Source organism: Pseudophryne corroboree, chromosome 5, assembly GCF_028390025.1.
Source record: "Pseudophryne corroboree isolate aPseCor3 chromosome 5, aPseCor3.hap2, whole genome shotgun sequence".
NCBI classification, from domain to species: Eukaryota; Metazoa; Chordata; class Amphibia; order Anura; family Myobatrachidae; genus Pseudophryne; species Pseudophryne corroboree.
The window spans coordinates 29,515,591-29,587,679 of record NC_086448.1 but is presented as its reverse complement, the minus strand read 5'-3'; the positions used below and the strand labels follow the sequence as shown (position 1 = coordinate 29,587,679).

General features: G+C 45.1%; 1 protein-coding gene and 1 long non-coding RNA gene across 2 annotated transcripts in view; one reads left to right on the top strand and one right to left on the bottom strand.

The window, feature by feature from the left end:
* The window catches only part of THEM6 (thioesterase superfamily member 6), an 18,642-nt gene extending 9,489 nt beyond the window's left edge, over positions 1 to 9,153 (bottom strand). Inside the window, exons 1-2 of the mRNA XM_063921171.1 lie at positions 8,948 to 9,153; positions 723 to 1,283 (exon numbers count right to left, since the gene is read on the bottom strand). Of these exons, the coding sequence (XP_063777241.1) occupies positions 723 to 1,283; positions 8,948 to 9,052 (666 nt within the window). The 5' untranslated portion in view covers positions 9,053 to 9,153. The remainder of the gene's footprint in view (positions 1 to 722; positions 1,284 to 8,947) is intronic.
* A 17,083-nt stretch (positions 9,154 to 26,236) lies between these two features.
* Positions 26,237 to 54,039, top strand: LOC134928754 (uncharacterized). Its single transcript, XR_010177986.1, has 5 exons — positions 26,237 to 26,438; positions 38,612 to 38,799; positions 52,974 to 53,057; positions 53,688 to 53,757; positions 53,844 to 54,039. It is a non-coding gene; the product is annotated as an uncharacterized LOC134928754 (long non-coding RNA).
* The last annotated feature ends 18,050 nt before the right edge of the window (positions 54,040 to 72,089 follow it).

The window sequence follows — 72,089 nt, the reverse complement described above, 5'->3', positions numbered from 1 at the left end:
CTAAAACCACCGGCCTAGACAGTGCAAAATATTCATTCTAAAGTCTTCTTTTAACATATATAGAACTTATATAGTATGTAATAATTTACTCCATTTTAATTTGCTCAAAATATCTGATTATCCCAGAAGCAGAACCCTCAGCGTGCAAGTGCAATAGAACGGGATATAAGGTGGGTGATGGAGAATTTAGCATAGTATATATAATCATGTGGCAGCAAATCTTGCAACACTGCACCGACGTTGATGCACTTTCTTGTGCAGCTAAAATACACGTTATTTCCCCCGTTTGGAACATCGTCCGCCCTAATTTATCTATAACCCCCCGTTTGGAACATCGTCCGCCCTAATTTATCTATAACCCATATGGTGGACAGGTGGAGGTACATCTACTGCTGGCCGACAAAGGTGGAAGAGCCAAGTCCAACAGTAGCAACATCAGGGGATGTCCAGTCCAGGGCCGGCTATACCATTAGGCAGCTGCCTAGGATGCCGGGATCTGAGGGGGGCACCACATATCACACAATTAAAGATGTCTCTGCAAGAAGCATCCTTGTTGTACTTAATGCATGTGGTGGCTGTGGAACTTATAAGTCACACTTTCATCTGAGGGGCAGGGAAGTGGTGGGGGTTGGGGGCAGTAGGCTGAAGTTTTGCCTAGGGTGCCGGGAAGCCTTGCACCGGCCCTGGGGATGTCTCACACTCTCCCGAGCCCAGACACTTACCTTTCTCTTACACATGATCTGTACTACTTTATCGGGGGAGTTCCCGATAATGTGCTGGCGGCTCAGCAGCACTGCGCAGACGAAGCCGTCCCTCGGAGCCACGAAGCGCTGCTCGACGTAGAAGGCCTTATCATCCCAGCAGAGCAGGCGCGTGCGTATCTCAAAGGCCTCCATGAGACGGAGCGAGCGGCGGTAACGCACCGTGCAGGCCGCCATCACCATCCCAGCTCCCAGGGAGTGTATGGACCCAAAGAGCCCGCTGCGGGTGAAGAACGACAGTCGGGCGAAATCGGCCTCGCGGAGGTAACGGGAGTTGTTCATGTGCAGCAGGAAGTCCAGGTCATGGGGCAGGACCAGGCCGGAGAAGGTGTGTTCCTTCAGGAGATCTTTCACAACAGGCTGCAGCCGGGACCTCAGGACCGCCAGGAAAGCCCGGACAAAATACCAGACGTCCAGCAGGGAAAACAAGGCCGCAGCCAGGCTGAGGACCAGCAGCACGATCCACATGGCTCTGGCGTCGGTGTAGCCAAGGCGACAGGAAGGCAATTTAATATGGAGGACCTATGAGAGAAGACAGAAGTTACCAATACAATTATGTTTATGTACTATTATTTATTATCATAATGTGGACATGGAGTCAGGTCATTTTGCATTTTACCTGACCTCTCATTACCGGTGTGCACCCCAGGATCCCTCACCTGTATTCCTACCCATTACCTTATCGCGTCACCAGGTTCCCATTTTATGTATACCTCACCTGGTGCCTCGTGCACCAAGCATGTACACACAGTGGTACCCTGCTGTGGCCAGTTATACCAGGGAAAACGCTGGCAAAGTAGCCCAACACGGCTCCAAACTAGGACAGTACCCCTGCAGCTGGAGGGTGGAGGAGTCACACCGGGACAGAGCATATCCCTCTATGGGGTCAGGTTGGGTTACCTCTGGGGTCTATTCATGAAGCAGTGAAAAGTGTGGAGAAGTGAGCCAGTGGAGAAATTGCCCATGGCAACCATCAGTGTTGAGGTAACATTTATAAAATGCATTCTGTAAAAGTATACGCAGCCACGGCGTCACATTAGACATGGGGGGAGTGGTGCAGACCATTAGACATGAGGGAGTGGTGCGGACCATTAGACATGAGGGCGTGGTGCTGACCATTAGCCATGGGGGGCCTGGCGCATGGGGGCCTGGTGCTGACCATTAGGCATGAAGGCCTGGGTCTAACCATTAAGCATGGGGGCCTGGTTCTAACCATTAGGCATGGGGGCATGGCTCTAACCATTAGGCATGGGGGGCCTGGCTCTGGACCATCAGCCTGGGCACCAGACACAGCTCTGACCGCACCCTGGCAATAACAGTATATCATCCCCTTTTTCTGTGGTCTGTTTTTAATGTTTGTTATTTACCTCCCTTCCCCCAACAGGCATTATGGAGTCATTCACGCGTCTTGACCCCGTATTTTCCAGGACACATATAAACTAAGTATGTACAGTATTTGTGAGGGCTTTCTGCCATCATACACATGGTAACCTCACAATGGATACAAATTGGCGTCATTCAGTTTAATCTAATACGCAAGACTAGACAGAGGCGAAACCAGATATTTTAGCGCCAGTGACAAAAAGAGAACTCAGACACCCTTGCTCATAAGTTTAAACAAATTAACACAAAATATTAATTTTCCAGTGCCCCCTTTCAATCTTTTGCCCTGGGCAGCTGCCCCTCTTGCACAGCCCCTATCCCGGCCCTGTCCCTCGGTCTGCGGCCCTCACTACTGAAATACAGTAACAGAAAGTAAGAGGGAAGACCGCAAAGTGTCATCAAGAGTTGGGTCAAGTCACACAAGAAGTTTTACAATTACTTTTTTCTTTAATAAATGGATCTAGAAACGAGAAAATGTCCCTGTCTGGCAGTTTCTAAACATCTGCACAGATCAATTTAGGCCAGCAGGAAAACAGCTCAAGCTGACCAGCACTTTCCCTATTGTTTTTCCTGCACCTGTGACAGAAATATCACATTTATGCCTGAGAAGTGGGCGTCTCCTAAAGGCCCCATGTGGCTGCCCGCTACTGCCCGCTTCCCAACTTAATTATGTGTTTTGCGCTGAATCACATCACTGTGGCCCAGACTCCCACTTCACAATGCCAGTGATCACAATGATGCAGGAACGGCGCCACCGCCCCACGCACCGCCGGAAAGTCAGAAAGTATGGTTTCGGCATTAGTATGGAGCTGTTCCCCCATTGCCGCTACAACAGCCTCCACTCTTCTGGGCAGGATGTCCACAAGGTTTTTCAAAATTGTTTCCTGGATTTGCTGCCTATGAATATTTATTGTGCTGACGTTACTTCCAGAGGCGTTTCGGAACACGGCAGTCAGTGTTGCAGCTGAGGACAGAGAATTTCTACACGCTATACGTTGCGGCATTCAACTGTCCCGTTCTGCGAGCTTGCATGGCCTACGGCCAGGGCTACCATCAGAAATTGTGGGGCCCGGGACTGACTAAATAGACAGGGCCCCTCTCCCCCCCCCCCCCCAAAAAAAAAAAGGATTCTGCCGCATTGCTCCACCCCTATGTGATGTAATACATTGTGATGTTACATATAGGTGGAGTATTGCGGACCTACAGGAATGGGTCACAGTGATCTAATGCGCAGATAAGGCTTGTTTTAAGAAGTCCTCCCTGCCCTTCAGCCTGCTGTTGATTCACAAACTGGTGCAGCTCTCTGTAAGGGCCCGGGACACCAGTCCCCACAGTCCCCCCCTGATGACTGCCCTGCCTACTACTTTACGGCTGAAATCTTGTTACTCCTAGATGTTATCCCGTCACAGTAACAGCACTTGCAGAGACCGGGCCAACCCTAGCAGAGCAGAAATCAGATTAGCTGACGTGTTGGGAAGGCGGCAGCCTGTGGCGGTGCCACGCTGACAGTCGCTGAGCTCAGCAAAATAAGATACACTCTACGGCTAATGTGCGACTATGGCGCCCGCAGGGCTGTATGCAACATTTAGCAACTGGTGCGGCTGGAATGGGTGAACGCTCTAATTATATGAGGTGTGTATAATATGTGTGGCCATGTTGCATAAGATCAGATAAGTCATTTCCAGGATGAGCTACAGTATTCATAAAAACAATAAGATTAGTCAATAATGATTCTCACATCACTCATTAACAGAGAAGACAGGATTTACATCTGCTGATTACATTCTCAGGACGCAGACCCTGACCGGTCACTGTGCCCAGACTTAGAACTGGCCCCAGATTAGCAGATGGCAGCGGCTGCACCTAGGTAAAGTAGAATGGCAGTATAACCATTACAGCTGGGTATACACTGCACCAGTGTTGGACTGGGGTATGAAGGGCCCACTGGGGGAATGCAGTGATAGGGGGCTCATACTTATAGGTGTGGCCAGCCTACAAAGGGGGTGTGGCCAGCCTACAAAGGGGGTATGGCCAGCCTTCACAGAGGCTTGAAATACACAATTGTCTTGTGCAGTGTAATGCAACATATCTACCATGTATAATATAAGTGCACAGTCTGGAACCTCCTTAGAGGAGGGGGTGGGCCCTCAGTCAGTGGGGCCCACCGGTGGTTTCCGCTGTACCCCTGTGGGCCAGTCCAACTCTGCACTGCACTGATATGCTGATCCAGTGACGGGTCAATATGATATATCTCATCCGCACGCACACTGCATAATCGGCTGTACGATGACGCAATATATCATTACATGATTAACATAACCAAACCACAACATATGATCATCTCAATGATGGTATTAGAATGCAATGACATCTCTAATATACTGTAAAGTATATATAACACCCTTTCAGTATAGATCAGGACGCCAGGCCTATTAGGACGCTGCAGTGACTAGTATATGAAGTGGCTAGTTATCAAGTGGCAGCTAAAACCAATAGCAGTGTTATACCTGTGTTAAACCGTAGGGAAACAGAAGGCAAACAAACAATATAACAGAAGGACTGCATTACAACCACAAAACTCTGGAACTTTATGTGGCCTCTCCTCGCCTCTAACATGAGAACACCAAGACCAGGCTTACCACCCCTCCGGCTGAGAACTTCAAGTCTGCCCCTGGGCCTAACCATCAAGATGAAGATGGAACTGTGGGGGAAGAGCACCAGGACCAGGCTCAGCAGGGACATCCCCATTGTTTCTGAGTATGCCACCCACTTTCTCCTACCCACCCGTACTAAGATCTGATCAAAATAATGTTATCCCAATTTTACTTCTGCCGCTAATTACCTGCTATTGTGTTTTGTTTCGTTTTTTTTGTTTTTTCATTGCTCGCTTCACGCCACCATGTGTTTTTCCTGTAATGTTAACCTCCACTGATTGCACACCTTGCCATTGTGCCCTACATACAGGGTACATCATACTACTACATAAGCGTCAGTTTTCCCATATATGAACTTGGCCCTTGTATGGCTCACCTCCCACAGTGTAACCTTCAAAGTGCGCCCAACATGGCTGCCCCATATGGTACGCTTGTGGATGGGATGAAAAATACATGGACCTTGTGGTTTTGTTGGAACCCTACTCTAAACTGTAGGACTCTGAAATCACCCCCATTTTGTGTCATCTCTTCTAGGGGTGGACTATTCCACCTTGGGTAATCCTACGCTGAGCGCCCAAGATGGCTGCCGCACTTGGTACCTTGTGAGGGTGGAATACACAACCCTTGGAAGTTATTACCCAAAATGCCTACACCAATCCTGCATTATGCTTTCTGTGTGCTTAAGGTTTTCTTTTATGTCTGTGTGGCTTATCTATTGCTGTATTACTTAAATCTTCTGTATTATGTGTATTGTTTTTGATGTCTGTAAAGTGCCTTGAGTCCTGTTGGAGAAAGAGCGCTATATAAATAAAATTATTATTATTATAATTATTATTCTTCAGGGTTCTCAAGCCTCACATACCCATAACACAGGCATTCCCAGCCTCGGTCCGTAAGGCACACTAACAGTGCAGGTTTTAATGATATCCAGGTTTCAGCACAAATGGTTAAATCGAAATAACTGAGGTACTAATTAAGTGACCTGTGCTGAAGCCTGGATATCATGAAAACCTGCACTGTTAATGTGCCTTGAGGACCGTGGTTGAGAACGCCTGCCCTAACAGGTCCTGTTGTGAGGCTGTCTGTCTATGGAAGCAGTGGGGTAATTACAGACCTAGCAACATAGAGTAACTCACCTCTGTATGATTAAAGAAATCCAGAAAACATGACCTGTTGCTGGTACCTGTGGACTGGAGTTGGGAACCACTGATTTAAAGAATTCCAGAAAGAAATGTATTTAACCAAGAGCACCGCCTCTCAGAATCCGCCCAAATGGTGCAGTCTAGTGACCCCCGGTGCTCCTTGCACCATGGAGCCCCAGGCCCCAGTCAGGAGGATCACTGCATGCACTAACTGACGTCTGTAGTTTGTCTGATCTGCTACACTAAGTACACTCCAGTTTCTTTACCTGTTCTATATAATGTCATGTGACAGCTATTTGCAGTAAAAAAAAATATTTCATTCTCCCTGTGGCTGTCCCTGCCTCCTTCGCAACATTCAGAAAGCCCTTGTTCATTTTATTTGGAATCACAGGCCCCCCCGTATTGCCGCCAACACTCTGAAAAGACTGACCGCTGTCGGTGGTAGAGGTCTCCCTGATATCAAACTCTACTATTTGGCCTCTCATCTCTCTCATATTGTCACCTCTTACGCTCCCCCTGGCTCTGTCTCCTGGTTGGATATTGAGTCAGCCTATGTTAACCTTCCTGTCCTGACCCCCTTGTGGGGTTTATCCTCCACCTCCCGACCCCCAACGTCCAAACTACTCTCCACTATTAAATTTAATCTTAAAATTTGGGACTCTCACTCTCTGAAGTTGAACCTCACCTCCACTCCCTCACCCTTGACCCCTATTTGGCAGAACCCTCTGTTCCCTCCTGGACTCTCGATTACGAGGTTCCGTACATGGTCGCAGCTGGGCTTCAAATTCCCAGTGGATTTTGCCGATCGGGGCCAATGGTTGTCCCTACCTGATCTACAACAGAAGGTCCCTTCACATACACTTAATCCCTTCCAATTCCTACAAATCCACCACTTTTTAAGCTCCTTGCCCTCTTCCGCTTTACTCCGTGACCTCACCTCCTCTGAAAATATACTGTATGTAAAAACTCCCACCTCTCCAAAGGCTTGATATCCCAACTTTATTCTCTCCTGCTAGATTCTACCCTTCCCTCTACCAGATCCCATGAACTCGCTTGGGAACGTCATCTTGGATCGCCCCCGGATAATGAAGACTGGGAGGACATGAGACTGGGGATAGCTAGGAGCTCTATGCTCCATATATGGTGGACCTGCCCAGTCATTGTTCCCTTCTGGAACCTGGTCCACTCTCTCCTGAATTCCTTTCTGGAATCTCCCATGTTGAAAGATCCCTGGACCTTTCTGCTATGTTATCCTCCCCCAATCCTTGATAAATTCTCCAAAAAATTGGCTAAACATATTCTAACCGCAGCAAAATCGATGATTGCTCTCAATTGGAAAAACCCTTCTCCCACCTCGCTCTCCTCTCTTAAAGCCAAAATTTGGCATATTGCATCTATGGAGAGGATTACGTACTATCTACATGATCAGGAACACGCTTTTGAGCAGGTCTGGACTCCCTGGCTCCTTGCAGAGCGTAGATCACCCTCCTCCCCCTCCAGTTCTTAGCTCCATCCGCTGACCCATGGGCGACAGCTACTACCTCTTCTTCATTCTTTCTCTTTTCTTCTTTCTTTTCTAGTCCGGCAGCTCTTAAAGTATCTACTGATATGTGACTACGTTGTGGTCTTCCCCCTTTCTCCCGTCCCCCCGTCTTCCTCCCTCTCCCCCCCTATATTTGATACTTTATTGCCAATGTTTCTTTTTGTTTATTCTTGTTCTTCATTTTAAAATTGTGGTCCTTGTTGGACGATGGTTTTCGGACCGTCGGCCCTCTCTCTCTCATTGTATTGTTTTACCACCGTGTTTGACCATGCAAAAATAAAGAATTGTAAAAAAAATGTTTTAAAATAATGAGTTCAAAAGCAAAAACAATTCCCATAACAGAATAAACTGTTACTGCAAACAGCAATAATTACTACCCAGTCATATGATATGAGAGAGGTAGCGGCTGATCACATGTAACAGTCTGTTACATGATTACTTCTATATCACAGCTGACACTTCAACTAATCAGAAAGATACATCACAGCACAGCTCCACAGTACCTCAAACAGAGCATGTTTTCTAGATCTCCTCACAGAATCACAAGTGAAATCATTGGCTTCACCCGTGGATCTTTTACAATGTGTCAGTGGGACAATTGTGACCTATTTGTACCTAATTGAATTGACCCCATTGTACGCAGCGAGACCCTTGAGCAGCCCATGCTGTGCTTAGCATACTATCCCTGTAAACCGGGACACTAGTGAATAAAGGGCCCCATACACTAGAACGATAATGTCCAATTTCATCCAATTTCGGGCATTCGTGACGATATATCGGGTGAAATCGTGCATTTTGGAGGTGTTCCGATCCAATGCGTGTTCCCGTGAGGGTCGGATCGGCTCCCCTAGATCGCTAGTGCTGCACTCGTGATATGTCTGTTCCCGCAGGCGTGGTTGGGATCGCATACGATATATCGCACGCAAAATGTACCAAATCGTGTGGAATCCCGGGAAGCTCCTGGGAGAGTTCAAGGGAAATCGCCTCCAACTTCAGCCTCAGACATATCGTTGTAGTGTATGGGGCCCTTTACACAGGTTCTGTGGCTGCTGGCTTCTAGCCGGCATTTCACCTGGTTTTAAATAGCCCCGGAACCTGTGTAATCTATGAGTGTCCCGGTTTAAAGGGATAGTATGGTAAGCCTATGCACAACGCACCTCCTGGTGACAGGGATGGGGCACCTCCTGTCTGCCCTGGGATCCCCCCACCCTGAGCAAAATCAGTTATTAAAACACATAAGAGACACCAGGCTATGGCCTAACACCTGTTGTGAGACTACAAGTCCCAGCAAGCCACACCAGTCTCTCAGGCTGACAGGACAGGCTGGGACCTGCAGTTGCTCAGCAGGTGGAGGGCCACGGGTATCAGGAAGGCAGTCAGTGAGACCGCCAGGCCATTGCCGCATTACCCCCGGGCACACAACAGGGAACATAGGGAAGAATGAATGGAAGGAGGAGATCAGACCTGTGTCCTGCAGCCTGGGGACATCCACCGGAGGAAGCAACCACCGGCACAGGAAGGAGGGGTGCTCACAGGGCAGGGGGCACAGGGGCAGCTGCCAGGTGGCATATAAATGTGCTGAGCAGGAGCTCCGTCATTCCTGTGTGTAACACATATACAGCTATGGGAGCTCTGACATCACTGCCAAGGTTTATTACACTACAGCCGCTCACCCCCCTCCTCTCTGGTGAGATGGATTATTCCACTGTCTATAATTGCTGCTGAGATCAGAGAGCAGAGATTAACCCCTCCTGGCCTGGGGATCAGCTGCTGTCTGTGTCCTGGGACCCTGCACTGGGTGCATAGAGTATGAATAGGCAAAGATTAACCCCTCCTGGCCTGGGGATCAGGTGCTGTCTGTGTCCTGGGACCCTGCACTGGGTGCATATGCATAGAGTATGAGAAGGCAGAGATTAACCCCTCCTGGCCCGGAGATCAGCTGCTGTCTGTGTCCTGGGACCCTGCACTGGGTGCATAGAGATTGAGTAGGCAGAGATTAACCCCTCCTGGCCTGGGGATCAGCTGCTGTCTGTGTCCTCGGACCCTGCACTGGGTGCATAGAGTATGAGTAGGCAGAGATTAACCCCTCCTGGCCTGGGGATCAGGTGCTGTCTGTGTCCTGGGACCCTGCACTGGGTGTATAGAGTATGAATAGGCAGAGATTAACCCCTCCTGGCCTGGCAATCAGCTGCTGTCTGTGTCCTGGGACCCTGCACTGGGTGCATAGTGCATGAGAAGGCAGAGATTAACCCCTCCTGGCCTGGGGATCAGGGATCAACTGCTGTCTGTGTCCTGGGACCCTGCACTGGGTGCATAGAGTATGAGAAGGCAGAGATTAACCCCTCCTGGCCGGGGGATCAGCTGCTGTCTGTGTCCTGGGACCCTGCACTGGGTGCATAGAGTATGAGAAGGCAGAGATTAACCCCTCCTAGCCTGGGGATCAGCTGCTGTCTGTGTCCTGGGACCCTACACTGGGTGCATAGTGTATGAGAAGGCAGAGATTTAACCCCTCCTGGCCTGGGGATCAGCTGCTGTCTGTGTCCTGGGACCCTGCACTGGGTGCATAGAGTATGAGAAGGCAGAGATTAACCCCTCCTGGCCTGGGGATCAGCTGCTTTCTGTGTCCTGGGACCCTGCACTGGGTGCATAGAGTATGAAAAGGCAGAGATTTAACCCCTCCTGGCCTGGGGATCAGCTGCTGTCTGTGTCCTGGGACCCTGCACTGGGTGCATAGAGTATGAATAGGCAGAGATTTAACCCCTCCTGGCCTGGGGATCAGCTGCTGTCTGTGTCCTGGGACCCTGCACTGGGTGCATAGTGTATGAATAGGCAGAGATTTAACCCCTCCTGGCCTGGGGATCAGCTGCTGTCTGTGTCCTGGGACCCTGCAGTGGGTGCATAGAGTATGAATAGGCAGAGATTTAACCCCTCCTGGCCTGGGGATCAGCTGCTGTCTGTGTCCTGGGACCCTGCACTGGGTGCATAGAGTATGAAAAGGCAGAGATTAACCCCTCCTGGCCTGGGGATCAGCTGCTGTCTGTGTCCTGGGACCCTGCACTGGGTGCATAGTGCATGAGAAGGCAGAGATTAACCCCTCCTGGCCTGGGGATCATCTGCTGTCTGTGTCCTGGGACCCTGCACTGGGTGCATACAGTATGAGAAGGCAGAGATTAACCCCTCCTGGCCTGGGGATCAGCTGCTGTCTGTGTCCTGGGACCCTGCACTGGGTGCATAGAGTATGAATAGGCAGAGATTAACCCCTCCTGGCCTGGGGATCAACTGCTGCCTGTGTCCTGGGACCCTGCACTGGGTGCATAGAGTATGAGAAGGCAGAGATTAACCCCTCCTGGCCTGGGGATCAGCTGCTGTCTGTGTCCTGGGACCCTGTACTGGGTGCATAGTGCATGAGAAGGCAGAGATTAACCCCTCCTGGCCTGGGGATCAGGGATCAGCTGCTGTCTGTGTCCTGGGACCCTGCACTGGGTGTATAGTGCATGAGAAGGCAGAGATTAACCCCTCCTTGCCTGGGGATCAGCTGCTGTCTGTGTCCTGGGACCCTGCACTGGGTGCATAGTGCATGAGAAGGCAGAGATTAACCCCTCCTGGCCTGGGGATCATCTGCTGTCTGTGTCCTGGGACCCTGCACTTGGTGCATAGTGCATGAGAAGGCAGAGATTAACCCCTCCTGGCCTGGGGATCAGTTGCTGTCTGTGTTCTGGGTCCCTGCACTGGGTGCATAGAGTATGAAAAGGCAGAGATTTAACCCCTCCTGGCCTGGGGATCAGGGATCAGGTGCTGTCTGTGTGCTGGGACCCTGCACTGGGTGCATAGAGTATGAGAAGGCAGAGATTAACCCCTCCTGGCTTGGGGATCAGCTGCTGTCTGTGTCCTGGGACCCTGCACTGGGTGCATAGAGTATGAGAAGGCAGAGATTAACCCCTCCTGGCCTGGGGATCAGCTGCTGTCTGTGTCCTGGGACCCTGCACTGGGCGCATAGAGTATGATAAAGCAGAGATTAACCCCTCCTGGCCTGGGGATCAGCTGCTGTCTGTGTCCTGGGACCCTGCACTGGGTGCATAGTAGAGATGAGCGGGTTCGGTTCCTCTGAATCCGAACCCGCCCGAACTTCAGGTTTTTTACACGGGTCCGAGCAGGCTCGGATCTTCCCGCCTTGCTCGGCTAACCCGAGCGCGCCCGAACGTCATCATCACGCTGTCGGATTCTCGCGAGGCTCGGATTCTATCGCGAGACTCGGATTCTATATAAGGAGCCGCGCGTCGCCGCCATTTTCACATGTGCATTGAGAGTCATAGGGAGAGGACGTGGCTGGCGTCCTCTCCGTTTAGAGAAGAGAGAGACACAGTATTTTCGGGGAGCATTATTAGGAGGAGTACTACTGTATACTACTATAATACTACTTGCTGAAGTGATATTTTATTTATAGATTAGATAGTGTGACTGTAAGTGTATTATCTGACTTGTGGGGGAGACACTGACAGTGGGGAGCAGTTAGAGTCTGAGAGCAGGACTCAGGAGTACATATAACGTACAGTGCACACTTTTGCTGCCAGAGTCAGTGCCACACTGCCATTGTTGTGACCACACTGACCACCAGTATAATAATATATTTTGTGATTGTCTGCTTAGGCCTCGGAGTACTAGTTGCAAGTTGCAACGTGACCTGTCCTGAAGTGACCACCAGTTTAATAATCAATCACCACCAGTTTAATATATATATATATATATATATATATATAATTGTATATAATATATATATATATATATATATATAATATTGTATACCACCTACCCGTGTTTTTTTTTTTTTTTTCATTCTTCTTTATACATACTACTATAGTAGCTTACTGTAGCAGTCTGCGGTGCTGTGCTGACCTGACAGTGTCCAGCAGGTCCGTCATCAGTCATTACATAATAAATATATATAGTACCTGTCCGGCTGCAGTACTAGTGATATTATATTGATTTCATCTCATTATCAATAATTTATCATCCAGTCTAGACTCTATATTAGCAGCAGACACAGTACGTTAGTCCACGGCTGTAGCTACCTCTGTGTCGGCACTCGGCAGTCCATCCATAATTGTTTACCACCTACCCGTGGTTTTTTTTTTTTCTTTCTTCTTTGTACATACTACTATAGACTGAGTATAGTAGCTTACTGTAGCAGTCTGCGGTGCTGCTGAGCTGACAGTGTCCAGCAGGTCCGTCATCAGTCATCATTACCTAATAAATATATTATCTACCTGTCCGGCTGCAGTACTAGTGATATTATATATACATACATATATATATTGATTTCATCTCATTATCAATCATCCAGTCTATATTAGCAGCAGACACAGTACGTTAGTCCACGGCTGTAGCTACCTCTGTGTCGGCACTCAGCAGTCCATCCATAATTGTATACCACCTACCCGTGTTTTTTTTTTTTTTTTTTTCTTCTTTGTACATACTACTATAGTATAGTAGCTTACTGTAGCAGTCTGCGGTGCTGCTGAGCTGACAGTGTCCAGCAGGTCCGTCATCAGTCATCATTACCTAATAAATATATTATCTACCTGTCCGGCTGCAGTACTAGTGATATTATATATACATACATATATATATTGATTTCATCTCATTATCAATCATCCAGTCTATATTATCAGCAGACACAGTACGTTAGTCCACGGCTGTAGCTACCTCTGTGTCGGCACTCGGCAGTCCATCCATAATTGTATACCACCTACCCGTGGTTTTTTTTTTTCTTTCTTCTTTGTACATACTACTATAGTATAGTAGCTTACTGTAGCAGTCTGCTGTGCTGCTGAGCTGACAGTGTCCAGCAGGTCCGTCATCAGTCATCATTACCTAATAAATATATTATCTACCTGTCCGGCTGCAGTACTAGTGATATTATATATACATACATATATATATTGATTTCATCTCATTATCAATCATCCAGTCTATATTAGCAGCAGACACAGTACGTTAGTCCACGGCTGTAGCTACCTCTGTGTCGGCACTCAGCAGTCCATCCATAATTGTATACCACCTACCCGTGGTTTTTTTTTTCTTTCTTCTTTGTACATACTACTATAGTATAGTAGCTTACTGTAGCAGTCTGCGGTGCTGCTGAGCTGACAGTGTCCAGCAGGTCCGTCATCAGTCATCATTACCTAATAAATATATTATCTACCTGTCCGGCTGCAGTACTAGTGATATTATATATACATACATATATATATATTGATTTCATCTCATTATCATCCAGTCTATATTAGCAGCAGACACAGTACGGTAGTCCACGGCTGTAGCTACCTCTGTGTCGGCACTCGGCAGTCCATCCATAAGTATACTAGTATCCATCCATCTCCATTGTTTACCTGAGGTGCCTTTTAGTTGTGCCTATTAAAATATGGAGAACAAAAATGTTGAGGTTCCAAAATTAGGGAAAGATCAAGATCCACTTCCACCTCGTGCTGAAGCTGCTGCCACTAGTCATGGCCGAGACGATGAAATGCCAGCAACGTCGTCTGCCAAGGCCGATGCCCAATGGCATAGTACAGAGCATGTCAAATCCAAAACACCAAATATCAGTAAAAAAAGGACTCCAAAACCAAAAATAAAATTGTCGGAGGAGAAGCGTAAACTTGCCAATATGCCATTTACCACACGGAGTGGCAAGGAACGGCTGAGGCCCTGGCCTATGTTCATGGCTAGTGGTTCAGCTTCACATGAGGATGGAAGCACTCAGCCTCTCGCTAGAAAACTGAAAAGACTCAAGCTGGCAAAAGCACCGCAAAGAACTGTGCGTTCTTTGAAATCCCAAATCCACAAGGAGAGTCCAATTGTGTCGGTTGCGATGCCTGACCTTCCCAACACTGGACGTGAAGAGCATGCGCCTTCCACCATTTGCACGCCCCCTGCAAGTGCTGGAAGGAGCACCCGCAGTCCAGTTCCTGATAGTCAGATTGAAAATGTCAGTGTTGAAGTACACCAGGATGAGGAGGATATGGGTGTTGCTGGCGCTGGGGAGGAAATTGACAAGGAGGATTCTGATGGTGAGGTGGTTTGTTTAAGTCAGGCACCCGGGGAGACACCTGTTGTCCGTGGGAGGAATAGGGCCGTTGACATGCCTGGTGAAAATACCAAAAAAATCAGCTCTTCGGTGTGGAAGTATTTCACCAGAAATGCGGACAACATTTGTCAAGCCGTGTGTTGCCTTTGTCAAGCTGTAATAAGTAGGGGTAAGGACGTTAACCACCTCGGAACATCCTCCCTTATACGTCACCTGCAGCGCATTCATAATAAGTCAGTGACAAGTTCAAAAACTTTGGGTGACAGCGGAAGCAGTCCACTGACCAGTAAATCCCTTCCTGTTGTAACCAAGCTCACGCAAACCACCCCACCACCAACTCCCTCAGTGTCAATTTCCTCCTTCCCCAGGAATGCCAATAGTCCTGCAGGCCATGTCACTGGCAATTCTGACGAGTCCTCTCCTGCCTGGGATTCCTCCGATGCATCCTTGCGTGTAACGCCTACTGCTGCTGGCGCTGCTGTTGTTGCTGCTGGGAGTCGATGGTCATCCCAGAGGGGAAGTCGGAAGACCACTTGTACTACTTCCAGTAAGCAATTGACTGTCCAACAGTCCTTTGCGAGGAAGATGAAATATCACAGCAGTCATCCTGCTGCAAAGCGGATAACTGAGGCCTTGGCATCCTGGGTGGTGAGAAACGTGGTTCCAGTATCCATCATTACTGCAGAGCCAACTAGAGACTTGTTGGAGGTACTGTGTCCCCGGTACCAAATACCATCTAGGTTCCATTTTTTTAGGCAGGCGATACCGAAAATGTACACAGACCTCAGAAAAAGAGTCACCAGTGGCCTAAAAAATGCAGCTGTACCCAATGTCCACTTAACCACGGACATGTGGACAAGTGGAGCAGGGCAGGGTCAGGACTATATGACTGTGACAGCCCACTGGGTAGATGTATGGACTCCCGCCGCAAGAACAGCAGCGGCGGCACCAGTAGCAGCATCTCGCAAACGACAACTCTTTCCTAGGCAGGCTACGCTTTGTATCACCGGTTTCCAGAATACGCACACAGCTGAAAACCTCTTACGGCAACTGAGGAAGATCATCGCGGAATGGCTTACCCCAATTGGACTCTCCTGTGGATTTGTGGCATCGGACAACGCCAGCAATATTGTGTGTGCATTAAATCTGGGCAAATTCCAGCACGTCCCATGTTTTGCACATACCTTGAATTTGGTGGTGCAGAATTTTTTAAAAAACGACAGGGGCGTGCAAGAGATGCTGTCGGTGGCCAGAAGAATTGCGGGACACTTTCGGCGTACAGGCACCACGTACAGAAGACTGGAGCACCACCAAAAACGCCTGAACCTGCCCTGCCATCATCTGAAGCAAGAAGTGGTAACGAGGTGGAATTCAACCCTCTATATGCTTCAGAGGTTGGAGGAGCAGCAAAAGGCCATTCAAGCCTATACAATTGAGCACGATATAGGAGGTGGAATGCACCTGTCTCAAGTGCAGTGGAGAATGATTTCAACGTTGTGCAAGGTTCTGATGCCCTTTGAACTTGCCACACGTGAAGTCAGTTCAGACACTGCCAGCCTGAGTCAGGTCATTCCCCTCATCAGGCTTTTGCAGAAGAAGCTGGAGACATTGAAGGAGGAGCTAAAACGGAGCGATTCCGCTAGGCATGTGGGACTTGTGGATGGAGCCCTTAATTCGCTTAACAAGGATTCACGGGTGGTCAATCTGTTGAAATCAGAGCACTACATTTTGGCCACCGTGCTCGATCCTAGATTTAAAGCCTACCTTGGATCTCTCTTTCCGGCAGACACAAGTCTGCTGGGGTTGAAAGACCTGCTGGTGAGAAAATTGTCAAGTCAAGCGGAACGCGACCTGTCAACATCTCCTCCTTCACATTCTCCCGCAACTGGGGGTGCGAGGAAAAGGCTCAGAATTCCGAGCCCACCCGCTGGCGGTGATGCAGGGCAGTCTGGAGCGACTGCTGATGCTGACATCTGGTCCGGACTGAAGGACCTGACAACGATTACGGACATGTCGTCTACTGTCACTGCATATGATTCTCTCACCATTGAAAGAATGGTGGAGGATTATATGAGTGACCGCATCCAAGTAGGCACGTCACACAGTCCGTACTTATACTGGCAGGAAAAAGAGGCAATTTGGAGGCCCTTGCACAAACTGGCTTTATTCTACCTAAGTTGCCCTCCCACAAGTGTGTACTCCGAAAGAGTGTTTAGTGCCGCCGCTCACCTTGTCAGCAATCGGCGTACGAGGTTACATCCAGAAAATGTGGAGAAGATGATGTTCATTAAAATGAATTATAATCAATTCCTCCGTGGAGACATTGACCAGCAGCAATTGCCTCCACAAAGTACACAGGGAGCTGAGATGGTGGATTCCAGTGGGGACGAATTGATAATCTGTGAGGAGGGGGATGTACACGGTGATATATCGGAGGATGATGATGAGGTGGACATCTTGCCTCTGTAGAGCCAATTTGTGCAAGGAGAGATTAATTGCTTCTTTTTTGGTGGGGGTCCAAACCAACCCGTCATTTCAGTCACAGTCGTGTGGCAGACCCTGTCACTGAAATGATGGGTTGGTTAAAGTGTGCATGTCCTGTTTATACAACATAAGGGTGGGTGGGAGGGCCCAAGGACAATTCCATCTTGCACCTCTTTTTTCTTTAATTTTTCTTTGCGTCATGTGCTGTTTGGGGATGGTTTTTTGGAAGGGACATCCTGCGTGACACTGCAGTGCCACTCCTAGATGGGCCCGGTGTTTGTGTCGGCCACTAGGGTCGCTTATCTTACTCACACAGCTACCTCATTGCGCCTCTTTTTTTCTTTGCGTCATGTGCTGTTTGGGGAGGGTTTTTTGGAAGGGACATCCTGCGTGACACTGCAGTGCCACTCCTAGATGGGCCCGGTGTTTGTGTCGGCCACTAGGGTCGCTTATCTTACTCACACAGCTACCTCATTGCGCCTCTTTTTTTCTTTGCGTCATGTGCTGTTTGGGGAGGGTTTTTTGGAAGGGACATCCTGCGTGACACTGCAGTGCCACTCCTAGATGGGCCCGGTGTTTGTGTCGGCCACTAGGGTCGCTTATCTTACTCACACAGCTACCTCATTGCGCCTCTTTTTTTCTTTGCGTCATGTGCTGTTTGGGGAGGGTTTTTTGGAAGGGACATCCTGCGTGACACTGCAGTGCCACTCCTAGATGGGCCCGGTGTTTGTGTCGGCCACTAAGGTCGCTTATCTTACTCACACAGCTACCTCATTGCGCCTCTTTTTTTCTTTGCGTCATGTGCTGTTTGGGGAGGGTTTTTTGGAAGGGACATCCTGCGTGACACTGCAGTGCCACTCCTAGATGGGCCCGGTGTTTGTGTCGGCCACTAGGGTCGCTTATCTTACTCACACAGCTACCTCATTGCGCCTCTTTTTTTCTTTGCGTCATGTGCTGTTTGGGGAGGGTTTTTTGGAAGGGACATCCTGCGTGACACTGCAGTGCCACTCCTAGATGGGCCCGGTGTTTGTGTCGGCCACTAGGGTCGCTTATCTTACTCACACAGCTACCTCATTGCGCCTCTTTTTTTCTTTGCGTCATGTGCTGTTTGGGGAGGGTTTTTTGGAAGGGACATCCTGCGTGACACTGCAGTGCCACTCCTAGATGGGCCCGGTGTTTGTGTCGGCCACTAAGGTCGCTTATCTTACTCACACAGCTACCTCATTGCGCCTCTTTTTTTCTTTGCGTCATGTGCTGTTTGGGGAGGGTTTTTTGGAAGGGACATCCTGCGTGACACTGCAGTGCCACTCCTAGATGGGCCCGGTGTTTGTGTCGGCCACTAGGGTCGCTTATCTTACTCACACAGCTACCTCATTGCGCCTCTTTTTTTCTTTGCGTCATGTGCTGTTTGGGGAGGGTTTTTTGGAAGGGACATCCTGCGTGACACTGCAGTGCCACTCCTAGATGGGCCCGGTGTTTGTGTCGGCCACTAGGGTCGCTTATCTTACTCACACAGCTACCTCATTGCGCCTCTTTTTTTCTTTGCGTCATGTGCTGTTTGGGGAGGGTTTTTTGGAAGGGACATCCTGCGTGACACTGCAGTGCCACTCCTAGATGGGCCCGGTGTTTGTGTCGGCCACTAGGGTCGCTTAGCTTAGTCATCCAGCGACCTAGGTGCAAATTTTAGGACTAAAAATAATATTGTGAGGTATTCAGAATAGACTGAAAATGAGTGTAAATTATGGTTTTTGAGGTTAATAATACTTTGGGATCAAAATGACCCCCAAATTCTATGATTTCAGCTGTTTTTTAGTGTTTTTTGAAAAAAACACCCGAATCCAAAACACACCCGAATCCGACAAAAAAAATTCGGTGAGGTTTTGCCAAAACGCGGTCGAACCCAAAACACGGCCGCGGAACCGAACCCAAAACACAAAACCCGAAAAATTTCCGGCGCTCATCTCTAGTGCATAGTGCATGAGAAGGCAGAGATTAACCCCTCCTGGCCTGGGGATCAGGGATCAGCTGCTGTCTGTGTCCTGGGACCCTGCACTGGGTGCATAGTGCATGAGAAGGCAGAGATTAACCTCTCCTGGCCTGGGGATCAGGGATCAGGTGCTGTCTGTGTCCTGGGACCCTGCACTGGGTGCATAGTGCAAGAGAAGGCAGAGATTAATCCCTCCTGGCCTGGAGATCAGCTGCTGTCTGTGTCCTGGGACCCTGCACTGGGTGCATAGAGTATGAAAAGGCAGAGATTTAACCCCTCCTGGCCTGGGGATCAGGGATCAGCTGCTGTCTGTGTCCTGGGACCCTGCACTGGGTGCATAGAGTATGAGAAGGCAGAGATTAACCCCTCCTGGCCCAGGGATCAGCTGCTGTCTGTGTCCTGGGATCCTGCACTGGGTGCATAGAGTATGAATAGGCAGAGATTTAACCCCTCCTGGCCTGGGGATCAGCTGCTGTCTGTGTCCTGGGACCCTGCACTGGGTGCATAGAGTATGAATAGGCAGAGATTTAACCCCTCCTGGCCTGGGGATCAGCTGCTGTCTGTGTCCTGGGACCCTGCACTGGGTGCATAGTGTATGAATAGGCAGAGATTTAACCCCTCCTGGCCTGGGGATCAGCTGCTGTCTGTGTCCTGGGACCCTGCAGTGGGTGCATAGTGCATGAGTAGGCAGAGATTAACCCCTCCTGGCCTGGGGATCAGGGATCAGCTGCTGTCTGTGTCCTGGGACCCTGCACTGGGTGCATAGTGCATGAGTAGGCAGAGATTAACCCCTCCTGGCCTGGGGATCAGGGATCAGCTGCTGTCTGTGTCCTGGGACCCTGCACTGGGTGCATAGTGCATGAGACACTGGGAATACACTATACAATTATCTGTCAGATAATCTGTGGTTGGGATAAAAACCTGGTAATGGATGAGAGCAACTGACAATCGATCATTTGCTCCCAAACACTAGAAAATGGACAAAACCTGTCCGTGATTTAACCAATGTGTATAAACGACAGGGTTTGTTTATTCCAACCACAGATTATCTGCCAGATCAGTACAGTGTATGCTCAGCCTTAGGCTATTATAATGTATTTTATTATATTGAATTGGATGCTGCCCCCGTGCGGGCTGCGACAGCCTGCTTCCTACCTTATGCTAATACAAGTAGCCACTCATCATCATTAGTATGGGGATGTAAATCACTCCGGGCTGGGTCCAAATGATCCGTCGGAGACAGGCTGACTGCATGCCACATACAGGTGCAATAGTCTGCTACATTCCCACGGCACTCCGATGAGGCGGGCCAGTGCAGTGCGATCGTGTTGCAGCCGCCGCTTATTTCATGGTGTAAGCCGCCAACTGTTCACTTTGCAGTCTCCGGTCACCTGTGTCTGCATGGTGCGTTGCATGCACAGTCTGCTTTCTATGGCACGTGCGCTGTGTGCAGATATCCCAGTGATTGGTCCGCATTCGGACTTGCATTTGGCTCAGGCCCGTAGTATTCTATTTATTCCTGTATACCTGAGTCACCGCAGTGTGGCAACCGTTCACTTCTGCTTCTCCTCTTGCAGCATCCGGGGCCGAATAACTGAGTGATGTCAGAGACGTTATTTCAACCCAAGCTGATGCAAGCAGAATAAAAGTCTATCAGAAGCCATCTATAATATTATTATTATTATTACTATTATTATTATTATTATTATTGCTTGGTCACCACGCATGGTGTAAAGGTCCTGTATAACTCCATATTATATACAGTAACATTTACCAATGCAATATCATTATTAGCCAATACAGGATGATTACAGCAAGAACCTGGCACATTTCATGCCGGCTAATTATCTGTCTGTTGTCAACTCTGCCCTCTCCTTCAAACCACATACCTCCCAACTGTCCCGATTTTCGCGGGACAGTCCCGTTTTTTGGGGACTGTCCAGCTGTCCCACCCGCGGGCCACAGTGTCCCGCGGTGGGGGGGTCAGTTGGGAGGCTCTGTCAATCGCTGCTCTGCTTAGCAGAGCAGCGGTGAATAGACGCTATGCCCGTCTATTCGGTGGAGTCAGAGGGAGAGGGGGCATGCCAGCGGCTCACAGAGCGCTGGGCATGCCCCCTCAGTGACGAAAACGGGGGGGGGGGGGGGGGGCGTGGCTCGCGATTGCGGGTCCTCCCGCGAAGCCATGCCCCCTTTTCGTAGGCCAAGCCCCTTTTCTGGAGCGCGCGCGGTGTCCCGCTCCACATAGTATCAAAGTTGGGAGGTATGAAACCACACATTCCATCTCTCTACTAGGGGAAGATGTACCAAGCCTTGGAGAGAGATAAAGTGTAGAAGTTGCCCACGGCAACCAATAACATATTGTCAACTGTTAGATAAATAACAGCTAGAAGCTTATTGGTTGCTTTGGTCCACTTCTCTGCTCTATCTCTCTCCAAGGCATTGTACAGTATATCTCCCTCTTCCATTCTGGTCGCCTCCATCTTTGAAATACCTCCAGGATCCGATCCTTTCTCACCCTGGAGGCAGCTAAGGCCCTCATCCACTCACTGCCATCTCCAGATTGGACTACTGTAATCAGGGGCGTTTTAAAAGAGGAGGGGACGCGCGTGCAGCCTACGTTGCGGGCCCCCTCTTCTGCGACGCAAGGCGATCGCATTTTGGCCTTCGTGTTTGCGCAATGCTTTCGCAGAGCATGCGCAGTCTGCCGATAATCACTCACTGCATGCAATCTCAAAGTTGCAATTGGTAATGAATTAGGCCCTATGTACTAAGCTTTGGAAAGAGATAAAATACCAATCGATCAGCTCCCAACTGTCATGTTACAAGCTGTGTTTGAAAAATGACAGGAGCTGATTGGTTTGTGCTTTATCTCTCTCCACTATATCTCTCTCCAAGGTTTTAGTAAATGGACCCCTACATTAACTGAAACTTCCAGAATTGAAAAGTGTTGCTATCTCCCATAGCAACCAATCAGATTTACAGGTCTATTTATTAACATTATTTTTACTAAAATAATGTGAAAAAGGGAGTGTTCCGTTTTCACACCCTTTTCACATTATTTTCGTATCACCTGACTGTATTAAAGAACATTTGGAGCAGTTTTCATGAAAAACTGCTCCAAACTTTTTAATTCACTTTTTTTTAGTAACCCACATCGCATTCCCCGTACTTATAATGGGAAATGCAATGTGGTCAAATTTACACACAAAAAAAAAAAGTAAAAAAATACGGCAGTGTGCCCTGTGATAATCTCGCCAGCTCAGGCTGGCGAGATCACAGGGCAGCACTGCGATAGGCTGGCATTTGCCCAGCTTTCTCTGCCTCTGGCATCGGGACCTGGCAGAGTGATCAGCTCTGTGTGTCCGATGGACACACAAGCTGATCACAGTGTAAAAAGAAGAAAAAAAAAGTTTAAAAAAAAAACATATTCACCTGTCCAGGGAGCCGGTGTCCGCTGCTCCAGTGAGCGCTGCCGGGCGCCGGGTCCCCCATATGCTGCAATGTGACCCCGGTGCAGTAAAGTGACGCTGCAAAGTGGCAGCACAATTTACAGCACCGGGGGTCACCGCAGCACACAGGATCCGGCGCCTGGCAGCCCAGCAGGAACAGCACGGACTGGCTTCCTGGACTGGTGAGTGTATTGATCAGCTGTGGAGGGTCCAAGGTGCGTGGGTGTAGTCGCGATGGGGGGGGGGGTTGACCAGGCGGCGGCGGTAGCGGCGATGTCAGCGGGGACAGCGCATGCACGGCAGGACCTCGGGTGTCATCGCAGGGACAGAGGTTGACCGCAAGCTCTGTCCCTGCATGCGATAACTGATACATCCCTGCAATGTAATCAATTATCGCAGTGCGAGTTTGGGCGATTGTATCACCTGTCATCCGCATCCTGGATGCGGATGGTGATAAATAGGCCCCTTAAGCTTTCATTTCTCTACTGCAGTCTATAAAATGACCGTATCCTATTCTAGGTATGTTATTACTGAGGACCTCTTTCTCGTATATGGGTCTGGTTTGTTTCTTTCAGTCTGCCTATGACGCTCTGCCCTTGGTGTTATGCTCTGCGCAGTCACATTACAGCGTTCTCTGGGTGTACAGTATCACGGTTACCCCTGCAGTGTACAGTATCAAGTGTATTTATGTTTAGAAACTATTTGGAATATTACATAATTGACATTACATTGTTTATCTGACCTAATAGTGTTGCCCATAGCAACAGCCTGGATATCAGGTATTACAGTATTATAGTGACAGTGGCAGGTTTATGTTATTAAACATCTGCTAGTTACTCCTTTACCATAAACAGTTACAGTGACGCCGTGTTGCAGTTTAATAAATGTAAACGTCACTTTATTTCCTGGTGTTCACCTCATATTTGGGGTTCTCTGTTCCTCTGCTGTGCCGTGACAGGAAGAAGAGGGCAAAGAGCCTTCAGGGACCAGGTCCGAGTATCACCACACACTAACACCCACCACTAGCGGTGTCGCAGCTGCACCCTACCTATAATGGGTGTTGTGGGGAGCACATGGCCGGGCGCTGGCTGCAGAGCTGCAAATATCACTGGGAAAATGGCCGCCATGACCATTTTCCAGTGACGGGCACCGTGCGCAGTAGACTCTGGCACAATACCGATCGGAGCCTGCACACACACACACCCTCTGCTCTTAAAGCACCTCTGATTCAGGTGCACGTTTGTACACCAGATAAAGGGCTTATTACTTTTATGGCGTTAGCATTGAGTCAGGGTTACGGCAAAAGATGCTAACATGGTTACCGACGCATCTGACGCAGAATCAGCCGCACAGTGTTCTGAATAAAGCCTTGTAAGCTCATTTAATTCGGAGCATTAGTGTAAATGTGTGTGTCCAGTAAATATACTTTTATTGCATCAAGATCGTAATATTGAACATTTTATTTTAGCTATATTCCAAGACCCAAGCGTCTTTTGCCTGTACACGTTCGACCTGAGCGCTGCTGACCTCGGTTACCTTGCCACATTGTAACGCGCTGCATCGGCTAGAGAGACAGATTAGGAAACGGTTGCTGAGTGAGGGGCTAATTCAGTAAGGATTAGCATATTCTACTAATTAGCAGAATTTGCTAACCTTTTGGTCGCATGCTGGGGGCCGCCCAGCGCTGGGCAAGGCTTCGCAATTTCTGCTTATCAGTAGAAACTTAGGATGACTCCTGCCGGCACAGCTTAGCTGCGGCCACAGAAGTCCAGGCGCCATCTTACCTGGCCGATGGCCCCCCGACCACGCCCCCGTTCGCGCCGCACCGTCCACTGTTCGGGTTGATCCTCCCCTGAACGCTCCGTCTCCTCCATGGAAATTGACAGGCAGAGGCGATTGCATTTTCTGCGGACCCCCGCAGAAAATGCGGGCGCATACGCCCACATCTTTTCAGCAAAAATTCCGGTTGGATCGCACACTGCGATCCAACCTGAATTAGCCCCTGAATGCAGACAGACGCTGTTACTCTGCTGCCACTACTGGACGCAGAGGAGACCAGGGAACTGTTTACATGAATGACAGGAATGTGACGCTCATCCAGGGTAGCGCTGCAGGCAGGGCCTGCACTTTTCAAACTAGGGTGGGAGATGTATCAAACCTTGGAGAGAGATAAAGTGGAGATACATAAAGCACCTACCAATCACTTTTTACTTTATTTCTCTCCAATGTTTGATATATTTCCCCCCTTAGTGACCGAATGCTGCCTTCTTTATGGCTGGCAAATCAATAGGCAGTACAGCAATGACCATGTTTCTGACGGCCTCAGGCGGTGGTGATACAAGCTCAGGGGAGGGGGGGGGGGGTATCCTGGCAATTGGAAACCACCCCCTAAGTGTGCCCCTGTGAGGAATGGTGCTGAGTTAACATTTGTCTACTTGCAGAACTGCACACATTTGTACATATCAAGCCTTACAGCAGACAGGCGTGATGTGTAAGGGGAGGGGTGTTCTCAGTGAAGACGTGTTCCGGCAAATGTGGCCCATGCAGGTCAGTATGTAAGGGCTCTGCCTCCCCTGACTGCAGGTCACTGGTATACAGTACACCTGTTAGGAGACATGTGTTTTGCATATATTACAGTGCAATTTCAAGTATTCCCCTACAATGCTGACTTGCCATAAACCAGGTGCGTGTGCTGCCGATGTATACAGTATTGGCAGAAAGACCTATTTTCCTGAGCTCTTACTGAACACATAAGCCATATCTTCATTCCTAGTGCCGCCATTGTTTGGTGATACACTCCACTCTGCTTACGTGTTATAGATGGCTGTAGTGTTACTATGGCTGTAGTGTTAGAGTTGATCGCTCGCTAGCAGTTTTTAGCAGCCGTGCAAACGCTATGCCGCCGCCCACTGGGAGTGTATTTTAGCTTAGCAGAAGTGCGAACGTTTTTATCGCAGAGCGCCTGCAAAAAATTTTTGTGTAGTTTCAGAGTAGCTCAAAACGTCACAAACCCGCCCAGCATTTTCCCTGGCACGCCTGCGTTTTTCCGAACACTCCCTGAAAACGGTCAGTTGCCAGCCAGAAACGCCCACTTCATGTCAATCACTCTGCGGCAACCAGTGCGACTAAAATGCATCGCTAGACCCTGTGCAAAACGGCATCGTTCGTTGTGCCCGTACGTCGCGCGTGCTAGAGATCAACTCTGAATTACCCCCATTATCTTGTAATTGCAGCAGCTGCTGTCCCCTTATTCCAATAGGTGCTTTGCACTGTGTGTGGCAGATGAAATGTTAAATTCATCCTATTCCTGTTCTTCCTCATCACACTCACAAATCTCTGTTCTCTTTATGTGAGAGATAGCCGGTCACATAACCACATCCCTGTAATAGGGGTGATAAATAATTCAGGTGCTTTTATTACTGTTCCTGAGATACAAGTCTCTGCAGAAGTGGTGCATACAGTATGTAACTCGTAAATGCGCCATCTAGTGGACACACAAGAAAACAGTTGCTTGGTAGTGTTCCGTCTATTGCGGATGTTCTTGTTACTATGAGAACTGCTGCATTATTGCAAGTTATGTGTAGTATTAACTATTGCCTGTTACAGGAAAAAACTGTGCCAAGTGATAACCCGTTATAATGTACATAGGGGGTCATTCCGAGTTGATCGTAGCTGTGCTAAATTTAGCACAGCTACGATCATCTTCCCTGACATGCGGGGGGACGCCCAGCACGGGGCTAGTCTGCCCCGCATGTTTGTATTTGTGGAGTAACTCCCGGCCAGCGCAGCTCCTGCGGCTGACCGGGAGTTGATCGTCGCTGCCACTGCCCGCAGCGGCTGCGTCCCCCCCCCCAACGGTCCGGCCATACCTGCTCCTCCTCCTTCTCACCTGCCTGCACCGAGGGATTCGGAGATGTCAGCACGAGGAGCCTGACTGCCAGCGGCGAGATGGTAATAAGTATCTCTCTCTCTCTCTCTCTCTCTCTCTCTCTCTCTTGCTCTCTCTCTCTCTCTCTCTCTCTCTCTCTCTCTCTCTCTCTCTCTCTCTCTCTCTCTCGAGGGGACACCGTCTGCCATAAAGTGTAAAAAGGGGGCTAGCTGCCGTAATGTGTAAAAAGGGGGACTGCCTGCCGCAATGTGTAAAAAGGGGGACTGGCTGCTGTAATGTGTAAAAAGGGGGACTGGCTGACGCAATGTGTAAAAAGGGGGACTGGCTGACGCAATGTGTAAAAAGGGGGACTGGCTGACGCAATGTGTAAAAATGGGGACTGGCTGCCGTAATGTGTAAAATGGGGGACTGCCTGCCGCAATGTGTAAAAAGGGGGACTGCCTGCCGCAATGTGTAAAAAGGGGGACTGGCTGCCAAAATGTGTAAAAAGGGGGACTGGCTGCCGTAATGTGTAAAAAGGGGGACTGCCTGCCGCAATGTGTAAAAAGGGGGACTGGCTGCCATAATGTGTAAAAACGGGGACACCGTCTACCGTAATGTGTAAAAACGGGGACGCTGTCTGCTGTAATGTGTAAAAAGGGGACGCTGTCTGCCGTAATGTTAAAAAAGGGGACGCTCTCTGCTGTAATGTGTAAAAAAAGGGACGCTGTCTGCCGTAATGTGTAAAAAAGGGGACGCTGTCTGCCGTAATGTGTAAAAAGGGGGACTGTCTGCTGTAATGTGTAAAAAGGGGGACTGTCTGCTGTAATGTATAAAAGGGGCTCTACCTGGTGTAGTGGCGCTACTGTGCAGCGTAATTTGAATAATGGAGACTACTGTGCACCGTAGTATGAATTGCTATTATTTTGTGGCCACGCCCCTTCCCCATGAAGCCACGCCCCTATATATTTTACATAGGGGGGCGCGCCAATGTCATTTCTTGCACACAGCGCTGAAATGCCCAGTTACGGCACTGCCCCTAACCAATGCTTCAGACATAAAACCATTGCCGCACTTTAGCTAGAACTGGAGAGATCTGGGAAAACTTAATTATGATATGATTTCATGTTTGGATTAAAGTTGCAAATTGTATTCAACACAGCCCACATCTTATTCAGGACACACGTTTAAGGGGCACACTTACTAAGCAGTGATAAGAGCGGAGAAGTGAGCCAGTGGAGAAATTTCCCCATCAACCAATCAGCAGCTCTGTATCATTTTATAGTATGCAAATTATAGATGTTACTTCAGTGCTGATTGGTTGCCATGGGCAACTTCTCCACTGGCTCACTTCTCTGCTCTTATCACTGCTTAGTAAATGTCCCCCTTAGTCTCCTGATTTCCCTGAACCAGACAGCTTCATCATAGACATTATCACAGGGGCATTTCTAGAGAGGAGACTGGGCCCCCTCCTCTCCAGCCGGCAGCACTGTGTAGACTCTGGGCACTAGGGTCCCTAGGGGACACTAGCGCTGTCCCAGAGTCTACAGCGCATGCGCAGATCTCTGGGAAAATGGTGCGGTGGCCATTTTTCGAGTGGTTTACCTACTACGCATGCACGAAACACCAGAAAATTGTGCCGCACCATTTTCCCAGTGCACTGCCGGACTCCGGAGGGTAAGTATTTGTATTAATGGGTGCAGGGTGTGTGGTGTGGGCCCCCCTGGACCCTCGGGGGCCCGTGTGCACCGCACACACTGCACCCATTATAAATACGCCAGTGCATTATCGATCTAAGGCTGTCTAGTACAGGGGAAATCACCGGTGGGCACCACTGCCTGGGGGCCCACCTCCTGCTCTAGGGATCGGGTTCCAGACTGTGCACTTGAATTATACATTATACATGTTACCTTATACTGGACTATGGTGTATTCTCTACAGTGCATTGCTGTTATTAATCTGGTACATTACCATGCATGCAGCAGCTGAATTTACTGTATATATTTATGAAGGGGCCCAGACGTTGCACTCTCTAATGGTTAATCAAACCAATGAGGTGGCAGGCCACACCCCCTCTGCAGACCGGCCACACCCCTAACATGAGCCCCTACCACCGCATTTCCCCGGCGGGCCCTACATGCCCCAGTCCGACACTGGTGGCAGTGACTATTTTACTGCTGGAACACTGGAATATTGTCATATGGCTGGGCAGAGGGATCACCGTATCTGGTGATACCTGGTACGCACCCTATATACCCCTCCCTCCTCCCCCTGTGCACTGGAGACATACATGCCCTCATGGGGAAACTCCTATTTGCAGTATACTTAATGAACGAAAACATTCCAAATATAGTCCTCTGCGTATAAATGTGGATGAAATGCAACAAATAATAAACTATTACACTGTAAAATATGTTGTATATAAGGTATAGTGTATAAGTACACACTGAATCCTCCTATACACAACGTACTAACCGCATATCATATATATTCCAATGTGAACAGACTTGTGCTTTATGCTTTATTCATTTTATTATTTTGGCCATTTTGTTTTTATTTGTTGACCCTCCAGGCTTAGTCGTGACTAACGAGGCAAGTTTAGTAAATAAAAGAAAAACAATTTCTGCTTACGAATTGTAATTATATTACAAGATAGAAAACACTAATTATATCCACAAAATATTAAATCAACTGTAAATATATTGTAATCTCCAAAGTGTGCGATTCTCTGCAGAATGTATCAGTGGGAATGTACCATGAAGCAGTTAGAACGGTGCAATGTTCTGCAGAGCTCTAGAGGTAAGATTTCACTAATGAGTAGTAGACCTATTCGCAGAGACACTGTAAGAGGAGCTGCAACGTTCTGCATGGTAACGGTCTATAGACTCCTACGGCTAAATGCAATGCGAGGATCAGAAAGTGTGAGTCTGGACGGATTCTTAAAGCGGCAATCATTTACATGGTATAACCAAGTTGGTTATGCTGTGAAAATGATTGCCGCTTTAAAAATCTGTCCAGACTTGAACAAAATCACGGCCTTTATTTACTCAGCATTATTGAATTAAAATTCATAAAGTGTCACAGCAAGGTGCATCTGTCACCTATATAAAGTGCCGTGTGAAACACCCCCCCCCCCCCACCCCCCAATTTATTTAATCACACAAAATGGCTGCCTGTGTAGGTGAGGGGGGCACTTTTAGGTATAGTCAAGTGCCTTTCTGTTTCAATATTCATTTGGGTCCAGCCTATCAAATCACCTGGAACAAGTGCCCCTGCCGAGGGAAGAAGTATGTGGGAGACAGGTGACGGCGCGGTGGTGTCGCTGGTTCCTAGTGAATTGATAGGCTGCGTTCTCATAAGTCCGGATCAGCACGTAAAAAAGATGGCGGCCGTGTCCACTGCAGACCGCACATGTGTTTTGCATTGCTAGCGGTTCTGTTTACACTGCAAACGCAGCGCCCAGGAGACAGGTCACGGCGAACAGCAGGAACCCGCCTCCACTCATGCTACTCGCACCGTTGCCGAAATCCAGGTTGTTTGGAGTGGGAATGCTGGCGTTGTTACACAGGTCGGAGGTGCAGCAGGTCTCTGTGGCTGACACCACGGTGAAGTTCTGGGAGGCTGAGACGCAGGCCGCGGAGCAGAACTTGTTGATAAACGTGACAACAAAACCGTTCACTGCGGAGAAAAGTATAAGGTGAGATCTCAAGTACAGTACAGATAAACAATTCCTGTAACATGGAGCCTTCTGCCTATTCACAGTCACTGAGCCCAGAAATCTGTGGTACCTCTGAATTTGCAGGAGGTTTATCAACCTTTGGAAAGAGATAAGGTACCAACCAATCAGCTCCTGCTATTTTTTCAAACACATCCTGCGACATGGTAGTTAGGAGCTGATTGGTTGGTACTTTATCTCTCTTTGGACATAGTTTTCAGAAAAAAAATCTATTTAAGTAGCGAGTTAGGTAATTTAAACATCTGTTCATCTAAATCATTGCAGTACCTCCTTTTCAAAATCTTTCTGTGGGGAAAATAAGTAAGGCTGTCATACACTGCCAAAGACTCTCATGGAGTGATTCAATTGATTCCCCTGCGGCTACCACTAGGGGGCGCAAAACAGATCAATTCAATTGTTGCTCCTTTTGGCCGCAGGAGAGCCATTTATTATCACTGCCTCCAGAGGTTGCAAACTGACATTAATAACGTTTACAAGTACTCAGAAATGCGATTAAAATTGCAAAGGACAGCTCTCCTGATAAGAGCTGTTCTTTGTGACAGAAGGACTTTCTGTGTGGGGGATTCTGGAATTGGATTCCTCTCAGGGGGAAATGCGGAAAGAAGCCCATAGGCTTCTATAGGGTAATGCCACACAAAGATGGCGTTACCTACCATATCCAAGCTTCGGAATGTAGCTCACTTCTCCACTCTTCTCAATGCTTCATACATGTACCTCATAGACCTCTCCCAACCATGGGGGTCATTCCGAGTTGATCGCTCGCTAGCAGTTTTTAGCAGCCGTGCAAACGCTATGCCGCCGGCCACTGGGGAGTGTATTTTAGCTTAGCAGAAGTGCGAACGCATGTGCAGCCGAGCTCTGCAAAAACAGTTTGTGCAGTTTCAGAGTAGCTCTGAACCTACTCAGCGCTTGCGATCACTTCAGCCTATTCGTGCCCGGATTTGACATCATACACCCGCCCAGCAACGCCTGCGTTTTTTCAGACACGCCTGCGTTTTTGCAAACACTCCCTGAAAACGGTCAGGTGACACCCAGAAACGCCCCCTTCCTGTCAATCTTCTTGCGGCCGTCAGTGCGACTGAAAACTTCGCTGCAACCTGTGCACAACCACAAAGAGCTTTGTACCCGTACCTCGCTCGTGCACATTGCAGCCCATATGCATGCACAGAAATGCCGCTTTTTCACCTGATCGCTGCGCTGCAAAAATCGTCAGCGAGCGATCAACTCGGAATGACCCCCCCATATACAGGAATGGAAAACATGAATTTTCCATAGCGCAGAGTAATATTATTTGGTATGAAATCCCGGCAGTCAACATCCCATTGGTTAGAAACTCAACAAAGAGATTCCCCTCTTTCAAACGAGTGTACCTGCATATTTCTAGGTTGAGGGGTTAGGGAGGTAAAGGTTCTCAAAATAACTCAAAAACAGCAATTTTTTCTTATTTTTGTATGCTTCTGAATCTGTACAGGCAGCTGCAGGGGGTTCCCAGTGTGGAGAGGCAGAATTATTTTTTTTATATATTTTTTTTGTTATCCCCCTCTCTGTGAAGGATGAGTAGTATTTGTCCACCACATTCATGTATAAGCAAAGAACGATCCCCACTCCCTAGTTAAGGGCATAATAGAAAACTAAAACTTCTGTTTGGACATACAGTATTTTGTCATACAGTATTTTGTCTACTTGTACAGTCCTTGTACGTGTTAAAGTATAGAACATCGATAATAAATTGGAAAATTCACATTTTCGCTGCATACTTGTAGAGCCTGTACAAAGTGATTCACTATACTCACCAACTGCTACCCCACACACCGGCGTTGATCCAGAGCAGTTAGACACTTGCTTACATGACTCATCACTCAAGGCCATAGTACAGGTGTAACACTGGTAGGAATAGCCTGTAATGCCAAGAACACAATTATTAATAGGCAGTATTGCCCCCACTTATATAATGTGTATACAGATAGGGCACACTAGAGGTCTGATCCAGAGGGGTACATACTGGCAGACACTGCAATGCTAGATTGCAGCGATGTGTGATGGTGGTCAGTCCGTAAGGCAGGTAAGTGTAACCAGGGAATGTTTTATTAACTGGTAGTAGCAGATAGCAGGATAACACAGGGTTAACAGTAATATGCAGCAGGTACAAGATACGGAGGTATCCATTTGCAGCCTGGAGTGTTCAAGGGTATGCTGGGTGTTGAGGTGCGCCTGTCCTCACTCACTGTATACGCAGATAAGGCAGTGGTAGCAGTGGGATTTATTTAGGTAACACAGCACTGGGGGCACAGTGGATCTATAGAGTCTCTGTATACTGCCTCCGTTACATGGGGCACTCAGGGGCACGTCCGTTTCACTGAACAGAGATGGAAGAAAGAAGTGGTGTAAGGGGTACTCCCAGCTGTAAGTCACAAAGAAATCCAGAATCATATAGATATATAGCTCCTCCAAGGGTGCGGCACTCAAGGTACAATAAATTCACACGAGCATCAGACCATCCCTGTCAATGTTTCAGTTTATGTAAACTGTTCTCAACAAAAGTGTTTACATGAACTGAAACATTGACAGGGATGGTCTGATGCTCACGTGAATTTATTGTACCTTGAGTGCCGCTCTCTTGGAGGAGCTGTATTTTACATATCTGTGATGGCACCAGGTTAGGATACATGAACAACTGGAGTGCCGGACCTAGGAGTATGTTTGCATGTATGTATGTGTATGTATGTATGTGTATATATATATATATACAGTATATAGGCACACACACACTGTATGTAGAACACTCACCTTATCCCAGAAAGGCAAAGTACAGATCCAGCACTCTCATTCAGAGACTTTATTCAAGTGAAGAACACGTACATGTCATGGGGTGGTAGCAAATACCTGACGCACGTTTCACCTGACCTCTGTCAGTTTTCCTGAGGGCCTTGGCAGACACATCACTGTATGTATCACACATTTCTGTATGTATCGTCTGTCCTTTGCGCAGTGTGGTGCTTATTCTGAGGCTTGGGCCCAAATGTATTAAGCCTTTAAAGGTAATATAATGGAGACAGATAAAGAGTAATAAAGGGTTTATTCATATAGCAGAGAAAAGTCCTATTTTGCAGAAAACAGGGCTTTTCTCTGCCTCATACTATTCACAGAGCGAGTTACCGTGGAGATGTCCCTGACTTCTCCAGCAGCAACCCCGCTCCGTGGCTGAATCGTATCACCATGCTTTTGAGTGCGATTAATGAAGGAAAGCTCTGCTTTCCGCTTCTCCATGGAGTTCAGGTTCGCCATCTCAGGCGCAATCTGAACTGTGGTGTGGTAACTGCAGGGAAGCTCAATGCTCTCTGTCCGTCACCTGTGCTGGCTCCGCCCCCCTGACCTCCCAGCTGCCTATGAAGCCTCCCAGGAGGTCAGCCAGCGGCACATGCGCAGAGGGACCCGCCGCCTGGCTCACCGCAGAGGGGACCACCTGGGGAAGACCCAGGATACCAGATCGCAACGCTGGAGAGGTGACCGATGCGATGCAGAGTGATAAGTAACAATTCATTTTTTGTATTTTACATGAATAGACCCCAAAGTAGCTGATTGGCTGGTACTTTATCACTATTTATCCGTCTCCCCCCTATCACTTTTGAAGGATTAATACATTTGGGCCTCAGTGAGTAATATGACGATGGTACAATATGGGGCACAGCGATGGGAAATGTGGGGGCTTAGTAATGGGCCGGCACATGGGGCCTAGTACCGTCACCGCAATCCTGTAACTGGCTATGGAACAAGGGTCTGACACCATGATAACTTAGGACTGTTGCCTGTACGGAGTACTGCAGGATGTTAAATAGCTGCTTTGCGGGAGCTGCATGTGATCACTGATATAACCCGTGCCAGTGACTCCTGTACAGCACCAACACTGCGACCCCGGTCAGTTCCAACAAACCTACCGCGGCTGTTGCAAAGGGGGCGTGCTAGTCTGGTTTGCGGATGGATCTTCCTACATGCTGCATAGAGGAGTGTACACAGCTACAGGCCAGATTTGTAGGCATCTCCTTACATTGCCCCCTGCGTCTGATTGAGCGTAAATGGGTGACGTGCTGACGGCACATAAGCAAAATTGTTGGCTGTGCTGAATTCAGACGCTGCTGTCAGCGTGCTCTAATAATGATGGCGGCTCTACAGGTAGGTGTAAGAGAGGAAGGGGGTCCGTGTGCAGGCCCCGTGCGGACCCTCTCCGGCGGTATAGTAAACCCTGGCTTTGTGCCGGAGACTGCTGCGCATGTGCAGGTCTCCGGGAACATGGCACCCGCTCCTTATTGCCGGGTACATCTCTCCTGCGCATATCACCGGGAAAATGGCTGCAGCTGCCATATTTCTGGTGATTTCTGCAGCTCCGCAGCCAGTGCCGGTCCTACGGAGCATTCAAGTATATTTATATGGGTGCAGGGTGTGTTGTGTGTGGCCCGCCTGGACCCAGCGGACCCAGACTATGAACCCATTCTGGATACAGTACCAGTGACATAACTGCAGAGAAATGTGCATGTGGCTGTATATACGCGTGCAGCTCTGTGCACACAATGCCAGTGTAATTGCACAGTTTCACCACTGCATCATCCCCTTGGAGTGTGATAAATGCCATATCCTAACAAAACAGCAGCGTAAATTGCACCAGTAGAAAGATCCCTTTATCCTTAGGAATAAAAACCACAGCTCCCACATATTTCCCAACATTACATTTCAAAGCAGCATCATATGGGACACAGGGGTTGGTTCAGAGTCTTTGGACGCAGCTGCTGTGCGGACATATGCTAATGAGGCAGGAGGCTTCTTGTGTAAGTAGATGCCTCCTGCCAGCTTCTCTGACCCACTGCTACATCTGAAGACTAATAATCCGTATATAGGGGGTTATTCAGAGTTGTTACCAATCCAAAAAAGTTAGCAATTGGGCAAGACCATGCAGCAGTGCAGGTGGGGCAGAAGTAACATGTGCAAAGAGAGTTATATTGGGGTGGGGTGTGTTCAAACTGAAATCTAAATTGTGGTGTAAAAATAAATCAGCCAGTACTTACCCTGCACAGAAACAATATAACCCACACAAATCTAACTCTCTCTGCACATGTTACATCTGCCCCCCCCCCCTGCAGTGCACATGGTTTTGCCCAATTACTAACTTTTTTGGTTTGCCATCAACTCTGAATAACCCTCGTAGTCATTATTACTATATATATATATATATATATATATATATATATATATAAATCCACAACAGAGGAGCACTCACCAGTCTTCAAAGCAGTTTTTCTTTATTTTCAACAAATCATGAAAGAGGGGGGTATCGACGTTTCGGTCCCTGGTGGGACCTTTGTCAAGTCCCACCAGGGACCGAAACGTTGATACCCCCCTCTTTCATGATTTGTTGAAAATAAAGAAAAACTGCTTTGAAGACTGGTGAGTGCTCCTCTGTTGTGGATTTACATTGGAATTGATGGGTCAGAATTATCTATCATTATATGGAAGTCACCCCAGCATATACTTAAAAGGCCAGAGTGTGGACTGTTTGCTTATCAAGCAATAGAGGGATTATACTAAAATTGCACGGGCACCCAGGTTACTGTTGTCAGTTACATTAGGAGTGCCGGATGAATTATAGATACATATATATATATATATATATTGCAACTAGATACACTGTAGCATTCTGCATTGAGTAACCTCGTCGACAAGATCATTGCTTATATTATATATACTGTAGCTGTATACTGAGCTATACATTTTCTAGACATGATTTATTTATTTTTTTGTGGGGGGGAATCTTTCTATTAATGGTTTTCACATAACCATGTACAGAGAAGAGTCATATAAACAACAATACGCAAGCATGAAGATGCATGTAAATGGTAATAACAGATCGGTCAGGAACAGCAAACTAAATTAAACTATATGTTAAGGAAGAGTTCGAAACCAAGGGAAAAACTCTGCTTTCCCTATACTGGGATAATTACAATTTTTTTAAAATTATCTTTAACTCTGTCCGTGAGAGCGGGATGCCAAACATTTTATAAATCACTATGTTATAAAGACCTATAGAGACCACTTGCCACATTAAGGGCATACCGTAATTATTAAACAAATTTTGCGGGATATCTCATGAAATGTAAGTACCCCCAGGAGGGGAGTTTAGGGTTATGGCTAAGGAACGGGGGGGGAGAGTTAGGGTAAAGCACTAGGGATGGGGGGGACGGGGGGTTTCGGGCTAGATACCTGTACTGTGGGGGGTGCCCTGGCCACTACCTCCCAAATGTTAGCCATAGCCGCCACCCCCCAAGGGTTAGGGTAATACTTACCCCATCCGATGTCGGGATTTTCAGTGCCGGTAAGCCGCTATCTGTCAAGTGATCACTGGCATCCCAACTGCTGGGATTTCTAATGTATTTCTGTAGGAGGCCCACAATAGCCTCTTAGGTTTCTATTATTGCTGCTATATTGTGAAATTTACCAAGCTCAGGTAAGTATTCCAGAGTCTGGGTCCCGGGTTAGATATCGCAGATTTTACCAGGCTCTGTCTTGGTAAATGTTGTGCGCCTAACCTCTGCACCGTTCATTCAGGTTTTCCTTGCGTCACCTTGAGCTTGGTATATATCATATCAGAAATAAATAGGCCAGTGCGGTCAGCTAATTCCCGTCTGCACCAAGGTCTTACCTAGATCGGCCATACAGAGCAACAGCACAGCGCTGACTAGGAGGTTCCGCATCCTGAGACGTTCTGTGACCAGTCCTTGGAGAAGTTCCTGGAGGTCTGAGGGGTAGACGTTATAACTGAGGCTTTTTACACCAGACACACATTTTTCTCAACAAGACTGACCAGTTTTTTCGGTTTCCAGTTGTTTTTAGGTTTGTTTCTCATGTGATGACAAAACTGAGGAGTGTTTGACATAACCTGCAATCTGCTGACCTTTCCATGTTGTCACGATTGTATTATCTGACTCTCTACTACTGCGCCCTTCACAAATACTTTGCATTCACTGTAATGTGTGTTTTAGGTAAAAAAGAGACATTTGAACAGACCTGTAGTTATGGTACAATATATTTGTACTGTTCAGTACATTTGTTCACTGCAGTTCGGAGGCTGAAAACACACAACAGATGAGAAGTGGGACTGTTTACAAACCCCTAACAGCACGAAGCTCGGTCCTCTAGAACATGAACGTGAAAAACATTGCATGCACCTGGTGAGCACTGGCTCCAAGCTTGGTAGCACAGGGCCTTCTTGGTACCAGGGCTGTAACTAGGTGTGTGCGGATTGTGCTCCGCACATAGCACTGCAGGGGACGCTGTTGACAGCACTTGTCAATTATTAATTATCTACTTACTTTCACTAGTAGCTTCCCTTTATGAAGCCCAGCATCTCCTGACCGCCCCTATCTCCTACCCCCACCCTTTTTGTCACTAATACCTATACAGCATTCGTGGACTTGACTTAAGAGCTCTTTGTTGATCAGTCGCACTGCCTGTATTACATTTCGGGATGCTGATTTTCCCTGGATTCGAACCCGTTGCATATGACATTGCAGTCGGACAATTTATTCATTGAGATATCTGCCCTTGTATAGAAAGCTAGAGAATTCCAATCAGAAGAGTTTTAACTATTTGAAGCTTACCTTGCACTTTGTGAAGGGGTGATAAGCACTGCGGCTGGGCAGATCTATGCAGTGTGTGGCTGCAGGGGATTGGATGTGGGGCTGCACACTGCATGGATCTGTACGATTATGGGGCTGTTATTTTTTACTGGGTACAGGTAGCTTCATATAGTTATACATCTCATAGTTTTTATTCGGGATCAATGGCTCGGTGGGTGGGGTGTTGGGCTGGGATGCAGCAGGTTGTGGGTTTGAGTCCTGGGTGTGGCAGCATATTGAAATGTGTTATTTAATGAGGGAATTTTGGCTGAAAAATTTGGTATAGCGTCTTCTTTTGTCAAACAAAAAGATAGATAACTTTAATTGTTCATTTATATTTGTCACAATGATGCCTATAAATGTCCTACACCCATCGGAAGCACAGAATTGAAGTGGAGAGGTGTTAATTAAATGGTTGAATTGGGACTGACATGTTTATTTGTCAAATTACTCTTTTTCATACAGTATGTACATATGATAAATACAATATATAATATGTATAGTATATGCTACCCTAGTATATACTACAAACTTCACTGTACAATAAACATTGAGTTTGACTACAGGGGCTCTAGCGGGTGCACATACCAGATTATGTAGATTCATTTTCTGTTGATGCCAAACTTCTTTGATGGCTGTAATTGGAAACTGGAAGTGTTCTGAAAAAACCGCCTGTGACCGAATGGGCCTCCCTGCCTGCCCTAAGCCATTACAGAACGTGACATTAGCGGATTCACTCTTACCGTCAGTAACCACCTGTTACTGACTCCACCCACTGCAGTGGGCAAGTATTTTGATGCTATCTCCAGGCTCCTACCACCGGCACCTGGAACCACTTTCTGCCTTATATTTGTAGACATGCTGCCATACCTCCTGACTGGCATCGGTTGACCCCCACTGGTCACGGACCATTGACCAGGCCCTGCACGGTAACTGGCAAAGGGTGGAGCTTGGAGACGCTGGACTCATCCCAGAAAAGTGGAGAACAGAACATCATGTGTCGCATTCCTGTTGGTCGCAAGTGGAAAGGCAGTCGTCTTGAAGGCAAGATTTTTATTGCTCAGATAGTCTTAAAAAAAATTATTCTCCTCTTGCAAGAGTGGTACAGCATACAGATGTTACAGTAGTTCAACATTTTAAGATTAAAAGGTTCTGAGGCACGCAGGCCTCCTTTTTATCTCAATCCAACACACAATACCATAGGGGGTAGTTCTGCCCTGTGGTCTCTTTAACCAATCAGGCTATCTTCCAAAGGGTAAATAAATACATATTACATTTCAAAGGCATTAAATAACTGGGTAAAGCTATTACCTGATTCTTTTTCATATATGAACACTAAACCAGTTTCCTTTCCCAAGCACAATCTGGTTAACATACAGTATGCCTGTCTCTTTCACAAATTAGACCTTAAACAGTCTCTTTTTCTGTTTGTCTATGTGACTTTTACACAGAGACACAAGAATTCTCCCCTGGATTGTATATCAAAGAAATTGCTTGTCCAGGGAACCCCTTGCTTGTTCCAGGTCATTAACATATCAATTCCTATCTGAGACTATCCCAAAGGCAATTTGTTCCCAAATGTCAAAGCCTTTTAATACAATATACATTCCTCATAAATGCATTATCTCTGCATTTAAACATGCATTCCCTCTAGGTAATGCTGTAGTTCTCAGGGGGGCCTCTAGGTAATGCTGTAGTTCTCAGGGGGGCCTCTAGGTAATGCTGCAGTTCTCAGGGGGGCCTCTATGTAATGCTGCAGTTCTCAGGGGGGCCTCTAGGTAATGCTGCAGTTCTCAGCTTTATCAGCACTGACTACAGAATTTCCTGCCACCTGACCAATGGACTCTCCTTTATTCACTGGTATAACTCTCAGGCCTGGTTCCCCACTCCTGTACTTGATCTTCATAATTCATGTTATCCTTAACAGAACTTGCCTGGATTACACACAGTGACACCTATAACTTGTTGGCCCATATATCACATTAACACCCCATAGACCCCGCCTATAGGACTGGTCCATGTGCCCTAGCAATCTTGGGGCCCGCTACCTGCTTGAGGAATACCATGCCTGCCACCCGGCATTCCATCAGATCACGCCTGTAAATCAGCCAAAGAGTACATGAGAAGTGGTTCATGAAAAAAAACTTCTGTAGCCATTATTTTTTTTTTTTTTTAATTTGTGATGCTTGGAGGCCTACCTGAAGAATGATAGAGAGGCTGCCCTAACGTAATCTACTCTGGGCATTCACCTGGTTAAAATTAGTTTCAACAGTCTAATTTTTTTGTTAAAATAGGCGTTATGCATGGCCTAAGGCAGAGGTTCCCAAACGCGGTACTCAAGGCACCCAACAGTCCAGGTTTTAAATGTATCCATGCTTGGCCACAGGTGACTTAATTAGCACCTCAGTCAATTTGATTTAACCATCTGTGCTGAGCCCGGGATATACCTAAATCATGGACTGTTGGGGTGCCTTGAGGACTGCGTTTGGGAACCTCTGGGCTAAGGTTATCCAGAGACAAACTTTCTTCTTTGGTGGCAAGAGGATTTGGGGCCTAATGCCATTACACACACACACACACACACACACACACACACACACACACACACACATACATACATACATACATACATACATACATACATACATAGCCCACCTACTAACTGAACCAGGTCAATGCTTACTACTACCCTGTATTACATTGGTGTTGGAAGTGGGACTATATTATTGGGATCCTCAAAGTCACTTAGAGTATCTTCTGGTAATGAGGAGAATTGGTAGATGCTTAGTTCCTCTACAACAATGGCTGCTAAATAGAAACAATAACAAAGAAGGTGAGTGTTTCTCTTATCGGCGCTGGTATACCGTACACTTTCCTTGTAGGGGAAGATAATGTCTCTTTAAGCCAGGAAGTCTGAAATTCCTATTTCACACCAAGGGGTATATTTACTAAGATTCGTATTTGTGTCGATTTGGGGGACATCTTTTGTCCCCCGTATTTTTGGCACCAGGACCAGGCGCAGAGCCCGGTGCTGGTTGTTAAAATATGGGGGATCCCGAGTCATTTCCCCCCCATATTTTTACAACCAGGACCGGCTCAAAGAGCCCGAGGCTGGTTATGCTTAGGAGGGGGGACCCCACGCAATTTTTTGCTGTTTTTTAACTCTTTAAACTCTTTTTTTAAGGTACACAATGAAGCCCTGCACGGATCACACTGAACCGGCCGGGATTCATTGTGTTAATTTCGGCAGTGTTTTACTAATCACTCCCGTAAAACACTGGCCGAAATTACGAATGACATCGACATCGGAAAAAACGAAAATGCAGAATACGACAGCATAGTAAATGAGGCGTGAAAATTTTAAAAAGTTGCAAATTCACACATTCAATGTCATTCGTGTTTAATCTAGGGAGATTAAACACGAATGACATTGAATGTGTGAATTTGCAACTTTTTAAAATTTTCACGCCTCATTTACTATGCTGTCGTATTCTGCATTTTCGTTTTTTCCGATGTCGATGTCATTCGTAATTTCGGCCAGTGTTTTACGGGAGTGATTAGTAAAACACTGCCGAAATTAACACAATGAATCCCGGCCGGTTCAGTGTGATCCGTGCAGGGCTTCATTGTGTACCTTAAAAAAAGAGTTTAAAGAGTTAAAAAACAGCAAAAAATTAAATTGCGTGGGGTCCCCCCTCCTAAGCATAACCAGCCTCGGGCTCTTTGAGCCGGTCCTGGTTGTAAAAATATGGGGGGGAAATGACTCGGGATCCCCCATATTTTAACAACCAGCACCGGGCTCTGCGCCTGGTCCTGGTGCCAAAAATACGGGGGACAAAAGATGTAGGGGTCCCCCATATTTTTAACACCAGCACCGGGCTCCACTAGCCAGAGAGATAATGCCACAGCCGGGGGACACTTTTATATAGGTCCCTGCGGCCCTGGCATTAAATCACTAACTAGTCATCCCTGGCCGGGGTACCCTGGAGGAGTAGGGACCCCTTAAATCAAGGGGTCCCCCCCTCCAGCCACCCAAGGGCCAGGGGTGAAGCCCGAGGCTGTCCCCTCCATCCAAGGGCGGCCGATAGGGGGCTGATAGCCAAGTGTAAAAAAAAGAATATTGTTTTTTGTAGCAGTACTACAAGTCCCAGCAAGCCTCCCCCGCAAGCTGGTACTTGGAGAACCACAAGTACCAGCATGCGGTTGAAAAACGGGCCCGCTGATACCTGTAGCACTACTACAAAAAAATACCCAACAAAAAAAGAGAACACACACACCGTGACATTAAAACTTTATTACATACATGCACACCTACATACACACATACTTACCTATGTTCACACGAGGCTCGGTCCACTTCTCCACGTAGAATCCACGGGGTACCTATAAATAAAATTATACTCACAAAATCCAGGGTAGCTCCGTCCTCTTTGTAATCCACGTACTTGGCAAAAAAAAAAAACCGATCCACGCACTGAAAGGGGTCCCATGTTTACACATGGGACCCCTTTCCCCAACTGCCGGGACCGGCCGTGACTCCTGTCAAAGAGGGTCCCTTCAGCCAATCAGGGAGCGCCACGTTATGGCACTCTCCTGATTGGCTGTGTGCTCCTGAGCTGTCAGTCAGGCAGCGCATGGCAGAGATACAATGTAGCGCATAGGCGCTACATTGTATCCAATGGTGGGAACTTTGCGGTCAGCGGTTGACCGCGAGTAACCTCTACCGCTGACCGCAAAGGTCCCACCATTGGATACAATGTAGCGCCTATGCGCTACATTGTATCTCTGCCGTGCGCTGCCTGACTGACAGCTCAGGAGCGCACAGCCAATCAGGAGAGTGCCATGACGTGGCGCTCCCTGATTGGATGAAGGGACCCTCTTTGACAGGAGTCACGGGGGTCCCGGCAGTCGGGGAAAGGGGTCCCATGTGTAAACATGGGACCACTTTCAGTGCGTGGATCGGGTTTTTCGGTTTGTTTTTTTGCCAAGTACGTGGATTACAAAGAGGACGAAGCTACCCTGGATTTTGTGAGTATAATTTTATTTACAGGTACCCCATGGATTCTACGTGGAGAAGTGGACCGAGCCTCGTGTGAACATAGGTAAGTATGTGTGTATGTAGGTGTGCATGTATGTAATAAAGTTTTACTGTCACGGTGTGTGTGTTCTGTTTTTTGTTGGGTATTTTTTTTGTAGTAGTACTACAGGTACCAGCGGGCCCGTTTTTCCACCGCATGCTGGTACTTGTGGTTCTCCAAGTACCAGCTTGCGGGGGAGGCTTGCTGGGACTTGTAGTACTGCTACAAAAAACAATATTCTTTTTTTTACACATGGCTATCAGCCCCCCATCCACCGCCCTTGGATGGGGGTGACAGCCTCTGGCTTCACCCCTGGCCCTTCGGTGGCTGGAGGGGGGGACCCCTTGATTTAAGGGGTCCCCACTCCTCCAGGGTACCCCGGCCAGTAGTGACTAGTTAGTGATTTACTGCCAGGGCCGCAGGGACCTATATAAAAGTGTCCCCCGGCTGTGGCATTATCTCTCTGACTAGTGGAGCCCGGTGCTGGTGTTAAAAATACGGGGGACCCCTACGTCTTTTGTCCCCCGTATTTTTGGCACCAGGACCAGGCGCAGAGCCCGGTGCTGGTTGTTAAAATATGGGGGATCCCCAGTCATTTCCCCCCCCATATTTTTACAACCAGGACCGGCTCAAAGAGCCCGAGGCTGGTTATGCTTAGGAGGGGGGACCCCACGCAATTTTTTTCCAGTTTTTTAACCCTTTCACACCCCTTCCCACTGATAAACATGCACGGATCTCACGGATCCGTGCATGCCTATCAGAACACGGTAAACAAAAGCAGGTCTATTTTAAAACTGGTTTTTTTTACGAATTGTATTTTTTCACGGCAGTGTTTGGCTATTGCCGGCAGTGTTTGTGAATTAGAATTTTTAGTAAATTACCGAGTTGTATACCTAAACAGCCGCTATTTGACCGATGGTGTATTCATTCATATTTTTTTTCTTTGACTTCCAAAAAAATACGAATGCCCTCATCACTGCCGAGATTTTTGTTTAGTAAATTCCCGAGATGACACTTTGAAGAAAAAACACCAATTCGGTCAAAATCGGGAGCTTAGTAAATATACCCCCAAATGTGTAGTCAAGACTGAAAGAGAACTCTTTCAATGACGTCGTATATCAATCCATAACATGTGGGAAAGAGTGGAAAAAGCATGCCTAGCATAATACGTTTTTTGTTACACATAACAGAACAAAAACACAACATAAAAAAAGTTTCCAATAAAAACAACACTCAAAATCACAGGATCAGGCTATAGGTGAGTGCAAGAGAGCAAATGACCAGAAATATTAGAATTTGGTTTTAATCAGTTCTAAATGAGCATAAGGAATATGATATATCACCGTGTGGTCTCCCGGGTCAGAACGCCAGCACTCCGCACTCTCTGGAAATACCTTTCAAACGCCTGATTCCCACCAACGCATTTCAACTCCTGCTGGAGTCTTTTTCAAATCTAAATTGCAGTGTAGAAATACAGCAGCCAGTATTTACCCTGCACAGAAACAATATAACCACCCAAATCTAACTCTCCCTGCACATGTTACATCTGCCCCACGGGCAGTTCAGCATGGTTTTGCTCATTAGTGTGCATTTTTGGTTTGCTTAACAAACCTGAATAACCCCCCTAGAGTGATTTTTGCAATTTTATTGGTGTCTAATATCAACTGTCTTTTGTTGTGCATAATTAATACGGTTTATAGATTGGTTGTGTCTAGCATAAACCTGGCGCAAAAGCTACTTTTGTCATTGGGAACACTTCCCGAGCTCAGCATATGGGCAGAAAAATGCTATTTTTGTCTGCAACTCTTTTGATCATAAATTATGCTCATTCTGCGTCCAGCTAATCACTTCCGGACAAACCAACTCCCTTTAATAACTAGAACCCCCAGGGGGCGCTGTGTCCGAGTTGTGTAGTGAGTATTAGAATCTATCTGTTAAATCCTTTTATACCCCTAATGTCCAATCCCTTCACATTACATAATGATGTGTAGCTGCTGTATATGATCTGTAAAACAACTACAAGCGCTACCCCCGATAAATATAGTGCTGCTAAGTCACTATGACAATGTCGATGAAGCCAGAAGCATAACCAATGAGATGACTCCTTTCTCAGCCTAACGGAATGATGTCAGCATGTCACCCTAAACAAACCTTCAAACTACCACCCATTCATACATCCACCACCACCATGCATCCCCCCATTCTCTCCCATTCACAACCACCATGCATCCATCACCCACTTAGGGGGCTTCAACTGGCGCCCCAATCGGGACTACTCAATAACGTCTAACCTCCCCCTCTCCAACTCCATCATTCTTCTTACCTTGAGTAGAATTAAAGCCACCACCTCTTTGCAGGGAAGGACTTTGCCTCTCAGAGATACTTGACATCGTGCATTCTATATGTGATACATAACCGCTAAACTAACTAAAAAAATAGTATTCAACTCAAAACCCTCATACCGTTTGAATGCCCCATAGGCCCATTCAAAGTAACTCAGCCCCGAAAAGCAAGGGATACCCAAAGCTTTTGAAACTGTCTTATAAACTTCTATGTTAAAGAGACACCATAGAAAGAAATGGTCCATGGTCTCTTCTTCTCCCAGACACTCCTCACACGGACACATACTATCATTGGAACCTCTAAACCTCAGGATCCCATTAAAATAGATCTTCCCTTGGAAGGAGAGCCAGGCGATGTCCCTGAACTTCAATGGGATTCTTTGTGAATCGATCAGAGAGATACCCTCTGAACACATGTCCCCTGGGCAATCCATCAAGGCCAACGGAACATGGAAATGGGTTTGCAAGATCCTCTTTCATAACTCCCTCCCCCTTTCTCTTAACTCCCCCACCCCCAAGCCCCACGTCCCCATTACTTTCAGGCACTGATTCATGTAGATCAGGAGGTAGCCCCTCCTTGCCCAGAAACTTCTCACATGACCTTCATCTATCCATGCTCCAAAGAAAGGGGACACCCATTCACCAAACCAGCTACCCACCGAAGGGGTGTCTCTAAAAGGAGACCACCAAAATTCATCTTTAAAAAGGATGTTATAGGACTTCCGGTGGGCGGACCTACGGCTGGCCGCATTTTAAGCTGAGCTCTCCGTCCCCCTGCTGATTTATCATCTATTTGTGGGACATACACTGCGCCCTGGACTCTAAAAATACCCCGGGGCCTGGCGGAGATAGAGGTGGGGAAGAAGGCACCATCACCCCGGCTCCCCACCGCTTAATTTCCCCGGATTTCGAATGCCAGCTGTGGCGTCTGCTGCCCGCGGCCGCCATTTTACGAGTGGCCAGGCGCCCTGCTCCCTTCCTTCCCCGCCCTACGAGCGGTATGGATGATAACGGGCGGCTCCCTGCACCTCCGTGCTCCAGCCCGCGGTAGCGGGTGTTGCTAGGCGACGGGCGGGAGCTCTGCCCGCCGAGAATAGACGCCGCCTGGAGACGAGCGAGGGCGCTGTGTGTGCCCCCCCCGCTGCGCCTGCAGCCTCTGCTAACACTCGATTTCCTGACTGGGCCCATGCTGTTTAAAGATATTGGCAGCTCGCTCCCTAACACCAATGGCCGTATCCTACCTAAATATCTCTGCTCTGCTGCCTGAGACTGACCCTGATATCAATCACAGCTCACAATTCTGCATGACTGCAACTCTCCTATTCTGCTCCCCCCAATTAAGGAGGGAATAAATACACTCTATATATATCTAATCCCACAGACACTGGCTCAGGGTAGACGCCTCCCTGCCACCTGTGTCGGCACTTTCACCAGCGGGGAGAGGTGAGGGACCGCTGACTCTCGCCTATCTTCCGGGGGCGGCTGTGCACTGACACCGCCTGAACATATTCCATAGTGCGCCACTAACATCTGCTGTGGCTGTGTGCTCATACCTCAACTGATTCACTACTCCCTGCAGGGCAGGATACCTGATAGCACCTACTTCTTTACTGTAACGTGGCACCTTTCCTTTTTATTACTATGGATAAATATGTGGCGAAGTCCCAACGAGGCGGTCGCGGAACTGCACCAGCAAAGACCAAGGACACCAGGGCATCGGCCGCCGCACAAGCTAACTCTCCACCCTCCTCTCCTAACGTTAATGTTTTAGATGGCGTGATGGATCCTTCCAGATACACAGTGGACGCGGTGGCCAGAGCGCAGGAAATCTCTGATATACTCTCACCACTGTTGGACAAGAAACTCGCTGGATTAAAAGACGCCATAGATTCCACCATGACACAGCTAAAGGAACATGGCTCCCGGCTAGATGAAGCCGAACAACGGGTCTCGAACCTGGAAGACGATCTAACTGCAGCCCGTTCTGCCGTCGATTCTCACGCGTCCGCTATTTCTGTGATGTAAGAAAAGCTTGAGGACTTAGAAAATCGTAAAATCTCCGCTTGATCGGCCTACCGTAATCTGTTAAGCCTAGAGAGCTGTTATCCCTGGTCTCCACCTGGCTGCCGACGGAACTGGGCTGTCTGGTGGATGGTGACTCCATAATGATTGAGAGAGCACATCGTATTGGCCCTGACTTTCAAACAGACCGCCGCAGACCCCGACCAGTTATATTCAAATTCCTTAACTATATGGATAAGGTCAAGGTGATGGAAGCGTACCTCAAAGCGCGGGGTCTCGACTATCACGGCGATAAGCTACTCCTGTTCCAAGACTTTTCGTACAATGTGGCCATGAGAAAAAGGGAATTCTCCCCCGCCTGTAAGATCCTGTTTGAAGAGGGTGTCCGTTTCGCCCTGCTTTATCCGGCAAAACTTCGTGCTCAACATAATGGGAAAACGTACCTGTTTGACACGTCTTTGCAGAATCGGGCGAGCCCGCAAGGGGCTGCGTTCCGCTCACCACCCCTGTCGGGATCGTGTGGTCGGGATTCCGGCGTCGGTATTTCGACCGCCGGGATTCCGACCGGCGGCATTTAGTACTGATCCCGCAGAATCACCTTTGCAGAATCACTGCGATGTCCTTCCTCGCCTGCCTCCAGAGACAAGGACTAATATTATAATTCCTCATAGACTTGAGGTGTAATTCATCCCTCTTATTGTTACCATGATTGGTAATGTATGGTTAACTACAAGTTATTCTATTGTTTTATATATATAATTGCATTGCATATTTTTGAAACTATTTGTTCCTTCCTGGGTAGTTCAACCCTTTTCCTTACTCCCCTTTTCTCTTCCCCCTCTTCACTTCTATCAGCTTGGAGCTATGTTTAAGGTTTACGGTGGGTCATATCGACCACCGTTTTGGGTTCAAAAAAGTTCTCTGAAAAAGGGACATATTGCAACAAATCGGTTATGACAGCTTTTATTACTGACTGTATGGTACAGGATTGTTTTTCTTATTCATAGTTGGGTCTCCCCACTCGCTGGGATGGGGGGAGCCACACGATTTCTTTCTTTCTTCTCTCATGTGTCCCTTAGGATGGGTTTCGGTTAGGTTTTAGTTTGATATGGCTGTATCCTCGATAACTAAGACAAACCTAAACCTAAAGTTCCTCTCTTGGAACGTAGAAGGCTTAAATACCCCGATTAAGCGTAGGAAAATATTACAACACCTTAAACGCTTACGACCAGACGTAGCAATGTTACAGGAGACCCACTGGAGGTCGGGGGATCCTAATGTCCTAAGGGATAGTTGGATACACAACTACAAATCGGCCTCATTTACTTCTAAGGGTGTGGTAGTTATATTTCGCAAAGCTCTCAGGTATTCCATATTAGATTCTTATGCTGACGAAGAAGGCCGGTTTCTGTTCATTAAACTACAGTTAGAAGGGGAGCTCTACACTTTAGTGACCCTATACGCGCCCAATTCAGAACATAATGCTTTCTTCTCAGATGTTTATGTCCGACTTCAGGAGTGGGCAGAGGGCGGGCTGATAATTGGGGGTTACTTTAACTCCACACTTCATCCGACCCTAGATAGATCAGACGCATCTAGTAGACGGAGTTATTCTGTGCCAGCTTCCTTGCAATTACTAACGACCTCGCTCAGTTTGGTAGACCCCTGGCGACACCAACACCCTATCGGATGGGAATATACGTTCTATTCACATCCACACGCCACTTCCACTCGGATAGACTATTGGCTGCTCTCTTATACGCTGCTCCCTAGGGTAGTGGACTCTAAGGTGGAAAATATAGCCATCTCTGATCACGCACCCACGTGGTTTACACTGAAGCTACAGTCTCCCAAAATAACCTCCTTTAATTGGAGATTCCCTTCTTACCTATTTACATCCCCCGAATTTAAATCTTACTTGGAGACTAACTTCATACACTACACTAAGGACAATGCACAACATACAGATGATATAAACCTCTTCTGGTCTGCCTCTAAGCCGGTGATGAGGGGTTACGTCATTGCCTATGTCGCGAATAAACGTAAGAATCTTAATCAACGATACCGTGATTTGGGCCTGGCGCTCACTGACTCTTATGCAGAGTTACTGTCCTCCCCGACTGACGATAACCGTAGAATTTACACTGAAACAAAACATCTTTTCGATACTCTTTGTACAGAAAGGGCCCAATACGCCTTGGATTTTCAAAAACACAGATACTTTAAATTGGGTAATAGAGTAGGCAAACTCCTGGCGAATGTGGTTCGTAGCCAACGCCCCGCCTCCCATATCTTGTCCCTTCATACCGGTCCCCACCTGTCCTCTGATCCGGCAGTCATTGCTGACTCCTTTTTAAATTATTATAAGGAACTGTACGCGGCCCCACCGGACGACCCCATTGGAGGCATGACCTTTCTTCACTCGGCTGGCTCACCTACATTGACTGAGGATGACTGGAGTTCCCTTATGGAACCAATCACTGATCTGGAACTCTTGACGGTAATAAAGCAACTAGCTAATGGTAAATCCCCGGGCCCAGACGGATTAAGTGCAGAATACTATAAATTGTTACTACCCCATGTCACGCCCCACCTCCTGTCACTATTTAATTCTATTATATCTGGGAATGTTGCCCCTACTGACTTTAATCAGGCTCGTGTGATAGTGTTGCCAAAACTGGGGAAAGACACAGCCCTAGTTCACTCGTATCGCCCAATATCCCTCCTGAACCAGGATTTTAAACTCCTAACTGCTCTTATGGCAAATGGGCAGTACTAGTTGTAGTCTAAGATATTACATCCATCTCAAACAGGCTTCGTGAAGGGGAGATCGTCAGTACATAACATTAGGCAATTAATAGCAGCACTGATCACATCGGCCCAGTTGCTGGGGGGAACGTCTCTGCTGGTGAGCTGTGATGCTGATAAAGCATTTGACCGAGTATCATGGTCGCACCTGCTGAGAGTACTTAATTGGCAAAGATTTGTAGCCGACTTTGTTAGATTCTTTCGCACTATGGGGGCGATTCCGAGTTGTTCGCTCGCTAGCTGCTTTTAGCAGCATTGCACACGCTAAGCCGCTGCCCTCTGGGAGTGAATCTTAGCTTAGCAGAATAGCGAACGAAAGATTAGCAGAATTGCGAATAGAAATTTCTTAGCAGTTTCTGAGTAGCTCGAGACTTACTCACAAATAGCGATCATTTCAGTCAGTTTCGTTCCTGGATTGACGTCACACATACGCCCAGCGTTCGCCCAGCCACTCCCCTGTTTCTCCAGATAATCCCTGCGTTTTTCCGCACACTCCCAGAAAACGGGCAGTTTCCGCCCAGAAACACCCACTTCCTGTCAATCACACTACGATCACTTCAACGATGAAAAATCTTTGTTCGGGCGTGAGTAAATCTACTAAGTTTTGTGTTAAAATACTAACCGCATGCGCACTGCGAACCATGCGCATGCGCATTTTTGCCTTAATCGCTCCGTTGCGAAAATCGGCAACGAGTGAACAACTCGGAATGACCCCTATATATGCTTCCCCGGCTGCATTCCTCACAGTGAAGGGAAGGAATACCGACACTTTCACATTACATAGAGGCACAAGGCAGGGGTGCCCACTATCCCCGCTTCTTTTTGACCTTGCCTTAGACCCGCTCATCAGACACTGTTACCTAAATACCACCTGGAGGGGGGTCAAAGTCGGTAAACATGACCTTAAGGTCACGGCTTATGCTGACGATCTATTACTGTATTTCTCAAACCCCCAGGTGGCATTTCCCAGCTTCTTATCCCTACTAACGACCTTTGAATCAATATCTGGATTCAAAGTCAATAAAACAAAAACCAAAGCTTTAGCCCTGCATCCTCGTGCAACCCACCATTGGGGCGATCAGTTTCCCTTTTGTTGGGCGAGCCAGACGATTACGTACTTAGGGCTTCAAATACCCATTAACCCGGCCGATTTATATAGCTGTAACTTTCCGCGAGCCATCGCGCGCACTTTAGCTGACTTCCAGGCGTGGAAACACCTACCTCTCTCCTATCTGGGAAGATGTCAATTGATCAAAATGATCACCTTCCCGAGACTATTATATCCTATACAAATGTTACCTAAACTGTTGACTGACGCAGACTTGAAGATTCTTAACAGGGCCTTCACTAAATTTATCTGGGCGGATAAAAAACCCAGAATTTCACTATTTAAGCTGTGCCAATCCCAATCATGTTAATCTGCCTTGCATTAGAAGCTACATGCTAGCCGCAAATTATCGTTATGCTGTTGATTGGATACATGAGACGGAGGTCTTTGCCAACACCGGCTTGGAGCAGGCTTTCTGTCCAGAGACCCCGCTGGTCAGTTTACTACACTCACGCCCGTCCTCCTTTCCCCCTCAGATAACAAACAACATCTTACTAACATCTACTTGCATGGCATGGAGACAAGCACGCACTAGGATGGGCATCTCTAGCCATAACACAACTTTCCTCCCCTTATCGCACAATCCAAATTTCTGTGGGACAACAGTGCAAACCACGTTGGCAGCCTTGTCAGCCCAGGGTATTAGACAGTCATATCAGCTGATTTGTCGAGACACCTATCAGATGCGCACATACACGAACCTCTGTGAGGAATTACCACAACTAACTATTCCACTATACATATATTTTCAAATCCGTAGCTATCTCAATAAGTCACTGACCACAATGACAGCGGAGGATAAGTCTAATAGTATGGACATTATTTTACAATCAATGCCTAGGGTGCACCACTCTACAGCATTCCTCTACACATTCCTTAAGAAAACCATAGACTGGGAGAACACCCAATCGGGAATGATTAAATGGTCGTTAGACTTCCCGACTATCACTACCTCCGCCATGCTCGCGGCATTTAACAGAATCAACAAAATTCTCATATCAGCGTCATACGCTGAGATGAATTACCAAATCTTACACCGCTCCTACATTACACCGAAATTAAGATTCCAAATGGGCACGGCCTCTGATTCTAAGTGCTTTAAATGTGGGGCACCCGGGGCAGATATCTATCATTGCTTGTGGAGTTGTCCTGAGGTTAGTAAGTTCTGGGGTTTAATACAAGCCTATACTAAAGATAAGCTACACATTGATATAGTGGCTTCTCCTGATTGGGCTATCTGGGACATGCAAAGCACGTCTTCCACCCCTAAACCACCACCTGGCCAGCGCATGCTATTAACTAAAATAGCGGCTGCAGGCTAAAAAAAACATTCTGTCACGATGGATAGCTACTGATTCACTGTCCCTAGCTTTATTCCTACCAAGGTTATCATATCTATTTCACATGGAGTGGCTTGAAATGTTGATCAGCAAGGAAAGTAAAATAAAAAAGTTCTTTGATATGTGGCTCCCTTATGTACAGACGCAGGCGGAAGTCATTAGGAACCCTCTTCGACAAGCCATATCACACACTACTTGGTACACTCTTGAAACGCTTGCCACGGGTCAACCTCCTTTTTAGGAATTTTTGAGAATTGTCAGGAAACATTTATCATCCTTACCTAACCAGTACTGTGCATTTCTGTATCATACCAACTTATTTCTGTGTTGTCATGACTTTATGCTACATATTGCTATATATATGTTTTATGCAAATGTCCAATAAAGTATTATAAAAAAAAAAAAAAAAGGATGTTATAAAAAACACCATGGGGTTCACCATATCCAATACTCCTTCTGCCCTTGGTTTGTAGTCTATGCCTCTCTTTATTACTGTATATATTATTTTTCCCCACAACAGCAGAAAGAACAAAGAACATATCGTGGACCACCTAGATTGGGGCAAAAAAAACACATAGCTGACGTATAAGAATATTGGGATCCGGTAAGCTTTGCATAAGTCAATCTTTTCCTTCAGAGAAAACTTCCATCTTCTCCAGCTCTCTCTACCTTCCTGGCCGCAGACTCCAGTTTCTTATCCCAGTTTGCAGTGGTGTTATCTCCATGGTCAAATCGGACGCCTAAAACCTTTATATGCTGACTGGCCTTGGGGAGGCTGTCCGGGAGGCAAAATTCTTTCCCTCCCTCCCTCCCTCCCCCATCTAGAAAGCTTCACACTTGATTTACTATGGAGCCCGAAGCTCACGAATATTCTCTGATTAGTTTGTCCATGACACGAGCTTCTGCCACGGATGACAGAACCACAGTGATGTCATCAACAGTCTGCTTTCCACCGCCGAGTCCTTCTCCTGCCTGGTGGAACCTCTTCTCCTGTTTGGCCGAATCTTCTGGGGCTCCTACAGGCCCCTTCTCCATTACTCTCATTTTATAGGAGACAAGAAGTTTATGTTAGTGTTTTTAATAATATTAAATGTAAAGTGTAACAGAATATGCTGCCACTATATAAGTAAATATTAATAAACAAAACAGGTCTGCATTTACCGGTCCTGATGTGAAGACATAACGTTATCTGTAGGCTGAGGGTATAATATAAGTTCCATCTCTATATACATAGAGTAGCAGCAGCCACATGTTGATTGCAGAGCCACATGGGATTAACGAGGTGTGACCAATACATACTGCAGGTAATGGAATCTCTTTCAAGCTTTGTGACTATATCTCATGTTATAATAGTCCGGGAACAGAACTAACATAACAATTTACTTTACAGAGAACACGCCCAGGAGCCCGTCACAAGACTGCAATCCCGTCACTCTTTCCTTATGGTCTATTGCCAAGTCATGCTCGTGGTGCACTCTGGGAGATCAGCTGTATAGAAGAGTTATGCAATGTACACAGGGACATACTCTATATACAGCCTCATTCACTAAACCTTCCCGGACAAATAAAGGTGTAATCATATGGAGAGAAAAGCAAAGAGTCTTCAGCTGATCCACTCTTTCTCATTTACTATTGGAATGATTTACAGGTGTTCTTACTTCTTTCCCGGCTACACCTTATGCAGCAAAGGGTCATAGCAACACAATGAGGCAGATGTAAGAACGTGCGCTATGTGCTTTTTGCGCATAGCGCACGTTATATCCCGCTGTTACCGCATCATCCCGATGTATGATGCGGCTCACAGCTGCTTCATAAGGAACGCCGGTAGCGCACGCTGGCAGATCGTCTGCGGTGGTGTTCCTTTTATGAAGTTGACAGGTGCCTGATGTACGAAGGCTGGGACATGACTCACCGCTCGATAAGGCCCCTCTGTTATTTCGGCAGGTCGGGGCTGGCGGGGCTGCTGCTGAAGCGCCATGTTGTACAGTAGTTATGTTGTTCACTGACCATGTTAATAACGTTTTGTGATGTCATTTCTCAGTCCCTTTCTGTCAGGAACGAGGTGAGAGGCTGTCATAGACCGTTGTCTCATCTGTACTGTAGCTCATATTTTATGAAGTGTGTGTGTTTTCTAAAGTAAACAGGTTTCCACGTAAAAATACAACAGGGCATCACTCATACTTATAAGGCAACAAATGCAGTGCCTGACGCCTGCCCCCCAAAAAACCCTCAGCCCCCCTCACGGCATACTTGCCTACCTGACCCTCTCCATGAGGGAGAAAATGCTCTGTTCCTGGACTTTCCTGGTAATGTATGATTGCCATCACCTGTGGTGAGCTAGTTAATTGATAAGAAAGGTGTTTCACCACAGGTGATGGCAATCATACATTACCAGGACAGTCCAGGAACAGAGCATTTTCTCCCTCATGGAGAGGGTCAGGTAGCCAAGTATGGCCTCATGGGATCAGGGAACGTGAGTCACACATGTGCAAACGACCAGGCAGGGGACAGCACATGCGTGCCCTCACACCGAACGGCCCAGGAAGAGATCGCCGCAGGGTAGCTATGACAGCTACCCAGCGGGTCATACATTCCTGTGATCTGCGCAAGCAGATCACCGTGAAAAACAAGAGAAGTGCCTCAGTGTTCTACCGCAGGGCCAGCCCTGACCAGTTTGGTAGCCTAAGTAAAAATTAAGCCGGTGCCTCCCCCCAGTTTACATGAATATGCTGTAAAAATGTCATTGGCAGTTGGTGCTAATGCTGCCAATGTGTTGGGGAAGGTCACATGGTCTGCTGGTGGCTCCTCCATAGAGGGCCATTTTAAGCCTGGGGGGGCTCTTGAGAGGGGGTCCCGGGGGAATGGTGGTGTGTATAAGATTGTGCATACCTCCCAACATGACCCATTCCAGGAGGGACAAAATGCTCTATACCTGGACTTCCCTTTTAATATATGATTGGCGTCACCTGTGTTAAACTATTTAATTGATAAGAAAGGTGTTTCAACACCGGTGATGGCAAACATACAATAAGAGGGAAGTCCAGGTAGAGATTGTGGGGGTTATTCAGAGTTGTTAGCAAACCAAAAACTTTAGCAATTGGGCAAAACCATGCTGCACTGCAGGGGGACAGATGTAACATGTGCAGAGAGAGTTAGATTTGGGTGGGGTGTGTTTAAACTGAAATCTAAATTGCAGCGTAAAAATAAAGCAGCCAGTATTTACCCTGCACAGAAACAAAATAAACCACCCAAATCTAACTCTCTCTGCACATGTTATATCTGCCCCCCCCCCCCCCCTGCAGTGCAACATGGTATTGCCAAATTGCTATCTTGCAATGGGGGAACATGTGTATCTGGCTCTGGGGGCATATCTTGCACTACGGGGACATGTGTATCTGGCACTGGGGGCATATCTGGCACTGGGTGCATATCTGGCACTGTGGGGGCATTTCTGTATCTGGCACTGGGGGCATATCTGGCACTGAGTGCATATCTGGCACTGTGGGGGCATTTCTGTATCTGGCACTGGGGGCATATCTGGCACTGGGAGCATATCTGGCACTGTGGGGGCATTTCTTTATCTGGCACTGGGGGCATATCTGGCACTGGGAGCATATCTGGCACTGTGGGGGCATTTCTGTATCTGGCACTGGGGGCATATCTGGCACTGGGAGCATATCTGGCACTGTGGGGGCATTTCTTTATCTGGCACTGGGGGCATATCTGGCACTGGGAGCATATCTGGCACTGTGGGGGCATTTCTTTATCTGGCACTGGGGGCATATCTGGCACTGGGAGCATATCTGGCACTGTGGGGGCATTTCTGTATCTGGCACTGGGGCATATCCGGCACTGGGGGGACATTTGTGTATCTGGCACTGTGAGGCAATGTATATCTGGCACTGGGGGGACATGTGTATCTGGCACTGTGAGGCAATGTATATCTGGCACTGGGGGGACATGTGTATCTGGCACTGTGAGGCAATGTATATCTGGCACTGGGGGGACATGTGTATCTGGCACTGTGAGGCAATGTATATCTGGCACTGGGGGGACATGTGTATCTGGCACTGTGAGGCAATGTATATCTGGCACTGTGAGGCAATGTATATCTGGCACTCTGGGGGCATTTGTGTATCTGGCACAGTGAGACAATGTGTATCTGGCACTGTGGCGCAATGTATATCTGGCACTGTGGAGTAATGTGTATCTGGCATTATTGTGGTCATATGTGTATCTGCCCCTCCCCCCATATGTGTATCACGGCCCCATTTTCATTGGCCACGCCCCATGTGGCATTTGGTCACACCCATTTTGTAACGCGCGCACACACAATACCTATAAGACATTTTTTCTACTTGCACCACTGCCCCTGTGTGTATTAAATTTACACCAATGGTGTATATTAAGATTGAAACTAATAGTTTAATAATGCCCAGGTAATGTTTATAGCTCCACCAAATTGAGAGGCATTTATTTTATAACGTTTTCTTGTTGTGGAACAAAGACAACTTAAACAACCATAAAACACACACAGAAAAATAAAATCTATAATTTATCTTGCAAAAATGCCAAAGCAGCAGGTTCTTGCTAGGTAAATGATTGCCTCTTCAAAAATACGGTTCTTGCACAAACTCCGGCACCTCCGGCTCTTCACACCCCAAGGCTTAGTACATATACCCCATTATTTTTTATTACTCTTTTAGATTTGGTTTTGTTTGTTCAAAATTACCCCAATAAACATTACTCAATGTAAAAAAGAAATAAAGTAATCATTATGTGTCTGTAGCCGTGGAGCGCCACCTGCTGGTGACTGCTGTGCTGGTACTGTACAGGACTTGGGATCCGCAGACGGTGGGAGCAGCTGCAATAATACAGCATAGTGGTGGCATGTGATCCAGGAGAGACGTGCCAGGGGGTGTAGGAGGTACTGAGGGTAATTAGGAAAGAACGCTATAGAGGTACAGCTAACACAGCCTAGATACAGTGTTATTGTACATACAGTATATAGCAGTGTGAGATACTGTACATACAGTATATAGCAGTGTGAGATATTGTACATACAGTATATAGGAGTGTGAGATAGTGTACATACAGTATATAGCAGTGTGAGATACTGTACATACAGTATATAGCAGTGTGAGATATTGTACATACAGTATATAGGAGTGTGAGATAGTGTACATACAGTATATAGCAGTGTGAGATACTGTACATACAGTATATAGCAGTGTGAGATATTGTACATACAGTATATAGGAGTGTGAGATAGTGTACATACAGTATATAGCAGTGTGAGATAGTGTACATACAGTATATAGGAGTGTGAGATAGTGTACATACAGTATATAGCAGTGTGAGATACTGTACATACAGTATATAGGAGTGTGAGATACTGTACATACAGTATATAGGAGTGTGAGATAGTGTACATACAGTATATAGCAGTGTGAGATACTGTACATACAGTATATAGCAGTGTGAGATATTGTACATACAGTATATAGGAGTGTGAGATAGTGTACATACAGTATATAGCAGTGTGAGATACTGTACATACAGTATATAGCAGTGTGAGATATTGTACATACAGTATATAGGAGTGTGAGATAGTGTACATACAGTATATAGCAGTGTGAGATAGTGTACATACAGTATATAGCAGTGTGAGATAGTGTACATACAGTATATAGGAGTGTGAGATAGTGTACATACAGTATATAGCAGTGTGAGATACTGTACATACAGTATATAGGAGTGTGAGATACTGTACATACAGTATATAGGAGTGTGAGATAGTGTACATACAGTATATAGGAGTGTGAGATATTGTGCATACAGTATATAGCAGTGTGAGATATTGTACATACAGTATATAGGAGTGTGAGATACTGTACATACAGTATATAGGAGTGTGAGATACTGTACATACAGTATATAGGAGTGTGAGATATTGTACATACAGTATATAGCAGTGTGAGACATTGTACATACAGTATATAGGAGTGTGAGAGAGTGTACATATAGTATATAGGAGTGTGAGATAGTGTACATACAGTATATAGGAGTGTGAGATATTGTACATACAGTATACAGGAGTGTGAGATAGTGTACATACAGTATATAGGAGTGTGAGATATTGTACATACAGTATATAGGAGTGTGAGATATTGTACATACAGTATACAGGAGTGTGAGATAGTGTACATACAGTATATAGGAGTGTGAGATATTGTACATACAGTATACAGGAGTGTGAGAGAGTGTACATATAGTATATAGGAGTGTGAGATAGTGTACATACAGTATATAGGAGTGTGAGATATTGTACATACAGTATATAGGAGTGTGAGATATTGTACATACAGTATACAGGAGTGTGAGATAGTGTACATACAGTATATAGGAGTGTGAGATATTGTACATACAGTATATAGCAGTGTGAGACATTGTACATACAGTATATAGGAGTGTGATATATTGTACATATAGTATATAGGAGTGTGAGATAGTGTACATACAGTATATAGGAGTGTGAGATATTGTACATACAGTATATAGGAGTGTGAGATATTGTACATACAGTATACAGGAGTGTGAGATAGTGTACATACAGTATATAGGAGTGTGAGATATTGTACGTACAGTATATAGGAGTGTGAGATAGTGTACATACAGTATATAGGAGTGTGAGATATTGTACATACAGTATAGGAGTGTGAGATAGTGTACATACAGTATATAGGAGTGTGAGATATTGTACATACAGTATATAGGAGTGTGAGATATTGTACATACAGTATATAGCAGTGTGAGATATTGTACATACAGTATATAGGAGTGTGATATATTGTACATACAGTATATAGGAGTGTGAGATAGTGTACATACAGTATATAGGAGTGTGAGATATTGTACATACAGTATATAGGAGTGTGAGATAGTGTACATACAGTATATAGGAGTGTGAGATACTGTACATACAGTATATAGGAGTGTGAGATAGTGTACATACAGTATATAGGAGTGTGAGATGGTGTACATACAGTATATAGCAGTGTGAGATATTGTACATACAGTATATAGGAGTGTGATATATTGTACATACAGTATATAGGAGTGTGAGATACTGTACATACAGTATATAGCAGTGTGAGATACTGTACATACAGTATATAGGAGTGTGAGATAGTGTACATACAGTATATAGGAGTGTGAGATATTGTACATACAGTTTATAGCAGTGTGAGATATTGTACATACAGTATATAGGAGTGTGAGATACTGTACATACAGTATATAGGAGTGTGAGATACTGTACATACAGTATATAGGAGTGTGAGATATTGTACACACAGTATATAGGAGTGTGAGATATTGTACATACAGTATATAGCAGTGTGAGATATTGTACATACAGTATATAGGAGTGTGATATATTGTACATACAGTATATAGGAGTGTGAGATAGTGTACATACAGTATATAGGAGTGTGAGATATTGTACATACAGTATATAGGAGTGTGAGATAGTGTACATACAGTATATAGGAGTGTGAGATATTGTACATACAGTATATAGCAGTGTGAGATACTGTACATACAGTATATAGGAGTGTGAGATATTGTACATACAGTATATAGGAGTGTGATATATTGTACATACAGTATATAGGAGTGTGAGATAGTGTACATACAGTATATAGGAGTGTGAGATATTGTACATACAGTATATAGGAGTGTGAGATACTGTACATACAGTATATAGGAGTGTGAGATATTGTACATACAGTATATAGGAGTGTGAGATAGTGTACATACAGTATATGGCAGTGTGAGATAGTGTACATACAGTATATAGGAGTGTGAGATATTGTACATACAGTATATAGTAGTGTGAGATAGTGTACATACAGTATATAGCAGTGTGAGATAGTGTACATACAGTATATAGGAGTGTGAGATATTGTACATACAGTATATAGGAGTGTGAGATAGTGTACATACAGTATATAGGAGTGTGAGATACTGTACATACAGTATATATGAGTGTGAGATAGTGCACATACAGTATATAGCAGTGTGAGATATTGTGCATACAGTATATAGGAGTGTGAGATATTGTACATACAGTATATAGGAGTGTGAGATATTGTACATACAGTATATAGGAGTGTGAGATAGTGTACATACAGTATATAGCAGTGTGAGATAGTGTACATACAGTATATAGCAGTGTGAGATATTGTACATACAGTATTTAGGAGTGTGAGTGTACATACAGTATATAGTGTGAGATATTGTACATACAGTATATAGGAGTGTGAGATACTGTACATACAGTATATAGGAGTGTGAGATAGTGTACATACAGTATATAGCAGTGTGAGATATTGTACATACAGTATATAGGAGTGTGAGATATTGTACATACAGTATATAGGAGTATTGAGATAGTGTACATACAGTATATAGGAGTGTGAGATAGTGTACATACAGTATATAGGAGTGTGATATATTGTACATACAGTATATAGGAATGTGAGATACTGTACATACAGTATATAGGAGTGTGAGATATTGCACATACAGTATATAGGAGTGTGAGATACTGTACATACAGTATATAATAGTGTGAGATATTGTACATACAGTATATAGGAGTGTGAGATACTGTACATACAGTATATAGGAGTGTGAGATACTGTACATACAGTTTATAGCAGTGTGAGATATTGGCCCTCATTCCGAGTTGTTCGCTCGGTATTTTTCATCGCATCGCAGTGAAAATCCGCTTAGTACGCATGCGCAATGTTCGCACTGCGACTGCGCCAAGTAACTTTACTATGAAGAAAGTATTTTTACTCACGGCTTTTTCTTCGCTCCGGCGATCGTAATGTGATTGACAGGAAATGGGTGTTACTGGGCGGATACACGGCGTTTCAGGGGCGTGTGGCTGAAAACGCTACCGTTTCCGGAAAAAACGCAGGAGTGGCCGGGGAAACGGTGGGAGTGCCTGGGCGAACGCTGGGTGTGTTTGTGACGTCAACCAGGAACGACAAGCACTGAAATGATCGCACAGGCAGAGTAAGTCTGGAGCTACTCTGAAACTGCTAACTCGTTTGTAATCGCAATATTGCGCGTACGTCGGTCGCAATTTTAAGAAGCTAAGATTCACTCCCAGTAGGCGGCGGCTTAGCGTGTGTAACTCTGCTACATTCGCCTTGCGAGCGAACAACTCGGAATGAGGGCCATTGTACATACAGTATATAGGAGTGTGAGATAGTGTACATACAGTATATAGGAGTGTGAGATAGTGTACATACAGTATATAGGAGTGTGAGATATTGTACATACAGTATATAGGAGTGTGATATATTGTACATACAGTATATAGGAGTGTGAGATACTGTACATACAGTATATAGGAGTGTGAGATATTGTACATACAGTATATAGGAGTGTGAGATATTGTACATACAGTATATAGCAGTGTGAGATATTGTACATACAGTATATAGGAGTGTGAGATACTGTACATACAGTTTATAGCAGTGTGAGATACTGTACATACAGTATATAGGAGTGTGAGATAGTGTACATACAGTATATAGGAGTGTGAGATATTGTACATACAGTATATAGGAGTGTGAGATACTGTACATACAGTTTATAGCAGTGTGAGATACTGTACATACAGTATATAGGAGTGTGAGATAGTGTACATACAGTATATAGGAGTGTGAGATAGTGTACATACAGTATATAGGAGTGTGAGATACTGTACATACAGTTTATAGCAGTGTGAGATATTGTACATACAGTATATAGGAGTGTGAAATATTGTACATACAGTATATAGGAGTGTGAGATAGTGTACATACAGTATATAGGAGTGTGAGATATTGTACATACAGTATATAGGAGTGTGAGATACTGTACATACAGTATATAGGAGTGTGAGATATTGTACATACAGTATATAGGAGTGTGAGATATTGTACATACAGTATATAGAAGTGTGAGATACTGTACATACAGTATATAGGAGTGTGAGATATTGTACATACAGTATATAGGAGTGTGAGATAGTGTACATACAGTATATAGGAGTGTGAGATATTGCACATACAGTATATAGGAGTGTAAGATACTGTACATACAGTATATAGGAGTGTGAGATATTGTACATACAGTATATAGGAGTGTGAGATATTGTACATACAGTATATAGGAGTGTAAGATACTGTACATACAGTATATAGGAGTGTGAGATATTGTACATACAGTATATAGGAGTGTGAGATATTGTACATACGTATATAGAAGTGTGAGATACTGTACATACAGTATATAACAGTGTGAGATATTGTACATACAGTATATAGGAGTGTGAGATATTGTACATACAGTATATAGGAGTGTGAGATATTGTACATACAGTATATAGGAGTGTGAGATACTGTACATACAGTATATAGGAGTGTGAGATATTGTACATACAGTATATAGGAGTGTGAGATATTGTACATACAGTATATAGGAGTGTGAGATATTGTACATACAGTATATAGGAGTGTGAGACATTGTACATACAGTATATAGGAGTGTGAGATATTGTACATACAGTATACAGGAGTGTGAGTGTACATACAGTATATAGTAGTGTGAGATAGTGTACATACAGTATATAGGAGTGTGAGATATTGTACATACAGTATATAATAGTGTGAGATAGTGTACATTCAGTATATAGGAGTGTGAGATAGTGTAAATACAGTATATAGGAGTGTGAGATACTGTACATACAGTATAAAGGAGTGTGAGATACTGTACATATAGTATATAGCAGTGTGAGATACTGTACATACAGTATATAGCAGTGTGAGATACTGTACATACAGTATATAGCAGTGTAAGATATTGTACATACAGTATATAGGAGTGTGAGATACTGTACATACAGTATATAGGAGTGTGAGATATTGTACATACAGTATATAATAGTGTGAGATATTGTACATACAGTATATAGGAGTGTGAGATAGTGTACATACAGTATACAGGAGTGTGAGATAGTGTACATACAGTATATAGGAGTGTGAGATAGTGTACATACAGTATATAGCAGTGTGAGATATTGTACATACAGTATATAGGAGTGTGAAATATTGTACATACAGTATATAATAGTGTGAGATATTGTACATACAGTATATAGGAGTGTGAGATATTGTACATACAGTATATAATAGTGTGAGATATTGTACATACCGTATATAGGAGTGTGAGATATTGTACATACCGTATATAGGAGTGTGAGATAGTGTACATATAGTATATAGGAGTGTGAGATACTGTACATACAGTATATAGCAGTGTGAGATACTGTACATACAGTATACAGCAGTGTGAGATATTGTACATACAGTATATAGGAGTGTGAGATATTGTACATACAGTATATAGGAGTGTGAGATACTGTACATACAGTATATAGGAGTGTGAGATATTGTACATACAGTATATAGGAGTGTTGAGATAGTGTACATACAGTATATAGGAGTGTGAGAAAGTGTACATACAGTATATAGCAGTGTGAGATATTGTACATACAGTATATAGGAGTGTTGAGATAGTGTACATACAGTATATAGGAGTGTAAGAAAGTGTACATACAGTATATAGCAGTGTGAGATATTGTACATACAGTATATAGGAGTGTGAGATACTGTACATACAGTATATAGGAGTGTAAGATATTGTACATACAGTATATAGGAGTGTGAGATATTGTACATACAGTATATAGGAGTGTGAGATACTGTACATACAGTATATAGGAGTGTGAGATACCGTACATACAGTATATAGGAGTGTGATATATTGTACATACAGTATATAGGAGTGTGAGATACTGTACATAAAGTATATAGGAGTGTGAGATATTGTACATACAGTATATAGGAGTGTGAGATAGTGTACATACAGTATATAGGAGTGTGAGATACTGTACATACAGTATAAAGCAGTGTGAGATATTGTACATACAGTATATAGGAGTGTGAGAGAGTGTACATACAGTATATAGCAGTGTGAGATATTGTTCATACAGTATATAGGAGTGTTGAGATAGTGTACATACAGTATATAGGAGTGTGAGAAAGTGTACATACAGTATATAGCAGTGTGAGATATTGTACATACAGTATATAGGAGTGTGAGATACTGTACATACAGTATATAGGAGTGTAAGATATTGTACATACAGTATATAGGAGTGTGAGATACTGTACATACAGTATATAGGAGTGTGAGATACCGTACATACAGTATATAGGAGTGTGATATATTGTACATACAGTATATAGGAGTGTGAGATACTGTACATAAAGTATATAGGAGTGTGAGATATTGTACATACAGTATATAGGAGTGTGAGATAGTGTACATACAGTATATAGGAGTGTGAGATACTGTACATACAGTATATAGGAGTGTGAGATACTGTACATACAGTATAAAGCAGTGTGAGATATTGTACATACAGTATATAGGAGTGTGAGAGAGTGTACATACAGTATATAGCAGTGTGAGATATTGTTCATACAGTATATAGGAGTGTGAGATACTGTACATACAGTATAAAGCAGTGTGAGATAGTGTACATACAGTATATAGGAGTGTGAGATATTGTACATACAGTATATAGGAGTGTGAGACATTGTACATATAGTATATAGAAGTGTGAGATACTGTACATACAGTATATAGGAGTGTGAGATACTGTACATACAGTATATAGCAGTATGAGATATTGTACATACAGTATATAATAGTGTGAGATATTGTACATACAGTATATAGGAGTGTGATACATTGTACATACAGTATATAGCAGTGTGAGACATTGTACATACAGTATATAGGAGTGTGAGATATTGTACATACAGTATATAGCAGTGTGAGACATTGTAAATACAGTATATAGGAGTGTGAGATATTGTACATACAGCATATAGGAGTGTGAGATAGTGTAAATACGGTATATAGGAGTGTGAGATACTGTACATACAGTATATAGGAGTGTGAGATACTCTACATTCAGTATATAGGAGTTTGAGATAGTGTACATACAGTATATAGGAGTTTGAGATAGTGTACATACAGTATATAGGAGTGTGAGATAGTGTACATACAGTATATAGGAGTGTGAGATAGTGTACATACAGTATATAGCAGTGTGAGATACTGTACATACAGTATATAACAGTGTGAGATACTGTACATGCAGTATATAGGAGTGTGAGATATTGTACATGCAGTATATAGCAGTGTGAGATATTGTACATACAGTATATAATAGTGTGAGATACTGTACATACAGTATATAGGAGTGTGAGATACTGTACATACTGTATATAGGAGTGTGAGACATTGTACATATAGTATATAGGAGTGTGAGATACTGTACATACAGTATATAGCAGTGTGAGATATTGTACATACAGTATATAATAGTGTGAGATATTGTACATACAGTATATAGGAGTGTGAGACATTGTACATACAGTATATAGCAGTGTGAGACATTGTACATACAGTATATAGGAGTGTGGGATATTGTACATACAGTATATAGCAGTGTGAGACATTGTACATACAGTATATAGGAGTGTGAGATATTGTACATACAGTATATAGCAGTGTGAGACATTGTACATACAGTATATAGGAGTGTGAGATAGTGTACATACAGTATATAGGAGTGTGAGATAGTGTACATACAGTATATAGCAGTGTGAGATACTGTACATACAGTATATAGGAGTGTGAGATACTGTACATACAGTATATAGGAGTGTGAGATATTGTACATACAGTATATAATAGTGTGAGATATTGTACATACAGTATATAGGAGTGTGAGATAGTGTACATACAGTATACAGGAGTGTGAGATAGTGTACATACAGTATATAGGAGTGTGAGATAGTGTACATACAGTATATAGCAGTGTGAGATATTGTACATACAGTATATAGGAGTGTGAAATATTGTACATACAGTATATAATAGTGTGAGATATTGTACATACAGTATATAGGAGTGTGAGATATTGTACATACAGTATATAATAGTGTGAGATATTGTACATACCGTATATAGGAGTGTGAGATATTGTACATACCGTATATAGGAGTGTGAGATAGTGTACATATAGTATATAGGAGTGTGAGATACTGTACATACAGTATATAGCAGTGTGAGATACTGTACATACAGTATACAGCAGTGTGAGATATTGTACATACAGTATATAGGAGTGTGAGATACTGTACATACAGTATATAGGAGTGTGAGATATTGTACATACAGTATATAGGAGTGTTGAGATAGTGTACATACAGTATATAGGAGTGTGAGAAAGTGTACATACAGTATATAGCAGTGTGAGATATTGTACATACAGTATATAGGAGTGTTGAGATAGTGTACATACAGTATATAGGAGTGTAAGAAAGTGTACATACAGTATATAGCAGTGTGAGATATTGTACATACAGTATATAGGAGTGTGAGATACTGTACATACAGTATATAGGAGTGTAAGATATTGTACATACAGTATATAGGAGTGTGAGATATTGTACATACAGTATATAGGAGTGTGAGATACTGTACATACAGTATATAGGAGTGTGAGATACCGTACATACAGTATATAGGAGTGTGATATATTGTACATACAGTATATAGGAGTGTGAGATACTGTACATAAAGTATATAGGAGTGTGAGATATTGTACATACAGTATATAGGAGTGTGAGATAGTGTACATACAGTATATAGGAGTGTGAGATACTGTACATACAGTATAAAGCAGTGTGAGATATTGTACATACAGTATATAGGAGTGTGAGAGAGTGTACATACAGTATATAGCAGTGTGAGATATTGTTCATACAGTATATAGGAGTGTTGAGATAGTGTACATACAGTATATAGGAGTGTGAGAAAGTGTACATACAGTATATAGCAGTGTGAGATATTGTACATACAGTATATAGGAGTGTGAGATACTGTACATACAGTATATAGGAGTGTAAGATATTGTACATACAGTATATAGGAGTGTGAGATACTGTACATACAGTATATAGGAGTGTGAGATACCGTACATACAGTATATAGGAGTGTGATATATTGTACATACAGTATATAGGAGTGTGAGATACTGTACATAAAGTATATAGGAGTGTGAGATATTGTACATACAGTATATAGGAGTGTGAGATAGTGTACATACAGTATATAGGAGTGTGAGATACTGTACATACAGTATATAGGAGTGTGAGATACTGTACATACAGTATAAAGCAGTGTGAGATATTGTACATACAGTATATAGGAGTGTGAGAGAGTGTACATACAGTATATAGCAGTGTGAGATATTGTTCATACAGTATATAGGAGTGTGAGATACTGTACATACAGTATAAAGCAGTGTGAGATAGTGTACATACAGTATATAGGAGTGTGAGATATTGTACATACAGTATATAGGAGTGTGAGACATTGTACATATAGTATATAGAAGTGTGAGATACTGTACATACAGTATATAGGAGTGTGAGATACTGTACATACAGTATATAGCAGTATGAGATATTGTACATACAGTATATAATAGTGTGAGATATTGTACATACAGTATATAGGAGTGTGATACATTGTACATACAGTATATAGCAGTGTGAGACATTGTACATACAGTATATAGGAGTGTGAGATATTGTACATACAGTATATAGCAGTGTGAGACATTGTAAATACAGTATATAGGAGTGTGAGATATTGTACATACAGCATATAGGAGTGTGAGATAGTGTAAATACGGTATATAGGAGTGTGAGATACTGTACATACAGTATATAGGAGTGTGAGATACTCTACATTCAGTATATAGGAGTTTGAGATAGTGTACATACAGTATATAGGAGTTTGAGATAGTGTACATACAGTATATAGGAGTGTGAGATAGTGTACATACAGTATATAGGAGTGTGAGATAGTGTACATACAGTATATAGCAGTGTGAGATACTGTACATACAGTATATAACAGTGTGAGATACTGTACATGCAGTATATAGGAGTGTGAGATATTGTACATGCAGTATATAGCAGTGTGAGATATTGTACATACAGTATATAATAGTGTGAGATACTGTACATACAGTATATAGGAGTGTGAGATACTGTACATACTGTATATAGGAGTGTGAGACATTGTACATATAGTATATAGGAGTGTGAGATACTGTACATACAGTATATAGCAGTGTGAGATATTGTACATACAGTATATAATAGTGTGAGATATTGTACATACAGTATATAGGAGTGTGAGACATTGTACATACAGTATATAGCAGTGTGAGACATTGTACATACAGTATATAGGAGTGTGGGATATTGTACATACAGTATATAGCAGTGTGAGACATTGTACATACAGTATATAGGAGTGTGAGATATTGTACATACAGTATATAGCAGTGTGAGACATTGTACATACAGTATATAGGAGTGTGAGATATTGTACATACATTATATAGCAGTGTGAGATATTGTACATACAGTATATAGCAGTGTGAGATATTGTAAATACAGTATATAGCAGTGTGAGATAGTGTACATACAGTATATAGGAGTGTGAGATATTGTACATACAGTATATAGGAGTGTGAGATAGTGTAAATACAGTATATAGCAGTGTGAGATATTGTACATACATTATATAGCAGTGTGAGATATTGTACATACAGTATATAGGAGTGTGAGATAGTGTAAATACAGTATATAGTAGTGTGAGATATTGTACATACAGTATATAGGAGTGTGAGATATTGTACATACAGTATATAGGAGTGTGAGATACTGTACATACAGTATATAGGAGTGTGAGATATTGTGCATACAGTATATAGGAGTGTGAGATATTGTACATACAGTATATAGGAGTTTGAGATAGTGTAAATACAGTATATAGCAGTGTGAGATATTGTACATACATTATATAGCAGTGTGAGATATTGTACATACAGTATATAGCAGTGTGAGATATTGTACATACAGTATATAGGAGTGTGAGATATTGTACATACAGTATATAGAAGTGTGAGATAGTGTAAATACAGTATATAGCAGTGTGAGATATTGTACATACATTATATAGCAGTGTGAGATACTGTACATACAGTATATAGGAGTGTGAGATAGTGTAAATACAGTATTTAGGAGTGTGAGATATTGTACATACAGTATATAGGAGTGTGAGATATTGTACATACAGTATATAGGAGTGTGAGATACTGTACATACAGTATATAGCAGTGTGAGATAGTGTAAATACAGTATATAGGAGTGTGATATAGTGTACATACAGTATATAGGAGTGTGAGATACTGTACATACAGTATATAGCAGTGTGAGATACTGTACATACAGTATATAGGAGTGTGAGATACTCTACATACAGTATATAGGAGTTTGAGATAGTGTACATACAGTATATAGGAGTTTGAGATAGTGTACATACAGTATATAGGAGTGTGAGATAGTGTACATACAGTATATAGGAGTCTGAGAAAAGGTCAACATTCACAATGTCAGCAATCATGTCAATGCCATGATGTCAACATTGTTGAAATGTAGACAGGCAACATGATGACATTTTCAGAATGTTGATATTAGGGTTAGGCTGCTGGACAGGAGGGTTAGGTACTAGGGAGGTTAGGGTTCGGCTGCTGGACGGGAGGGTTAGGTACTAGGGAGGTTAGGGTTCGGCTGCTGGACGGGAGGGTTAGGTACTAGGGAGGTTAGGGTTAATCTGCTGGACGGGAGGGTTAGGTACTAGGGAGGTTAGGGTTAATCTGCTGGATGGGAGGGTTAGGCACTAGGGAGGTTCGGGTTAGGCTGCTGGACGGGAGGGTTAGGTACTAGGGAGTAGTGATGAGCGGGTTCGGTTCTTCGGAAACCGAACCCCCCCTCCCGAACTTCACCCATTTTACACGGGTCCGAGGCATACTCGGATTCTCCCGTATGGCTCGGTTAACCCGAGCGCGCCCGAACGTCATCATCCCGCTGTCGGATTCTCACGAGATTCGGATTCTATATAAGCAGCCGCGCGTCGCCGCCATTTTCACTCGTGCATTGGAAATGTTAGGGAGAGGACGTGGCTGGCGTCCTCTCCGTTTATTAATGTTGATGTAAATATTTGTGCTTGTTGCTTAATTTTGGGGACTGGGGAGCAGCTGTATTATATAGGAGGAGTACAGTGCAGAGTTTTGCTGACCAGTGACCACCAGTATACGTTGTCTACCTGAAAAACGCTCCATATCTGTGCTCAGTGTGCTGCATATATCTGTGCTCACACTGCTTTATTGTGGGTACTGGGGACCACCAGTATATTATATAGGAGGAGTACAGTGCAGAGTTTTGCTGACCAGTGACCACCAGTATACGTTGTCTGCCTGAAAAACGCTCCATATCTGTGCTCAGTGTGCTGCATATATCTGTGCTCACACTGCTTTATTGTGGGTACTGGGGACCACCAGTATATTATATAGGAGGAGTACAGTGCAGAGTTTTGCTGACCAGTGACCACCAGTATATATAGCAGTACGGTACGGAAGGCCACTGCTCTACCTACCTCTGTGTCGTCAAGTATACTATCCATCTAGATTCTATACCTGTGGTGCATTTTAGTTTTGCAGTTTGCTGACAGTGACCACCAGTATATATAGCAGTACGGTACGGAAGGCCACTGCTCTACCTACCTCTGTGTCGTCAAGTATACTATCCATCTAGATTCTATACCTGTGGTGCATTTTAGTTTTGCAGTTTGCTGACAGTGACCACCAGTATATATAGCAGTACGGTACGGAAGGCCACTGCTCTACCTACCTCTGTGTCGTCAAGTATACTATCCATCCATACCTGTGGTGCATTTCAGTTGTGCGCAGTATATATAGTAGTAGGCCATTGCTATTGATACTGGCATATAATTCCACACATTAAAAAATGGAGAACAAAAATGTGGAGGTTAAAATAGGGAAAGATCAAGATCCACTTCCACCTCGTGCTGAAGCTGCTGCCACTAGTCATGGCCGAGATGATGAAATGCCATCAACGTCGTCTGCCAAGGCCGATGCCCAATGTCATAGTAGAGAGCATGTAAAATCCAAAAAACAAAAGTTCAGTAAAATGACCCAAAAATCAAAATTGAAAGCGTCTGATGAGAAGCGTAAACTTGCCAATATCCCATTTACGGCACGGAGTGGCAAGGAACGGCTGAGGCCCTGGCCTATGTTCATGGCTAGTGGTTCAGATTCACATGAGGATGGAAGCACTCATCCTCTCGCTAGAAAACTGCAGTGCCACTCCTAGATGGGCCAGGTGTTTGTGTCGGCCACTTGTGTCGCTTAGCTTAGTCACACAGCTACATCATTGCGCCTCTTATTTTCTTTGCATCATGTGCTGTTTGGGGACTATTTTTTTGAAGTGCCATCCTGTCTGACACTGCAGTGCCACTCCTAGAAGGGCCAGGTGTTTGTGTCGGCTACTTGTGT